Source organism: Python bivittatus, unplaced genomic scaffold, assembly GCF_059951505.1.
Source record: "Python bivittatus isolate LINGU-HERP-01145 unplaced genomic scaffold, Pbiv_v1 ctg000470_np1212, whole genome shotgun sequence".
NCBI lineage: Eukaryota > Metazoa > Chordata > Lepidosauria > Squamata > Pythonidae > Python > Python bivittatus.
In genome coordinates this window covers 378319-450407 of record NW_028277065.1, presented here as the reverse complement: position 1 = coordinate 450407, position 72089 = coordinate 378319, and the positions used below count along the sequence as shown (strand labels likewise).

Here is a 72089-nt window from a genome sequence, read left to right as displayed (position 1 = left end):
TTTTTCAGGAACATGCAGATGTTGCAAAGAACAGCTATAAAATCCTAGAAAAAAGGTAAAGCTTTTTTTAACAGTTCAAGATGGATTCAGTGTTCATATTGCTATCCACTTGGACGAATCTTTTTGAAAATCGATTTACTTACAGTTATCTGCAGTTACAGTTACAGAGAATTATAGATATATAGAAATGTAGTTATACAGCTACAAACAAGATATAAGATCTGGGCAAACTGAAGACAAACCATCTCAGTGCTTCTGTTCAAGCATTGGAATCAATCAGGTCCACCTTACAATTCAAAAAGACTCAATGGACACGGCACATTTCACCTTGCAAAGCATGGTGGAAAAGCTCATCTCCTTTGACCAGCTACTTGACTTGAAGTGAAGTGGTTTCTGCACAAGGAGGCCAATATCAAAGTGAAGTGACCTTGTTCTGAACCAACACCACCTTGTGGCTTGTTTGATGGAGTGATTGTTTTGAATTACTTTCACACTGAGTCATCATTGAAAGCTTTAGGCAACTCAAACAGATATTTTGCTTGATTTCATTATGCCATTGTCCATGAGAATGTGATTTGCTTCCACAAGTAAGTATCATAATATTGGAAAATACTTTGTGAATTACAAAGTAAAAAAAAGAAAAAAGGATTAATTTCTGGAAGTAATATCACACTTAAACATTTTCCACAATGCAACTTTGATGTCTCTGTTCCTCATAGTATAGATAATTGGATTCATCAAAGGAGGAATCACAGAATATAATACAGTGATTACTACATCCACATCAGAAGGAGAATCCGAAGTAGGTTTTAAGTAAGCAATGCTTCCAGTGCTGATAAACAAGGAGACAACAAGAAGATGAGGAAAGCAAGTTGAGAAGGCCTTATTTCGTCCTTGAGAACTGGGAATTCTAAGCACAGACTTGAATATTTGCACATATGAAACAATTATGAAACCAAAGCAAGCAAAGACAATACATGCACTGAGTAGAATAACTCCAACTTCAATGAGGTATGAATTATCACAGGATACTTTCAGAAGTTGTGGGATTTCACAGAAGAACTGATTGAGAACATTGGAACAAAAGGTGACTGCAAAGGTGCTACAAGTGTGCAAGGCTGAATAAAGAAGACCAGTTATCCATGCAATGGCTGCCAGCTGAAGGCAGGCATTCATGTCCATTATGGTTTCATAGTGCAGTGGGTCACAGATAGCAATGTATCTGTCATATGCCATGGCTGTGAGGAGGAACAAATCTGATATCAGGAAAAAGAATAAAGAAAAGACTTGCGCGATGCACCCAGCATATGAGATCTCCCTGGTGTTCAAGAAAGAATTCATCATGGCTTTAGGAATAGTGACAGAAATAGAGCCAAGGTCAACAACAGATAAATTCACTAAGAAAAAGTACATGGGTGTATGGAGATGGCGGTGGAAGGACACAGCTGAGATGATGAGAAGATTTGCAATCAAGGCTGCTAAGTAGATCACTAAAAACAGAGTGAAATAGAGTATATTTTGCTCAAATTGGTCAGAAAAACCCAGGAGAAGAAAAGTAGTGAAGGCACTGACATTAGGCATTTTTTTCTTGAGAATGTTTAGTGCATTTCTGTGGAAAGAGAAAACATGATTTAGCAGTTAATTTTTTTCCTAGTTATACTTAGGGATGCTGTTAATCTATACTAGGTTTGAGACTATTGGATAAATTAGAGATGATTAATACATTTTCTTGTATGAATATGAGGAAGGATGTGAGGGACGGTTCAGAGAGAATGATCATGGGAAATATAGAGAAGAAGAGAGCGATTACCTTTCAATGCACATCTTATGCACCCCATTGTTATCTTCAATAAGCCTGTAAAATCCTTGGAAACCCACATTTTCTGAGTAGGAGGTAGATGAGATCTGAATAATTATGTATCCTGTTGAAATTGCATTTTATAGGTCTGTGTGCAAATACCACAGAGCTCATCATAGTTCAATACGTGGAATCCCAAGAGAAATTAGTAGTATTAGTTGTCTGAAAGATATCTCTAATTAAAAAAAAAAATGAAATGCCAGAATATACCTGTAGGTGACGTGTGTTTGTATAATTCTGAGAGACAATATATTTGACTTCCTTGAAAATTATATGTCCTTAAAAGCAAGATGACCACTTTATGGGAAAGCAGGGGCATATGAATTGCTCATCTATGGCTTTGAAATGGCAAGCCAGACTGGGGGATCCGAGGCCCGCTTCTTTTTAACAGATGTTACATTCACCCAAAAGGGTTGGGATGTCAGACACTGGTCATGACTATCATGTTTCAAACTAAGTCATCAACAGGCATAAGACAGGCATACATATAGATTCAAAATCAGTGGTATAATGCACACAATGCAGTCTTGTTGCTAATGATAATCAGATATTTCTTTGATAGTTTCCTGAATGGGAGATAAACCCCAAAATATTGAAATATATTGAACAACTCTATATAAATTAATAAGAAGGGAGAATACTGTATTCCTTAACATTCTGGATCACAGCTTACTGTTCTAACGTGGCCCTGAACTTCAGGAGCAATCTTTAAAATGAATGTAGCACAGGTAGATATCCTTTAAAATGCATATATTCTTCTTTGGAAAGTTCTTTGGGAAGTGGCTTTATGTACAAATTTAAGATTAAATTAATTATAAATTAGTTGTTTTTGGTTTTTAGATCAATAGGGGCAGATATCCATATATGTGTATGTATCTGTTTCTTGTAAGGTTTGCCCCGTTCGACAGAGAAACTCTCGTGACACGTGTGGTTCACAAAGAAGGTTTACTCATGCGTAATGTAGTAGTCACAAGCAAAGCCAGGACTGGCTTGGTACAATTGCATCACTTGTTATATTCCCCCCTTCCCGCGCTTTTTTCCCGCCCCGCGATCACGTTGCAGCTGCGGATTATTGGCCCCCAATAATCCCCCTTGATTGTTCATGATGGCAGGATCGGTCAGGGTCTATTGTCCTTGATTGCCAGTCCCCCTCCGGCTGGGTTGGTTCCTCCCCGTTACGTGCAAGCCCGCGGGTTCTGTGCTGCGTTGCGATCTTGTTTCGCTGCCTGCAGCCCCGTTCATTGCTGGCTCGCGCCGTTATCAGTTTATAGTTAAAAGCTTCCGCTGCGGTTTTCCTGTTTGGCTGGGCGCAGGTGGCCCGTTAATTAGCGGCGCTTTCAGTTCCTCTTTTCCCCGCTAGCTACCGCCGGTGGATTCCGCATGGTCTGGCTGCGAGCTTCCCTGAAGCCCCGTGCTTCCCTGACGCCCCGTGCTGACCGAACCTGACATTTCAAACATTTATATTTTCCTTTCTTGTCAGGAGCTCATCTAAGGTCTCCATCAGTCCCCCTCTCTCGTTCTATTTTCACACAGCAGCCACCTTTTAACAAATGTTGCATTGAACCATAGTCACCAGCCTAATTTCCCCAAGGCTAAACTTGAGTATTTACATGGGGCTTTTCCAAATGGGTACACAACCTCTTACCTTTATTCTATCTCAGTTATGCATTTTCACCAGGCTTTCACTCTGGCCAAGCTGGATGCATTGCACTCTGCTTTCTTGTTGGAGGTCCATTGTAAGTCCATTGTGGTCATGTTTTATCGCTTAGCAACCACATCACTTGGCAACAGAGTTACCCATCCCAATAGTGGATTTACAGTACATTTGAATTATGTAGTGAGAGAAATGTGTTTGTGCACATGTGCTTGATTAATTGAATCGAAAATATTCTTTGGACACTGAAAGAGAGACATTGGTGAGCATCCTTGAAAGGAAAGCAAGTTCTTCCACAATTTTCTTTTATGTTGAAGTCAATGGTGTTTTCCCCCCCTCCTCTTTAAGGAATAGTCTGCAGTTTCAACATTTGCCCCCTCACCACAGATGCCTATCCAACATTTCTGTTATGCTGCCAGCAAGATAAGATCCTGACTAATCCACACAGCCCTTAACATGCACTTAATAAGTAGATAAATAGGATCTTTGCAACATGGAAAACATATTAGGTGGGGGTTTTTTTGTCCACCCCACCCCACCCCACCCAGACATTCACAGAGACCATTTAATGGATTTTTTTCCAGCAGGACAGTTAGCTTCTCCTCAGTCTAAATGCCAGATGTCTCCAGGGAACATATCTACTTATTGAAGACAGGGATGGAGACTTTGCTGATCTTCCCCAATTGAAGGAATTGCTTAAACCAATTAATTACTATAAGACATCATCAGACCTCTTAGTTTTTCCCTCTGGATTTCTAATGCTACATATGTAGAATTTTTAAGAATTTATTCTTCAGACCTGAGCTAGATACTTAAAAGAACAGACCACTCAATGTTCTCATTGTTAACAAGAAAAGCTAAGAAGTGGTAGGTAGATTGAAGCCAGTTCATTTTCTGGCTACTGCTATCTATTTCTGCGAAGTTAGTTAATTATACCTCTGGTTCCATATTTATGCTAAAATACAAAAAAAACTCTTTTATTTTTCCTGCTTGCATTTCTTGACAATATCTCCTCTTTTTCTCCACAGAATAAGAAATGGTAAATCAAACAAGGATAACTAAATTTATTCTTCTGGGGGTTTCTGATATTCGAGAACTACAGTATTTATACTTTGTACTTTTATTTCCCATTTACGTAACAGCTCTAACTGGAAATTTTCTCATAATCACAGCTGTTGTTCAGAATCCCAAGCTTCACAACCCCATGTATTTCTTCCTAGTGAACTTATCTTTAGTAGATGTTTGCTACATTTCAACAACTGTGCCCAAATCCCTGGACCATTCCTTGAGAAATTATAAAGAGATTTCATTTTGGGGGTGTGTTACCCAAGTTGCTTTGGTGGTGACCCTTGTAACTGCTGAGGTGATTTTTCTCACTGCTATGGCTTTTGACCGCTATGTAGCCATATGCTATCCTCTTCAGTATCAGCTGATCATGAACTGGAATATTTGCTTTCAAATGGCAGCAGCGTCTTGGATCGCCTGCACAATCTGTGCACTGATACAAACTACACAGACCTTTAAATTAGACTTCTGCCAATCCAATATTATAAAACAATATTTCTGTGATATCCCTCAGCTACTGAGCATCTCTTGTACTGACACAGCAATGAATAAGAACCTGACATGTGCTATAACAGTTATTGTAGGTTCCTTCTGCATTTCATCTATCTTCTTCTCTTATGGGTTAATCCTCTCTGCTGTGTTCAAAATGCAATCGATCAGAAGTCGGCAAAAGGCCATTTCCACCTGTATTCCACACCTGACAGTCTTTTCCTTGTTTATTCTTACTGCTACATTCTCATACTTCAGACCAAGAGCCTTGTCCTCTCCTTTAACAGATTTATTGACAGGCCTTTTATACACTGTTCTACCACCATTAACGAATCCCATTATCTATACCCTGAGAAACAAGGAGATCCAACTTACTTTGTTGAAACTGTCCAAGGTAAGATTGGGAATTTGTATGGGAACTTCCTAGTTCTTTTCTATATATACTGAGGATACTGGATTCTGTAAGAGGGTGAATTTGGCTCCCATTCTTTCAATATTTAGGAGGATGGTTAAAAAAAAAAAAAAATTCCCAAGGTTTTAATTTTTTATTTTTTAAATGAATGTTTTAAAATTTATTAACTGGGCTTTCTATTGTATCTTGATTTTTAATTGTTGTAAGATACTTGAATAGGCAGAAAGTGGGAGTATAAGTTCAATGATAAAATGAATAAAATGTCCATATTAAAATGGGTTGACTACTATAATGACTAAATGATAGCATTGTTATTGTTATTGATATCACACTTAAGTCCAATTTGCCAGTTCTCTCCCATAGAAATCTACAGCCGTTTTCAAAGTTTTATAACAGAAGTCAAGTCAAAAAAAGAAATTGGAATATAGTTTTTCAATGTTCTATACACATTATTTGTGGATGTCTATACCTCTGTAATGGATTGGTTGCACTCTTTTTTGGATCTAAGATGAGAAGATTTCCAATATCTCTTTTGGGTAATGTCTCATTATTTGAATTATTGAATGAGACATCTAGTAAGATCTCAAATACTCTGGTGGCTGGAAGTGAATTGAACACATAAGTTATCCCATGAAAATACATTGGCCTCGAATATATTCACCGTTGCCTGGATTGAAGCCTTTAATATATATGCTTTATGTGAGTAACAAAAAAAGAGTGTTCTCCTGATAAAAATTGTGGATAAATTTTTGAAATATGTATAGTTAAAAAAACCTCCATTTTAACCTTGAAAAAAATGCTGCTGTTTTTCATCTGCTAGTCTTCAGTTTTAAAACAGGTTTTCATTTCTCTGTTTGTTTTCTATAGGCAATGCCAAATTACCACACTGACAGTGGTTTGCAATAATAAAGTAAAAAACAAGCAAAACATTCATCTCTATAATCTTCCAGATAAAATCCATCATAAAACAAAGCTGCCATAAAAATCAAAGCTAAGAAACACACAAGAAAATGTTAGTCAGGTCCATCCCCAACACCAGAAACCTCAACTAAATGTAATTGTTTCTACCATTTTGCAAACAAAACAGCATCAGATGGGGGAGGATGCAGCTGGGGGACAAGGTTTTCCATAACGTTAGGGCCACTCCTGTAAAATACTTTATCCAGATGCATATCCCTCTAAAGCTCAGATCCTGATGAGTTCCTAAACATCCCCTTCCAACATGCACACAGAGGACTATGTGAGGAGATGCTCCTGAAGGTAACTGAAAAATGAGTCATGCAGGGTTTTATAGGTAAAGACAGCACTTTCAACTGTTCTCAGAAGCCTATTTGTTCCCAGTGCAGTGGCATTGGTAATGCAGTGACAATGCAGTGGCACTATGGTGTTATCCTACTAGAGAATTCTAATTTTGGGTTAATCTTCAACGCCAACCCCAATAAGAATGTGTGAATCAATAATATAAATGCATGGTGTTGAGAGTATCAGTTCCTCTTTAAAAAGGTAGAGTGTCCAAGAAGGATTGTAACTGGCATACTAATCAAAGCTTGGTAAGGATTCCTTTGGCTATGGTCTCCTCCTATTGCTCTAGAAGGAGCTGTAAGTCCCAGTTAATGTACCTTTTCCTCCATGAGGGTTGTGACTCTACCCAGAGTTCACACTGGAACCAGAATCAAGCCAGATTTTTTCCTCATGAACAGTAACTGCTGGAGTTCAATTAAAGTTTTTTATTTTATAAAGTTCCATATAGTCTTCAGAAGAACACCAGCTGCATCTCCAGCTTGATCTGGGATTATAATGTATTACCTGGGATGATCAGCATGCTGATGATATCTCACTCCAAACCAGTGGAGGATCTCTCCCAGTAGATTCAGATAGATGTCAAGTAACATAGGGGAGAGAGAGAAAGATAAGCCCTATGGCACTCCACAGCGGAGCAAGCATGGACTCAACTACTCAGCCCTACTGCAGATGATCCAAAGGATACTATGGTTGATAGTATCAAATGTTTAGATGGATATATATTTGGTGGTGGTGTGTGGGTGTATGCATATATGTATGTACATACGTAAATCTACCACCAAAGGATAAGACAGGTCCTGAAGAGCAAGATCAATGGAAAGAACAAGATCCATACTACCAACATATACACCCTGCCAGTCATCAGATACCCTGCTGGTATACTGAGCTGGCCAAAGGGGGACATGGAGGCTGCTGATATGATGACCCAGAAGCTCCTCACAGATGTGCAGAGGTTTCCACCCCAAATCCAACACCCAAAGACTGTACACCAGTCTGAATGAGGGTAGGTGGTATCTGGTGAGTGTCAACGCCACTGTCTTAGATGAAGCCTAGATCATCTAGGAGTACATCAGTAAGATGGCACCCAAAGATGAGCTGCATAAAAAATGCCTGAGGCAGCAGCAGATGTGGGAGGAAGTTCAAGTGGTGGAAGTGCCATGGCAAGACAAGCTCCTGCATGGGATGTACCATTGACCGATAGCTGAGGTGGCTGACATTGGAAAATCCTACCAGTGGCTGGAAAGGGCTGGACTAAAAGACAGCACTGAGGCACTGATCAGAGCAGCACAAGAACAGGCACTAAGCACCAGATCCATGGTAGCAAGAGTTTACCCCTAGATAGGACCCAAGGTGCAATCTGTGCAGAGAGGCCTCAGAGACAGTTCAGCATACAGAGGAAGGGTGTATGATGCAAGCAGGAACAGGATATATTGAACAACACAAACAAGTAGCTGGCAATGTGTACAGGAACATCTGTACCGTGTATGGGCTAGACCCTCCCAGGTCCAGATGGGAGATTCCAAGAAAGTCAAGGAGAATAATAGGGCTAAGATCCTGTGGGACTTCCAGATCCAGATGGACAGGTAGGTACTGGCCAGTCAAGTAGACATCAAGGTAGTAGACAAGGACCAGAAGACAGGGGTGGTAATAGATGTAGTGGTTAAAAGTGACAGTAACATCAGGAAGAAGGAATATGAGAAGCTTGAGAAGTACCAGGGCCTGAAGGAGGAACTAGAGAGGATGTAGAAAGTAAAGGCCTAAGTGGACCAAGTGGTGGTAGGAGCACCTGGGCTGTTGCTCCTAAACTGGGAGAATGGCTCCAACAGATCCCAGGAACAGCATCAGAGCTCTCTGTCCAGAAAAGTGCAGTGCTAGGAACAGCTAAGATACTGCGCAGAACCCTCAAACTCCCAGGACCTGAAATCGAGGAAGACACGTTCTGCCCTCAAGGGTGAGAGGGATTATCTATCTATCTATCTATCTATCTATCTATCTATCTATCTATCTATCTATCTATCAATCCAATCCAATCCAATCCAATCCAATCCAATCTACCTACTTGCAATTGTGATGTTTGCTTTGCGTTGTGTTCAAATTCTAATTATTTGAATTTCTTCAATGGTAAATATGAACTTCAATTTTTTTTTCAAGAGTTCAGATCCTAAGAACCTATTACAGTACTAAATGGGTATATTATGCATGGAATAGATGAAGAAAAATGATATGTAATAAAGATTAAGGGTCTCCTGCTTCTATAAATGGCAGATCAAGAAATTATTATATTTCTTGAGGATCACTTTGGAGGAAAACCATGACAGGAATGTAATTAATGAACATTTTATTGTATGCACTGAATGTATTCTGTATGATTGAGCACTGAGGACACAATAACAATATATTTGTTCATTCAATTATATTTTAGCTTTCATTACACGATTTGCCTCTATTCTTATATATTCTTCAGTGTTCATTTATTTGCAGATATGGGCAATCATCTCCCAATTCAATAGAATCAATGATGCAGTTGTCAGATTTGTTGTAGTGATATTGCTGAACACATGCACTATTACTTCAGAAGAAAACACTCAGTCCATAGGAAAAGCCACAACAGTATGTGTCGAAATGCAGGCCTGCCACTCCAAATTAACATATTGTTCTGTATGCAGATATCAACTTCCTCAGAAAATGCATAGAAACATTGTTTTCTTAAAGTTGTCCTCTGGTTGGTAACACTACCTTTGTTGTATTTATAGTGCTTTACACATGTACTGTTACTTCAGAAAAATGCACCCAGTCCATAGTAAAAGCCACAACCAAGTGGCTGGGTGGAAATTCAGGCCTGCCACTCCAAATAAACATATTGTTCTGTACCAGAAGTATTTCTGGAGAAAAATGTTTTAATTCACAATACATTGAACTGGCAATATTTTGAATCAGATAATGAAAAGTTTGAATTATATCTGATTTTATGGATTAGGACTTGTAGTAATAAAAATATGGATAACATTACTTAGCTTAATTTTCAAGAATCACCTTTTTCATACACATTCCTAAAACCAGAATGGAGGTCCATATTGTAAGAAGTAATTCTAGGTGCCAAGTGCACTATTTCTGTCCTGTTCTATTCTATATGTATAGCTATTCTGTACAACAAAGTTCCTTTTTTATAAAATAGCACCTCACTTAATAGTGAGTCAACCTGGTCTTCCTCTGAACTCCTCAGGCATTAGATTAAGAGGTTTCCAATCACTTGGAACTGTATCCAAAAGGGGGACTTCTGGGAAAGAAATGGCAAACTAAAGACGGTTCCACAAAAAGTGGAGCCATTGACCACAGCAGAATGAAGAGCCAGCGCAGTAGACCGATTCTTTGTAATTCCTCTCCGGAAAAGGAGAGGACTTGTGATCCCCAACAAGTACTCCAGACAGTTTCTCCTCATGAGGAGACCACAAGGCAGCAGTCTCTGCTGGGTTCTGGGTTAAGAGCTCTGGAAGATGAGGGAAAAGCCATTTTGCTCAAACTGCAATTTGGTGCCTTTAAAAGGACACTGGGTTCATGTACTTCCTTTTTTAATCACTTTCAGAAATTGCTTATTAAATGCTTTTCAGTTATTAGGAACCTTTGGATTGACACATTTTACAGCATCAGGTGAGTTTCCTTCAATCCTTAGTGAAAGAAGTTTTAAAAATAAGTTTAAAGACTTACTTTTTTTTTTCCTGGAATAACAGCAAAAGGGTGATTAAAACTCTGATTTTAGAGGTACAAATGAACTAAAGGTCTGGATAATTTTGAAATGAGATTTTGGAATCAATTATAAACAAACCTTCCCATGGGGAAATGCTTTTGTTTCGAACTGTTTTTAAATAATAAGTTTAACAGTTTAACTTATTATTGTAACATAATAAGGTTTTAAAAATTGGACACTAGAGGGAACTACTGTAGAAGGAACTAAAGATTTCAATTAAAGAAGAGCATTGAAACCTGACTTACTAATACAGAATGAAGCAAACTATTTTCACATTGGACATATTGATGGATATATATGAACAATGGACCCAGAAGTTAATTCTAAGTGTGTCTGCCTCTATAGATTGATTGTGGTTAAAAGATGCTATGGAAGATGAACACGTGTCACCTGACATGACTGAGACTGATTTGAAAGTGGATTTTAAAATGATAGGCTAAAAGAATGATATAGAAAAAGTCATACAAAAGAAACTGGCTGATGTCTTAATAATTTAAAAGGATATACAAATAACAAACCAAGAGAGCATTGAAACCTGACTTACTAATACAGAATGAAGCAAACTATTTTCACATTGGACATATTGATGGATATATATGAACAATGGACCCAGAAGTTAATTCTAAGTGTGTCTGCCTCTATAGATTGATTGTGGTTAAAAGATGCTATGGAAGATGAACACGTGTCACCTGACATGACTGAGACTGATTTGAAAGTGGATTTTAAAATGATAGGCTAAAAGAATGATATAGAAAAAGTCATACAAAAGAAACTGGCTGATGTCTTAATAATTTAAAAGGATATACAAATAACAAACCAAGAGAGCATTGAAACCTGACTTACTAATACAGAATGAAGCAAAATATTTTCACATTGGACATATTGATGGATATATATGAACAATGGACCCAGAAGTTAATTCTAAGTGTGTCTGCCTCTATAGATTGATTGTGGTTAAAAGATGCTATGGAAGATGAACACGTGTCACCTGACATGACTGAGACTGATTTGAAAGTGGATTTTAAAATGATAGGCTAAAAGAATGATATAGAAAAAGTCATACAAAAGAAACTGGCTGATGTCTTAATAATTTAAAAGGATATACAAATAACAAACCAAGAGAGCATTGAAACCTGACTTACTAATACAGAATGAAGCAAAATATTTTCACATTGGACATATTGATGGATATATATGAACAATGGACCCAGAAGTTAATTCTAAGAGTGTCTGCCTCTATAGATACATTGTGGTTAAAAGATGCTATGGAAGAGGAACAAGTTTCACCCACTTGAAAGTGGATTTTAAAATGATAGGCTAAAGGAATGACATGGAAAAAGGGTTACATGGGACATACAAAATAAACTGGCTGATATCTGAAGGATTAAAAGGGATATAAAAATAGCCCACCAAGAGAGTGACCTGGATAATTTTCCTATACTGGATTTGCAAAAGAGGCTTCTTAAAGCTTTGAAGAATTTTGTGAGAAGGGACAAAGAAAAATGAAAAGAAATCAACTTCTAGGATATTATTTGAAGGGACTAAAGATCAAGATTTTAAGAAGTAAAAGGAAGAAATACTAAGTTGGTTTGTTTGATCAAGGTTAAAATAAATATGTTATTATCTCTGGTAACGCTTAATGGATTTTGCTGACATCAGCAATGAAATGATGAGGTTTTTTTTGGATTTGTTCATAGGTAAGAGATGAGATATGGGAAGAAGAGATTATTGTATTTTAAGAGATAGTGATAAGTTAATAAAATGGTTTATACTCGTGATGAATGAGAAAGTCACTTCTTTATATATTTCTTTTCTTTTTCTTTACTATATTCTTATTTTTTCTTCCTTTTCTATTTTTTATTTTTTTTTCTTTTCTGCACCTTCTACTTTGTTTTTTTTTTAATAATTTTTTTTATTTTTTACAACAAACACAAAACATACATAAACAAACAAGAACATAGAAAAGCATAAAAAAAACATCTTCCATTTTATACCGTGTGTCAACCAGTTACCAACTCGGTGCCCCTTTCATAATCTTAAATTCTCATATCTATTCAAAATATACTTGTGTACTCATCAATTAACAATTATTAATCATTCATAGCTAGTCTATAGAATCATTTATTACAAGAAATTTTAACTTTCAATAGGATTAGTAGTACATTTTCATCTATCGATTATATGTGTATATATATAATAATTGATATCAAATTTCTATTATAAAATTTCCTAATCCATTACATTACTATATTTTCTCATCCAATCATTAATAAAACAAATCCCGTGTCATATAAAATTACTTATCTTCTTATTCTAATTTCAAATCTCAATTTAACTCATCTCTGCACATTCCATAATTTTCAATAACTTCCTCCTGCATAGGTACTTTTTCATTCCTCCAATTCTTAAAAGTTACAGTTCTAACCACTATCAAAACATACTTAATTCTTCACTACATGTTTCAACAAAAATGTCTCTAGTCTAAAATCTATATGTTACTATATGCAACCATGTATAAATTTTAGTCTAATCTCTTAAAACATTTATGATCAAATACAATTTTTAACTATATATCTCAGTTTTATACTTTATTCCAGCGCTTGCATAATTTTAAGTTCACCCTTTTCATTCAATATCCCAAAACTTCTAGCTGTTTATTCCTTTTTCTATATTATTGGATAAGAGAAAGCAATAATAAATGTCCTTTCAAACATTCTGCTTTTTGAAGCTTCTGTCAGTTCCATCATTGTTGTATTCCCCTCATTTTTTCTTTAAGCATCTGAGGTAGTTTCTTTCAATATTGTTTTACTTCTTCTTTTTATACATTCTCTTAGTACGATTTTCCATTATAATCTTGTATAATCTTTTTCTCACCCTCAGTACCAAGAACAAGTCTGTCCCTCTTCATTTATCAGTTGATAAACCCTTTTAATTCTCAATTTATAAGCCTCAGAATAATTCTATTTAATGTCTCTGATTTCTTGTGCTATTTCTTCCTTTTCCATTGATCCCGTTTTATGTTTAATTAAGTCCATTTTAGCTTTAATATCTTTTTTTTCTTTTTTTTGCAGGAATTTCTGCAGCTCTTCTTCCAGTTTTTTATAATCATCCTCGATAGTTTAAAAATCTTTTTCTGCATTGTGTTTCTCGTACAGTCTATTATCTTATATAAACCTTCATTGAGTCAAAGGATTCTTTATCTTTGTTCTTGCCAAGAGAAAGAGAAAAAAAAGCAAAAAAAAAAAAAGAAGGGGAGAGGAAAGGCTGGATCTCTTTAAAAATCCAACTGGAGGGGGGAATAGAGAGCAAAGCAGAGCTTCTAGCAGAAAGAAGAGCTACTGCCACTAATCAAGGCTCTTGTGACTAACTCAAACTTTCCATCTTGATATTTTCAAAGTTGCTTTCAACTCCACTTTCTTGTTATAGTTATTCGGGTGGCACCTGTATAAACATGCACATCCCACTATCTTTTTAGAAAACCCAGGGTCCTTGAGCATGCGTCACAATGGAAGAAAAAAGGCACTATATCGAGCCTCTAGATGGCAGTGCAACTTTCTTTCATTTACTTTCTCTTAACTCCACTTTCCCCATTTCAAAATCAAAAAATATAAATTTCTTATAACAATAAAGAAATCTTAGTCAAAAAAGAGGCTTAAAATAAAGAATTATTGAGTATTAAAAAGAAAAAGCCAGTCCAATTAAAAATATATTTTTTTTACAAGAAAAAACATCTTGCCAATTCCACTAAAAAGGGAAAGTTAAAAAAAAAGATTTTTCCCCCTTTTTTTTTTTTATAAGGCTCAATCTCGCCGCTTAATCCATTTTTCTTCACTTTTAACAATCTCTTTAAGTTACTTAAGGTGTTCTCTAAGAATAGTTGAATAGTAAAGGTCCATCTCACCCGGTTGACACCCCTCTCTTTCTTCTTCCTTTGGAGCTGTCCCGGCATTCGCAGCCATTTTTGGCTGCCTCTCCTCCGCCGGCTTCAAGAGCTTCTCCCGGGATCAATCTGGGACTTGCGGCGTCCCTGAGATCCGCGGGACGCGCCCTTTGCAATCGCCATCTCTACGGGACGGGTTAGGTCCATCGGGACCGTCCGGGGGGGGAGATATCGGCTGTGATCCTGGGAGCCCAGGATCGCCCGCCGTACCACCGCGACGCCAGCTCCGCCCTCTCCACCTTCTACTTTGTTGTTGTTGTTGTTGTTGTTCTTGTATTAGTTTTTATTATTGTAATTTGTATTTTTTAACAAAATTACTATTTTTAAAAAAGGAACTGCGCTCAAAAGGGCTTTTGCATGACAAAGTTCCTCAAGCATCTTAAGTGGGGCAGAATTTATGATGTGCAATGTCTGATTTGGATGGGAAGCCACTAATTCTGGCTTCAGTGTTTGTGGTAAAGGTATCAAAGAAAGTGAAATGAAGAAAGACACCAGGATGATTACAATTAATAAAAGTGTATTCATAAAGTCCCAATACTTATAGCATTGGAAAGTTCCTACTCCAACTGGCCATGGTAAGCCCCAGGTGCGGTGAGGAAGGAATTCCATTGAATTGTCTCCCAAAAAAGGCTTTTATGGGGCAGATCTTATATCCTCTTTTGCCCCCCCCCACACCTTGGAATGCTCAACCCGGTCTGGAAAAATTAACTGAAAGGAAGTTGAATACTGTGCATGTTTAGAATTTATAATAAGAGAAGAGGAAAAAAGCATATAGGCAGACAATGAAAATCCATACGGAGAGGTACACAGTAGCACAGGCTGTTTGCCTTGTTAAGCCTCTGGCAGCCAGGCATGGGCCATCCTGGAGGAGAAAGCAGGTAACAATTAACTCATTAAGGTCAAAGCGGAAGGCTTGTTAGTTCATATCTCATAGGTGGCAAGCAAACAGCATGCCCAAAACGAGTAAGAACAACTGGCTTCTTTAAGCAGCCTTTCTTCCTGGTTTTAACTGGAAAAATGGCCAATAAAGGAGAACCACAAAGTAATATTTCCAGGGCCTTAGCAGGCTTGTTTCCAAGTACACAATCCAATATCCAAATTAACATTCTCCTAATAAAGGAATAATCTGTCTTTCTTATTTTTTGGAAAATTTGTTTGCCCCCTGGGTCAATATGAATGCATGAAAACCTATGTAGAGAAATAACACTGCCAGGTACTCTTCTAAAAGTTACATTAAGTAGAATAATGGAACTTGGGCTACTTTATAAGTTATTACGTCCTTATTTACAAACCTTGCTAAATCATATTGTTTCTTTAGTTTTGGGGTTAGCATGTTATTGTGAACCCAGTTAATAGTTTTTGTAACCATAGTTTATGACTTAGCTTGTTCTCAGATTCAAGCAAATTGTAGTTTGTTCAACAATAAACCACTAATCATCGTTTAGTGTTATATATGAAACCATCTCTGGTAATACAATACAAGCAATTTCTTCTGTTAGATCTTTAATAATTTTAAGAACCCTGGGAATGGATGGGGAAAAAATCTTTATAAAGAGATTTGCACAATTCTAATTTCATATTTAGCTATATCCTTGGTAGAAGGCTGCTCTTCCTTCCCAAAGGCATGGATGGTCCCAGATGGAACTGCAGTTAGAAAGTCTGTTTAAGGATATGGGCTCATAACTTTTTTTACACTAACATTTGAATAGGAGGTTCAAGGATTAAAAAGCAATACCCACATAAATCAGGTAAAGTTGAAAGAGTTTATTGAGCAAAGCAGAGCAAAATAATAACTTGAACTGCAAAGTATAATGTAGACAAGAAATATACACAGATAAGGAGCGCAGGAAAACAAGACAACTTGATTCAATAGAGAAGAATAAATATACAGGAAAATCTCCTATCACTTCAGCTGAAAGCCCCTCACGCTCATCAAAGGAAGGTGCTGATCTTGCCTAGATCATTCCAGGAAGTAAATGGCACCTTTCCCAAGTACACTTATACTAAGTCCCAAAATATTTCATGAGTCTTTTATCTTTTATACTTTAAAAAAAAATAAAAATTGGGAGGATGGTGGCAGAGCTAACCCAAAACCTGAATATGGCTTTTGGTATACCTTATCAGTAGCCGGGATGAAACTCAATAATTTTCAAGCACATTTCATAAGCTATCATCCTTGGTGTACATCTATATATCCCCTCATCTCCAGGTGTTGGATCAGGAACTGTGTGTAATCGTTTCCAATTTGTATCATGTTGTGAGGTTTCTGAAAGCTTAATGTTTTATTACAATTATATATCATCCTAATTACACATTTTGCCTTTTTCATTTCTTGTGGTTATCAAAGACTTATGTGACATAGTACCAGCTCATCCATCCTACCCACACTGTCAGATGTCTGGTCTTGCCAAGGCACTTCTAAGGGAAAGAAGTAATAGTCTTGAGCTAAAGTGTGTGAGAACCAGTTTGGTGTAGTGGATAAGGCATCAGGGTAGAAACTGGAAGACTGTGAGTTCCAGTCTTGCCTTAGACACGAAGCCAGCTGGGTGACATTGGGCCAGTCACTCTCTCTCAGCCCTACAAAGAAGGCAACAGCAAACCACTTCTGAAAAATTTTGCCAAGACAAGTGCAGAGACCTATCCAAGCTTGGAGTCAAGATTGACTCAAAGATGCAAAATATCAGAAAATGCGAGCAAATGACCATTTAAGGAGAGAAGGGTTTTAGAGGCCTGTGTAAACGGTTTAACTAGACATATTATGTGCAAGCATTAGAGGGAATCCATTTTATACAGGAAAACAAAAGGAAAAAAAGGTCACATCTTTTAAAACTTCTTTCCATTGTGGAGTCCTTGGTGTTCTCTGAGCTTGGTTCTTTTCTTGCAAACATTTCATTACCTGGCTTGGTAACATCTTCAGTCCTAGAATGGGATGGGATTTGCTCTCTATTTATGTGCTGTGGCCTGCCTTGCCAGTGCTGGTGGGGGTGGGGGGTTTGTTTTGCTCCTCTGTTAGTTCCTTGATTAGCATATCTTGACTGCTTGATTGCCTGCCTGGTGGTAACCTTTGCTTATCTGGGTGATGATTGCTGGTGAGGTGATCTCCTGGTCTTTTGTCGCTTTTGAATAGTATGTAGATGCTGTTTATCTCTGTGTTTGTTAATTGCTGCCTTGTCTGAATACCAAGCTTCCAAGAATTCTCTTGCCTTTTTGCATTTAGCTTGGTCTAAAATGCTGAAGGTTCCCCAGTTAAAACTATGGTTCAGTCTGTCCATGTGTTCTTGCCATTACAATTGTTTTCCACAATAGCATAAGACACTGATCCTCACTTCAATAAAGACCAGGAATTGTCAGCTGTGGCATGAAAGAGGCTGTCAAACATACACATTTAGCATCTGTAAAGTGCATTGACAGTAATGAGGGATGCAGCATTTGCTTAGCAACATCTGGAGTTCTACAATCCTTTTAGTGTGAGAGGTTGAATTTGCCTGCATCCCAGCTGAGTCTCCCTTTCTAAGTTATTCCTTTATTCAGAGAAATAAAGGAAAAGACAGGAACATGCAAAAGTGAGGTTAACAGTTAAGAAACAACATTAAAATAATTTTTCAGAATCTCCACAGTTTAGAAAGGACAAATCTGATCTTCTTATTTCTCATGCTATAGATGATTGGATTGAACAGAGGGGGAAGAAGGGAATACAGAACACTCAGCCCAAAATCTAGGGATGATGAGGTGTTGGAGTGAGGTCTTAGATAGGCCAAGAATCCAGTTAATAAAAACATAGACACTACTGTAAGGTGGGGAATGCAAGTGGATAAGGCTTTTTGCCTTCCTTGTTCAGAAGGGATTCTGAGCACTGCCTTGAAGATCATGGCATAAGAGACAATAATAAAAGTAAAACAACCTAGTCCTGCAATGACACTGGCCACAACAACTCCAACTTCAACTAGATTGAAGCCAGAGCATGATAACTTTAGCATCTGTGGAATTTCACAGAAGAACTGGTTGACCACATTAGAACAAAAAAGAATTGAAAAAGTGCCAGTGGTATGCAACATTCCATAGACAAGACTGGCAACCCAAACCAGAATCATTATTTCAATGCAGGCTTTCCAATTCATCACCGTCTCATAGTGCAGTGGGTTGCAAATGGCAACATACCGATCATATGCCATGACTGTCAGAAGGGAGATATCAGAAGCTGCAAAGGAAATAAAGAGAAAGACTTGAGCAGCGCAACCAAAGTAAGAGATATACCTGGTGTCCATGAGGGAATTCACCATAGATTTTGGGAGCGTGACAGAAACTGAGCCCAGGTCCTGCACAGCCAAATTCATCAGAAACAAGTACATGGGGCTGCGGAGTCTATTATCTAAAGCTACTGCAGAGATGATAAGAAGATTTGCTGTTATAGTTGCCAGATATAACACAAAGAACAGGAAGAAATGTAAAAGTTGCAGATTCCTATTTTTTGAGAATTCCAGGAGCAAAAAGTAAGGCACTGTACTTTGATTATCCATCCTTAACTTATGACTTAATTTAATTTAATTTAATTTAATTTAATTTAATTTAATTTCTGAACAGTGTTGGGATATAAAATAGATAAAAACAGTGAACTTGCAGCTTGATACAAACTGAGGATAAAATGGAAAAAGAGAGGGAAAACATGCCAAGAATGAAAATAGAATCACACATTTCAAAGAATAGATGTACTACGTTCCTGTGTCCAATCACAGCACTAGCCATATATTTCTATCCATCATGGACTGAAGACCTAACCATCAACCACAACTTTTATTTTTGTTGTACTCCATTATTTTCTCTTTTGTACTAGTTAAAATATTTGCTTAGGACTCTGAAGACCTTGTCAAGTCCTTCTTCCCTGGAAATTCCCTGGAGTTTGGGGACCAGTAAATATCTCTTTCCACTCTTACCGAATTGTTAGAGTGATGGAAAATTGGTGACGTGGCTCCCATACAGAGGAGCTCCTGAAGGAAAGACAGGATACAAATCTAGCAGAGAAATAATAGAATTGATTGTTATGTCTTTTACTTTGAAAGCTTGAGAGAACAGACTTCCAATTGCCTGAATTTGTGTCACACACATACACAGAAACAGAGGCAGAGGCAGATACACATACAGAGAGAGAATCATTTTATCAGCTGCTCTGGGGAATGTTGTGCCTGAAAGAAATAACTTAATGATTGAAACAAATATTAGGTGACAAATGTCAATATAATAGATGTATATACAACCACTGCCCATAGATTGTCTTTTTTCTGATTCATAATACATTTAATCAATCTTTCAAGGCCCAAATAACCAAAAACAAATCTCTCCTTGTTGTCTCCCTTCCCATGACGTATTCTCTGCTAGTGGAGCACTAAGTTCTAATGATTTCATTAAATCCTTTTCTCAGTGTGAAAATTATAGAAGCAAGACTAATGTACAGTCATATAATTCATGTATTAAACAAATGTTAATTTATTTCAATAAGAGGGGAATTACTTTTTTGTCAAATGTCCAATATACTTATGCTTCTATACTTACTATTTTTCTTCATAGAATTATTGTGTCTTCTGATGTATGCTTCTTAGACTGTTAAATGTTGGTCCTGTAATAGATGCAATCAAACTTTTGTTCAGGTCTATCTTCAGTGGAAAGGTCTCACTTCATATTCAGCAAGCTTATTAATCATTTTGTTTCCCTGAAGAGGCAATTACATAACATAAATTATACAATCAAAACTAGAGAAAATAAAAATATCCTCACCTGAGTTCTTATGGATAGGATTAGCCATTAACACCTGATGCATTTGGGAATTTTCTAATAACAGTCATCCCATTGTATTCTATAATCATAGACAACCCTATCAACAGAATCAGAGTTGAAGCTCACTATTCTCACTTTCCAAACTGAGAATTCAAACAGAGATCAAGTGAGAAAATCTGCCAGAAGTCTATTGTGGAACAGCTTTAATCACATGGGATTTTCTTTCATCTTTAGCTTTCTAAATTGTTGGTTACATTCTCAAATATTGTACCATTTACAAAATTTTCCTTCAAGATATGCAGAGGGCACAGTCCCAAGATGAATTTTTGGATGATTATACTGCAGTGGTGTCTTGATTGGCATCCATTTCCAAAAGCCTATTGCTAATAGTTTCTCTGTTCTAAGAGAACTCTGGCTGACTAGTGAAAGAGGCTGGCAAGAGGATACAGTAGATGAGTGGGGTGAGGTTTAGGGTTCCAATACTGCTGAGAGCAGGAGATGAAGCGCCGTGAAGCCTGCCATCACCCCTTAGTTAATTGGATGTGTCTGATGGTGTTTGGCTGGATGGAGGGACCCTGACAGGAAAATCAAAGGGCTGGGATTGGGGGGAAATGGAAGCTCTGGGGAAGTTAGAGCAGACTGTGCTATTCAGATAGTGATAGGGAAAGGATGTTTTAATGGGATTCAGAGGGCAGGCCACTCTCAAGGAAGGCGCCCCCAATGTTTGTTATTGGTGGCACATTCTGACCCTCTGAACTTAGACCCAGGCCCCAGACAGCAAACCCAAGGAGGCCCTGGCATTTGATTGCTGCTTCTTAACAGGTCAGTTAACAACAAGCCCCCCCCCATATGTGATCTGATCACAGAGGAGCGGGCTGACTTGGCGTGTATTACTGAGACCTGGGTGGGCCCTGAAGGGGGGGAGGTCCCCCTTTCAGAAATGTACCCAGCCAGGTTTATGGTATGGCACCGGCCAAGACCCCAGGGCAGGGGAGAAGGGGTAGCAGTTGTCATCCAGGAATCTCTGCTGGCCTTCAGGGGTGCTGCTCCACAAGTGGACAGTTGTGAGTCCCTGTTCCTGAAGTTGGGTTCTCCAGCACATTTGGGATTGTTGTTGCTCTACTAGCTTCCCTGTTGCATAGCAATTGCCCTGCCTGAGCTGCTAGAAGCTGTCTTGGGGCTGGAAATAGAGTTCCCCAGACTTATGGTTTTGGGGGTCTTCAATCTGCCATCCCTAGGACATGTCTCAGAGGTGGCTCAGGAATCCATGGCCACCATGTCCCAGATTATTTTTGCCCCAATTTGGGACTGTGGTCTTACACCAGATTTGGTTTTCTTGTCAGAGAAGTGCCAATGTAACCTGAAGGAGGAATTCCATCTGTCCCCCTTGTCATGGTCAGATCATGCCCTGGTGTCCTTGAGATTCTCCTATGCTACCCCCCTCTATAGGGAGGAGGGATCCATTTGATTGGTCTGTCCCCAGCAGCTGATGGACCCAATGGGGTTCCAAAAGGAGCTGGGATCACCCGAGGATCTGCTGCATGGTCCAGTGGAGGCTCTAGCTGCCACTTTGAATAAGGTGGCAGCCAAGGTCTTGGACAAGATCAGGCCCATGCGATCTCTCTTGACCCATCAAGCCTGGGTACTGAAAAGGATTAAGAGACATCTAGAGTGCAGCTGGAGGAAAACAAGGACCAAACCCGACTGAACACAAGCTAGAGCTGCTATTAAGGCCTACCTTGTGGTTGTACGAGTAGCAAAATGCCAATATTTCTCCACTCTTATTGCATCCACAGAATGCTACCTGGTGGCCCTGTTTAAGATCATCTGATCCCTTTTGGGAAAGGAAAGCCCAATGGCCCACCTGCAGGACTGTGCAGAGGAATTTTATGGGCATCTGGAGGATAAAATTGTTTGGATTCATTCCCAGTTGGACACCAAGCATGGTGAATGGCCTATGGAGATGCCCGGGGATTGTCCTTACCCTGTTATCTGGGAACAGTTTGATCCTGTTGGCCCAAGGAAGTAGACAGGGTCCTGCAGTCTTTAAATACAACCACTTGTCAATTAGATCCATGCCCCTCCTGGCTGGTTAAGGCAGCTCAGGTGGTCACATGTGAGTGGGTTCAGGTGATGGTAAACTGATCCTTGAGAGAGGAATGTTTCTAGCTGCCTTTAAAGAGGCACCGGTGCACCCCTTCCTCAAGAAACTGTCACTGGACCCACCATACTGGACAATTGCAAGATGTGGTTGTATTTACCTACTTTTGATAACTGCTAAGGACCAGTTGATTTTTATTATGTCCTGATATGTAAAACCATAGAATTCAAGAGGATGTACTTTCTTTTCCACACAACTGTAGACGTACAGCAATTTCTGGAGTGCCGCTCTAAATCTGGAATGAGAGGCTAAGTCACCATATCAACTGTGTGTAACTTATAAACATTTTTCTTTCATGGGAGGAGAAAAGATAGGAAAATAGAAGTGAAAGCATTACTGAAACAAACTTTCAGAAGCCCCATATTTTAGAGAGGACAATCTTGATATTCTTATTTCTCATGCTATAGATACCTGGATTCAGCAGGGGTGGAAGTAAAGAATATACGACAGTTAATGCTAAATCTAAGTAAGATGGGGTGTTAGAGGGAGGTCTCAGATATGCCAAAGATGCAGTTATGCAAAATATTGAAACAACTGTAATGTGGGGAACATAAGTAGATAAGGCCTTTTGCCTTCCGTGGACAGAAGGGATTTTCCACACTGTTTTGAGGATCATGATAAAAATAAAACAGCCTTATCCTGCAATGGTACAAGCAGCAACAACTCTAAATTCAATGAGATTGAGACCATGGCAGGATAACTAGCAACTGTGGAATATCACAGAAAAACTGGTTGACGACCTTAGAACAGAAAGAGACTGAAAAGGTGCCCCTGGTATGCAGCATTCCATAGAGGAGACTGGTTGCCCACACCAGAATCATTATTTCAGTGCAGGCTTTCCAATTCATTACTGTCTCGTATTGCAGTGGATTGCAAATGGCAACATATCGATCATATGCCATGACTGTCAGGAGGAAGAAATCAGAAGCTGCAAAGGAAATAAAGAAAAAGACTTGAGCAGCACAACCAAAATAAGAGATGGATCTTGTATTCATGAGGGAATTCACCATGGATTTGGGGACAATGACTGAAATAGAGCCCAGGTCCTGCACAGTCATATTTGTTAGAAAGATGTACATGGGGCTGTGCAGGTGACGGTCAATAGCCACTGCAGAGAAGATGAGAAGATTTGCTGTTGCAATTGCCAGGTGCAATATTAGAAACAAAAAGAAACGTCAAAGTTTCAGCTGCCAGGTTTCTGAGAAATCCATGAGAAGAAAGTAAGGTACTGTGGTTGATTATCCATGTTCATTTGTGACAAAGATACATGCCCCACCTGCAAGGAAGTAGAGATGGGAGAGACAATTAATCAAAAGATGGAGAGCTACAGCTGGATATGCATTGAGAACAGAAAGATAATGTAATGGTCTGTGAGAATAACCTTGGGAGGAAGGACTATGTAGGAAGAGCCACAGCTTAGACTATGGTCAGGCAAAGGATCCTGCTTGGAGTATTGGAAAGAGCCTCCCGCAGCTATTCTCACAGGCCATTAGAGATAGAGGAAAAGTAAACCAGGGAAGAATGAAAACAGGAGCATCCCATGCAAAAAATAGATGCAATGTACACGTGAGGGACTGAAGTTGGGGTTGCTGTCTGTGCTTGGGAAAAGTAAGCTGCAACCAGGCAGAAACATTTCCCACTCCATTTGCTTCGTTTCCAGGCCAGCTTTCCAACTGCATGTTATAACTAAGCCACGCCCTGGCATTTTCAAGTATGTGCCAATGTCCAGAGGCAGCCTCATCCCACCCAGGCTCTAAGCTTAGAACAGCAAAAATTAAGACAGAGTGGAGGACGAGGTATGTGTAGAGGGGGTATGGGTAAGATGAAGGGTGTCACGCAAATGGCCTCCAGATGGGGATGGGAGGCGATGTCTGAAGACTGGCAGCTCTTACAAACAGGCCAGAGGACTGGCATTCAACTGCCAGGACCAGAGGTTGTGGTAAGCAGCATATCTTGGTGGGAGTCCTGCCTGGAACTTGGAGCTTTGCTGGGAGCTTAGTACTACATATAGACTTTTGCTTGGACTAAGTATTCAAGGACTAAGTATTAAAGAGCTGTTTACATGACAACATCACCTTGCAAGTCTAAGATGGGTGGAGAAGAATAGTCTGATGTTGGGGGAAGGTGTGTGCTGCAATAAAGTATTTTGTACAGATTTGCTATGTTGTGAGTCTCTTGGAAAACAAAGAACCTTCACAGTATGCATATACTGTATTAAAACCCAGTGTGTAAATTTCTATATATCTGAACTAAAGAACCAGGCACCAACTTCACATTTTTCCTTCCCTCCACACTTCCCTCCATCTCATTCCTTCTCATGCTGATCAAACTGTTGGCCTAGGACTGGAAAGATACTTTTCAGGTCCACCCTCAGCCATGGAAGTTGCTTGGGAATCTTTGGACTAGTCACAATTTCTCAACACTCTTACAAGGTTGTGGTGGTGAAAGTTTTGACGAGGAGGAGCTGTGCATGGTGCCTTGTCTTTCAGGAGGAAAACCAGGATATCAATTTTCTGAAGAAATGCAAAACATTAATTGTTCAATATGTTACTTTGAAAATCTGTGAGCAGAACCACCCTATTTTGTATTTGACTATGTGAGAAAAAGAGACCAACAGATGGGGATGACAAGGCAGACATAGAGGGATCGTTTGTCGCCTGCTCTAGGAACTATTTTTAATTTTTTTATCCGCACTCAATCATTACCAATTCTGTGGCGACTGCCTGGACGAGTCCCTGCGGTTTTCAAGGCAAGGTATTTCGGAAGTGGTTTTGCCAGTGCCTCCTTCCTAGAGCAGAGCCCAGCTGGCAAGCACAGGAGGTGGGCTTTCCGTTGCTTTGTGTCCTTTTTGGGCAAACGCGGTTTCGTGCTTTACCGGCAACTGCTCCCGACTCCTTTTGTAAGGCACCGCCAGCATTTTTCCTCCCACCAGAGTGAGAGTACCCATTTATCTACTCACGTGAGTTTTCGAGCTGCTGGGTTGGCAGGAGCTGGGGAGGAAGCAGAGCTGGGCTCGAACCACTGAAGTGTCGACCATTTCTGGCCGGCAACTTTCAGCGTCATTAAGCCACTGCACCACTGCATCCCCTAGGAATTTACTGGCTAAAAATAGGAAAATAATGTTTTAAGTCAAACCTTACACACTAGATTACTAAACACGTATTTAATATTATCAGTTTAAAGAAAAAAATAATTTTACTGAAGAGAATGTAATAACTCCCATTTTGATATTGATCAGGTGGTCTTTAAACCTACATAATTACTTCACTATTAAAGCATTTTTTAATCAAGAGAAGTGAGTTATAAAGAAAATAAATTAATAAATCTTTTGTCCCCAAAATTATATGTCTTACTAGAGAGTCAGCTAGGCAGAAGTTGGCTTTCTCTCACTCTATTTTCTGGCTTTGCAACCATCATTTGAAGAAGGGTTGCACTGGAAAGAGGTAGGATTTCTTCTGTTTCTCCCATAGATATACAACTATATCTTTTGTTATATATTTCTAGCTAACTTTTCAAAAGCTTTCTTCCATCCAAAGCAATCATGTTTCCTTCCCTCACATAGATAAAATTGCCAGAAGATGCAAGACACAACCTACTGAAGCTAAGAACTTTTACAATTCAGCATCCTTATGAACAATGTAAAATTTTATATACCTCATTTTCACAATAATCAATAATTTAATAAGTTTAATAAGCTCATTTAATAACAACGAATTTCAGAAAGTTCAGTATCAATTATTTTTTATGTCCAAAGGGATAATGAAATGATTTTGGTGATGCTAATTCCCCCATTAGCAATCAGTTTACCCAGGCAATTTCATTTCAATATTCTCTTTTATACATAATAGTTTGGGATGTATGTTTTTGCAAATCTCTCAAACTATATCATCAACAGGCATAGGACATACATACATATAGATTCAAAATCAATGGTATAATGCATATAATGCAGTCTTATTGGTGATGATAATCCAATATTATTTGATACGTTCCTAGATGTTAGATAAACCCTAAAATATTGATGTGATATTTATTGAAGATCTCTCTATATAAAGTAATAAGAAGGGAGAATACTGCATTCCTTAACATTCTGGATCATGGCTTACAATCCTGATCTTCAAGACCAATATTTAAAATACCTGTAGCACAGGTAGATATCATTTAAAATGCAGATATTCATCTTTGGAGAGTTCATTGGTAAATGGCTTTATATACAACTTCAACAATAAATGAATTATAAAGTAGTTGTTTTTGGTCTTTTAAACAATAAGGTCACATATCCATATGTATGTATGTATCTGTTTCTAATGTTTATACTTTCCTTTCTTCTGAGGAGCTCATCTGAAGTCTCCTTGCTACCTTCCTCTCTCTCGCTCTCTTTTCACACAGCAGCCACCTTGTAACAATATTGTGTTAAACTACAGTCACCAGCCTAATTTCCCCAAGGCTAAACTTGAGTGCTTACATGGGGCTTTTCCAAATGGATACACAACCTCTTACCTTTATTCTATCTCAGTTATGCATTTTCACCAGGCTTTCATTCTGGCCAAGCTGGATGCATTGTACTCTGCTTTCTTGTTGGAGGTCCATTGTAAGTCCATCTTGGTCATGTGATATTTCTCTTAGCAACCACATCGCTTAGCAACGGAGTTACCCATCCCCATTGTGGATGTACAGTACATTTGAATTATGTAGTGGGAGAAATGTGTTTGTGTACATGTGTTTGATTCATAGAATTGAAAATATTCTTCGGACACATTGGTGAGCATCCTGGAAAGGAAAGTAAGTTCTTCCGCAATTTTCATTTATGTAGAAGTCAATGAATCAGGGTCTTCCCCTCCCCCTTCTTCAAGGAATAGTCTGCAGTTTCAACATTGGCCCCCTCCCCACAGATGCCTATCTAACATTTCTGTTATGCTGCCAGCAAGAGAAGATCCTGAGTAATCCTCACATTCCTTTACATGCACTGAATAAGTAGATAAATAGGATCTTTGCAACATGGAAAACACATTAGGTTTTTTATTTATTCCCCCCCCCCATTCACAGAGACAATTTAATGAATCTTTCCAGGAGGACAGTTAGCTTCTCTTCAGTCAACATGCCAGATGTCTCCAGAGAACATATCTACATATTCAAGAGAGGGATGGAGACTTTGCTGATCTTCCCCAGTTGAAGAAATTGCTTAAACCAATTAATTATTATAAGACATCATCAGACATCTTAGTTTTTCCCTCTGGATTTCTAATGCTACATATGTAGAATTTTTAAGAATTTATTCTTCAGACCTGAGCTAGATACTTAAAAGAACAGACCACTCAATTTTCTCATTGTTAACAACAAAAGCTAAGAAGTGGTAAGTAGATTAAAGCCAGTTTATTTTCTGGCTACTGATACATATTTCTTGGAAGTTAGTTAATTATACCTCTGATTCCATATTTTTGGTAAAATACAACAAAACTCTTTTATTTTTCCTGCTTGCATTTCTTGACAATATCTCCTCTTTTTCTCCACAGAATAAGAAATGGTAAATCAAACAAGGATAATTAAATTTATTCTTCTGGGGGTTTCTGATATTCGAGAACTACAGTATATATACTTTGTACTTTTATTTCCCATTTACGTAACAGCTCTAACTGGAAATTTTCTCATAATCACAACTGTTAGTCAGAATCCCAAGCTTCACAACCCCATGTATTTCTTCCTAGTGAACTTATCTTTAGTAGATGTTTGCTACATTTCAACAACTGTGCCCAAATCCCTGGACCATTCCTTGAGAAATTATAAAGAGATTTCATTTTGGGGGTGCGTTACCCAAGTTGCTTTGGTCATGACCCTTGTAGGTGCTGAGCTGACTTTTCTCACTGCTATGGCTTATGACCGCTATGTAGCCATATGCTATCCTCTTCAGTATCGGCTGATCATGAACTGGAATACCTGCTTTCAAATGGCAGCAGCGTCTTGGATCACCAGCTTAATCTGTGCACTAATACAAACTACACAGACCTTTAAATTAGACTTCTGCCAATCCAATATTATAAAACAATATTTCTGTGACATCCCTCAACTACTGAGCATCTCTTGTACTGACACAACAATCAATAAGAAGCTGATGTGTGGTATAACAGTTATTGTAGGGTCCTTCTGCATTTCATCTATCTTCATCTCTTATGGGTTAATCCTCTCTGCTGTGTTCAAAATGCAATCGATCAGAAGTCAGCAAAAGGCCATTTCCACCTGCATTCCACACTTGACAGTCTTTTCTTTGTTTACTCTTACTGCTATTTTCTCTTACTTCAGACCAAGAGCCTTGTCCTCTCCTTTTACAGATTTATTGACAGCCCTTTTATATACTGTTCTACCACCATTAATGAATCCCATTATCTATACCCTGAGAAACAAGGAGATCCAACTTACTTTGTTGAAACTGTCCAAGGTAAGATTGGGAATTTGTATGGGAACTTCCTAGTTCTTTTCTATAGACACTGCTGGATTCTGTAAGAGGGTGAATTTGGCTTTCATTCATTCAATATTTAGGTTAAAAAAAAAAAAATCTTTGCCAAGCTTTTGATATTTAATTTTTTAAATGAATGTCTTAAAATTTATTAACTGGGCTTTCCATTGTACCTTGCTTTTTAATTGCTCTAAGCTACTTGAATAGACAGAAAGTTGGAGTAGAAATTCAGTAATAAAACAATAAAATTCAATCATAAAATGAATAAAATGTCCATATTAAAATGGGTTGACTACTATAATGACTAAATGGTAGCATTGTTATTGTTATTTGTGTCACACTAAAGTCCAATTTGCCATTTCTCTCCCATAGAAATCGATAGCCATTTCAAAGTTTGATAAAAGAAGTAAAGTCAAATAAAGAAATTGAAATAAAGTCTTTCAGTGTTATATACAAATTATTTGTGGATGCCTATAGCTCTGTCATGGATTGGTTGCATTCATTTTTGGATCTAACGTGAGAAAATTTCCAATATCTCTTTTGGGTAATGTCTCATTATTTCAATTATTGAATCAGATATCTAGGAAGATCTCAAAAATTCTGGTTCCTGGAAGTGAATTGAATGCATACCTAGATTGTTTTCCCTGAGATATATTTTAAAAGGTAATAAATTATCCCATAAAAATAAATTGGCCTCTAATATATTCACTGTTGCCTGGATTGAAGCCTTTAATATATATGTGTCCTGTGAGTAACAAAAAAGAAGCAGTCTGCTGATAAAAATTATGGGCAAATTTTTGAAATATATATAGTTTAAAAAAACTTCATTTTAACCTTGAGAAAAAGTGCTGCTGTTTTTCATCTGCTAGTCTTCATTTTTAAAATGGTTTTTATTTCTTTGTTTGTTTGTTTGTTTTCTATATATACTGCCAAATTACCACACTGACAGTGGTTTTCAACAATAAAGTAAAAGAGCAAGCAAAAAATTCATCTCTATAATCTTCCAGATAAAATCCATCATAAAACAAAGCTGCCATAAAAATTAAAGCTAAGAAACACACAAGAAAAAAGTAGTCAGGTCCATAGTCAACACAAGAAATGTCATCTACATATAGTAGGTTCTATATACTTTCTCCAGATGCATATCCCTCTAAAGCTCAGATCCTGATGAGTCCCTAAACATCCCCTTCCAACATGCACACAGAGGACTATGTGAGGAGATGCTCCTGAAGGTAACTGAAAAATGAGTCATACAGGGTTTTATAGGTAAAGACAGCACTTTCAACTGTTCTCAGAAGCCTATTTGTTCCCAGTGCAGTGGCACTGGTAATGCAGTGACAATGCAGTGGCACTATGGTGTTATCCTACTAGAGAATTCTAATTTTGGGTTAATCTTCAACGCCAACCCCAATAAGAATGTGTGAATCAATAATATAAATGCATGGTGTTGAGAGTATCAGTTCCTCTTTAAAAAGGTAGAGTGTCCAAGAAGGATTGTAACTGGCATACTAATCAAAGCTTGGTAAGGATTCCTTTGGCTATGGTCTCCTCCTATTGCTCTAGAAGGAGCTGTAAGTCCCAGTTAATGTACCTTTTCCTCCATGAGGGTTGTGACTCTACCCAGAGTTCACACTGGAACCAGAATCAAGCCAGATTTTTTCCTCATGAACAGTAACTGCTGGAGTTCAATTAAAGTTTTTTATTTTATAAAGTTCCATATAGTCTTCAGAAGAACACCAGCTGCATCTCCAGCTTGATCTGGGATTATAATGTATTACCTGGGATGATCAGCATGCTGATGATATCTCACTCCAAACCAGTGGATGATCTCTCCCAGTAGATTCAGATAGATGTCAAGTAACATAGGGGAGAGAGAGAAAGATAAGCCTTATGGCACTCCACAGCGGAGCAAGCATGGACTCAACTACTCAGCCCTACTGCAGATGATCCAAAGGATACTATGGTTGATAGTATCAAATGTTTAGATGGATATATATTTGGTGGTGGTGTGTGGGTGTATGCATATATGTATGTACATACGTAAATCTACCACCAAAGGATAAGACAGGTCCTGAAGAGCAAGATCAATGGAAAGAACAAGATCCATACTACCAACATATACACCCTGCCAGTCATCAGATACCCTGCTGGTATACTGAGCTGGCCAAAGGGGGACATGGAGGCTGCTGATATGATGACCCAGAAGCTCCTCACAGATGTGCAGAGGTTTCCACCCCAAATCCAACACCCAAAGACTGTACACCAGTCTGAATGAGGGTAGGTGGTATCTGGTGAGTGTCAACGCCACTGTCTTAGATGAAGCCTAGATCATCTAGGAGTACATCAGTAAGATGGCACCCAAAGATGAGCTGCATAAAAAATGCCTGAGGCAGCAGCAGATGTGGGAGGAAGTTCAAGTGGTGGAAGTGCCATGGCAAGACAAGCTCCTGCATGGGATGTACCATTGACCGATAGCTGAGGTGGCTGACATTGGAAAATCCTACCAGTGGCTGGAAAGGGCTGGACTAAAAGACAGCACTGAGGCACTGATCAGAGCAGCACAAGAACAGGCACTAAGCACCAGATCCATGGTAGCAAGAGTTTACCCCTAGATAGGACCCAAGGTGCAATCTGTGCAGAGAGGCCTCAGAGACAGTTCAGCATACAGAGGAAGGGTGTATGATGCAAGCAGGAACAGGATATATTGAACAACACAAACAAGTAGCTGGCAATGTGTACAGGAACATCTGTACCGTGTATGGGCTAGACCCTCCCAGGTCCAGATGGGAGATTCCAAGAAAGTCAAGGAGAATAATAGGGCTAAGATCCTGTGGGACTTCCAGATCCAGATGGACAGGTAGGTACTGGCCAGTCAAGTAGACATCAAGGTAGTAGACAAGGACCAGAAGACAGGGGTGGTAATAGATGTAGTGGTTAAAAGTGACAGTAACATCAGGAAGAAGGAATATGAGAAGCTTGAGAAGTACCAGGGCCTGAAGGAGGAACTAGAGAGGATGTAGAAAGTACATATCAGAGGCTGCTGATATGATGACCCAGAAGTTCCTCACAAATGTACAGAGGCTTCCACCCCAAATCCAACACCCAAAGACTGCATACCAGTCTGAATGAGGGCAGGTGGGATCTGGTGAGTGTCAAAGCCACTGTCTTGGATGAAACCCAGAGCATCTAGGAGTACATCAGTAAGATGGCACCCAAAGATGAGCTGCAGAAAAAATGCCTGAGGTAGCAGCAGATGTGGGAGGAAGTTCAAGTGGAGGAAATGCGATGGCAGACAAGCTCCTGCATGGGATGTACCATTGACAGATAGCTGAGGTGGTTTACACTAGAAAATCCTACCAGTGGCTGGAAAGGGCTGGACTAAAAGACAGCACTGAGGCACTGATCAGAGCAGCACAAGAACAGGCACTAAGCACCAGATCCATAGAAGCAAGAGTCTACCCCTAGATAAGACCCAAGGTGCAATCTGTGCAGAGAGGCCTCAGAGACAGTCCAACATACAGTGGCAGGGTGTAAGATGCAAGCAGGAACAACATACATTTAACAGCACAAACAGGTAGCTGGCAATGTGTACAGGAACGTCTGCACAGTGTATGGGCTAGACCCTCCCAGGTCCAGATGGGAGATTCCACAGAAAGTCATGGAGAATTATAGTGCTAGGATCCTGTGGGACTTCCAGATCCACATGGAAGGTTCTGGCCAGTTTATAAGGGTTGCACAAGAAAGAGGTATGCTTTCTTCAGTTTTTTCCACAGATATAGATATAGATATCTCTTCCTCTATATTTCTAGCTAACTTTTCAAAACTTTCTTCCATCCAAAGTAATCATGTTCCCTCATATAGATGATGTTAATAGATGATGAGAGATACAACCTATAAGGACTATTATAATTCGGTTTCCCTCTGAACAATGTAGAATTTTATATACCTCATTTTAACAATAATTGATAGTTTAATAAGTTCATTTAATAAGAAAAATGAATTTCAGAAATGTCAGTATCTCTTTTTTTATTTCCCAAGGAATAACAAAATGATTTTGGTGATGCTAATTCACCCATCATCAATCAGTTTACCCAGGCAATTTCATTTCAATATTATCCTTTATGCGTGATGTTTTGGGGTGCACGTTTTTGTCTTATATCAGCATGTGAAAGAAGTACTAACATGATAAATATGTAATTGTATATAACTGTTTATGATACCATTGGTCATTATTCTGATTCATGATATATCTGAAATCTAAGCTTTGAGGTCCAAATTTCCAGAAAAAAAATCCCCGTTGTTGTATCCTCCCAAATAGCGCATCTTCTTCTATACTACAGCCTCAGCTTATGAAATCATTATAGAAGCAAGGTTTATAATGTTATTACACAAATGTTTCCATTGTGCAATCTCTTGGGTCATACTTGAAAAATAATGAATCTGAGGAAGGATGTGAGGGATCATTCAGAGAGAATGATTATGGGAGATATAGAGAAGGAGAGAGAAATTACCTTTCAGTGACACACCTTAATTCATCCTATTAGTGTCTTCAGTAAGCCTGAAAAACACTTGGAAACCCACAATTTCTGAGTGTGAGTTGAATGAGATCAGAATAATTATGTATCCTGTTGACATTGCATTTCATAGGTCTGTCTGCAAATACCACAGAGCTCATCATAGTTTAATAAGTGGAATCCCAGGAGAAATTGGTAGCATTAGTTGTCTGAAATTCATCTCTATTAAAAAAAAAAAAAAAATGAAGTGCCGGAATACACCTGTAGGTGACGTGTGTTTGTATAATTCTGAGAGACAATATATTTGACTTCCTTGAAAATTATATGTCCTTAAAAGCAAGATGACCACTTTATGGGAAAACAGGGGCATCTGAAATGCTCATCTTTGGCTTTGAAATGGCAAGCCAGCCTGCTTCTTTTTAACAGATGTTGCATTCACACAAAAAGGGGTGGGTTGTCAGTAACTGATCATGCCTATCATGTTTCAAACTATGTCATCAACAAGCATAAGACATACATATATATTCAAAATCAATGTTATGACAGATATAATACAGTCTTAGTGCTTATGATAATCAGATATTTGATAGGTTCCTGGATGGGAGATAAAACCCAAAAATGCTGATGTGGTATTTATTGAAGATCTCTCTGTATAAATTAATAAGTAGAATACTGTGTTCCTTAACATTCTGGATCATGGCTTAAGTTCTAAATCGCCCCTGATCTTCAGGAACAATCTTTAAAATGAATGTAGTACAGGTAGACATCTTTTAAAATGCAGATATTCATCTTTGGAAAGTTCTTTGGGAAGTGGCTCTATATACAAATTTAACAATAAATAAGTTATAAATTTGTTGTTTTTGGTCTTTAAAACAATAGGGTCACATATCTATATGTGTTTATGTACCTGTTTCTAACACTTATATTTTCCTTTCTTCTGAGGAGCTCGTCTGAGGTCTCCTCCCTCCATCCCTCTCTCTTGCTCTCTTTTCACACAGTAACCACCTTGTAGCAAATGCTGCATTAAACCATAGTCAACAGCCTAATTTCCCCCAGGTTAAACTTGAGTGCTTAGATGGGGCTTTTCCCAATGGGTACACGACCTCTTACCTTTATTCTATCTCAGGCATGAATTTTCACCAGGCTTTCACTTTGGCCCGGCTGGATGCATTGCACTCTGCTGCCTTTTATGCATCTATAAAAATACAACCTCCTCAACATATTTCTTCTTGTGGGAAGGCTCAGTAGTACCCTTGAGTCATTGCACCAGAAATTCCAGTGAAAATAATGCAATCATAACAAAACAGTTAACCCTAACCCTAAACGAATAATACTTCAGCAAATGAAAAGCAAATCTTTATTATGGTGATAGACCAGCATAAGAAGGATGGGATACAGTCATTTAAAAAGCCTGAAGGAGTCTAAAAAAATTATGGAAAGCTAGAAGATATAAAATATATATGCATTAAAAGAGAAAGTAGATACAAAAAACAAGAGTCTGAAAGGAGGGGTAGGAGCATTAGATGGGTGTAGGGGAACATAAAAGGTTAATATGTGGAAGATTGTATCTATCAAATTAGATAGCACTCTAATATGGTGAACTAGGTGCTCATTAAGTCTAGTTTATGACAGAGGTCACCATCTGATGAATTTTGAATGCTGCTCTGTAGAACCTGGAAACTTTGCATGTTGTGATAGGGTTGGTATCTGAAAGCAACAGGGTGATGGAAAATTGTCCTGTGTGGATATTTATGTAATTATGATGAAATGAGGCACCATAGAGAAGTCACATTATTGGCTTGGCTTGCAATTATTTGAGAGTTGTAGGTATATAATGGCCACCTCTGGTCTAGAGAATGTGGTTTTAGGGGTAGAGCAGTGAGCACAGTACACTGGCATTGAAGGTATCTGAAAGAACCAGCTGTAGAGAAATTCCTCTGGAGAAAAACCTCCTACTATAGGACAACAAGTCACAAACAAAATCTAGGAAAGAAGTAATAGAACATTTCACTTCCTATTTTATGTTTCCATTTTTCTGTGTTTTGCTAGACCATTCTTTGTCGTAATTCTTGATCTAAATTAATAAATAATAGTTTGCATTCAAGAAAGCATAAATAAGCTTATTTACTATTAACAGGAATAGAAATATGGATATTGCTATACTTACAAAGAATTCGATTATTAAGTACCTGCAACCTCCTAGTATTTTAGGTAAAAGAGTGGATGTTTGCTTTTTAAAGGATAAACTATCTCAGTAAGAGGTTTATCACAGAGTGCAGTATTTCTGGACATTTAACTCAAGGAATGTAATTCTCTTGAGTCTCTATAGTGAGTGGAGAAGTTAAGTTAGTAGGGAGAATTTTTAAAACCAGTGGCTTTAGCCATACATGTTGTCTTAGGCAGAATGCTGAGAAGCTGGGTTTCATTGGCTCTTAAACACAGGTATGCATTTTATTGATCATAATAACAAGAGCCATGTCTCAATAGCAACAAAACTTTTCAGAACAAAATTCATTAGCCATCTGCAGTTATCACAGCTACACAAGTGTACAGAAATAGCTCAATCTAATTTTTTCTGAGCAATCTTGCCACTGCGTCAGTGTATATCCAGTTCTGTCCTGAAACTGGAATCTGACTGAACCTCCATGAAGACCTGCCTTTGACTTTGCTGCTTGAAATGCTGGATTACATTACTTTTGACCTCTTTGATCTTGCAGAACAAATGGAATACAAGGACCAAGACAGATTTAAAATGTTACTGGCTATCAGCCATCTATCTGATTTGGCTAGGTTAAATTCAGTCAGAATTAACAGTAGAGATTACTATCTTCATTGAATGGGAAAATTGCTTCTGAATATGCATGAAGAATATTTCACTATCTTTCCAGATGACCACATGCCTAATTAAAGTTTCACAAAAAGAAGGTGACATTTTATTCCATCTTTCCATACTCTGGTGTCCTTCAGATATGTTGATCTTTACATCTAACAACTGTTGAAGCTGACTTTGCCAAATGGAATTTGGAATTTGGAATCAGATGCATTCTCTCTCCCTGGCCTTGGAATACTCACCCAGTCTGGGAAAGATTAATCAAAAGGAAATTGAATATTTTTCATGTTTAGAATTTATAATGAAAGAAGAGGAGAAAAGCATAGAGACAGACAATGGAAAATCCATACAGAGAGGTACACAGTTGCCTTGTTAAACCTCTGGCGGTGAGGCCTGGGCCTTGCTGGAGGTGAAAGCAGGTAACAAATAAGTTATTAAGGTCAAAGCATAAAGCTTGCTAGTTCATGTCTCATGCTTGGCAGAATGCAGAAGACAAGTAGGAAAAACTAGTTTTTTTAACATCCTTTCTTCCTGGTGTTAACTGGAAACATGGTCAATAACAGGGCAACCACAATTGCCAGGGCATTAGCAGACTCGTTTTCAAGTGCAGAATCCAGTACCCCAATTAACATTCTCAAAATAAAGGAATAATCTATCTTCCTTATTTTAGAAAAACGTTTTTGCCTCCCCACCACCCTAGGAAAATGTGAATCCATGAAAAACGTAGTACAGAAGTAACAACGCCACTTATTCTTCTGCTGAAACTTGTCCTTCTAAAAGTTAAATATAAATAGAATAATGGTGACTTGGGCTACTTTGTAAGTTATTATGTCCTTATTTACACACCTTGCTAAATCATATTGTTTCTTTAGTTTCTGGGTTAGCATGTTATTGTGAACCTAGTTAATATTTTCATAACCATGATTTATGACTTAATGATTTTAAGAACTCTGGGAATGTATGGGGGAAAATGTTCATATAGAGATTTGCACAATTTTAATTTCTACTTTAGTTTTATCCCTGAGAGAAGGCTAATTTCCTTCAGCAAAAGCCAAGGTTTCATATGGACTTCCTCAGATGGAACCATAATTAGAAAGACTCTTTAAGGGCTATGGGGTCTTTCCTTTTTGCCACACTAAAATGTGAATGAGGTTAATGGATTAGAAAGCAATACCCACACAAACAAGGTAAAAGTTGAAAGACAAGAAACATCCAAAGATAAGGAAGGCAGGAAAACTAAACAGCAACATTCAATAGGGGGATATGGCATCTTTCCCAAGTACACTTATACTGAGCTCCAAAATCTTTCATGAGTCTCCCATCTTTTATACATACATATAAACATACAAACATACATACATATGGAGAATGGTCACAAAAATAACACAAAACCTGGATATGGCTTTCTGTATATCTTTTCAGTACCATGGATTGAATGCTATAATTTTAAAGCACTTTTCAATAAGCTATCATGCCTGGTGTACATCTATCCCCACTTCTCCAGGTGTTGGACCAGGAAGCACGTGTTATCTCTTCCAATTTGTATCACATTGCGAGGTTTCTGAAAGCTTATCTAATGTTCTGTTACACTTATGCATCATTCTGATTATGCTTCTTGTCTTTTTCACTTCTAGTTATGAAAAGGTTATGTCAGATAGAACCAGCTAACCCACCCTGCCAGGTGTCTGCACTTCTAAGAAAAAGAAATTATACTCTTGAGTTAAAGTGTGTGAGAACCAGTTTGGAGCAGTAGTTAAGACATCAGGTAGAAACCAGGAGACTGTCAGTTCTAGTCCTGCCTTAGGAACAAAGCCAGCTGGGTGACTTTCGACCAGTCACTCTCTCAGCCCTAAGAAGGAGGCAATGGCAAACCGCTTCTGAAAAACCTTGCCATGACAACAGCAGGGACCTGTCCAGGCAGTTGCCACCAGTCAAGTTGGATTTGAAGGCACAAAATATCAAAGTGTGTGAGCACATCACCATTGAAGGAGAGATGGGTTTTATAGGCTAGTGTACTTTTGGAAAAGCTAAAGCTATACTATGTACATACATTAGAGGGGAAGCCATTTTATACAGGAAAGACAGGCCAAAAAAAGCCACAACATTTAAACCTCCTTGCCAATGCAATCGTTTTCCACAATAACATATACTATTATGTCCTGTTCCTCACTTCACAACATCATCATTTAGCATCTATAACAGTAATTTGGGGTGCAGTAATTGACAATAATTAGGGATGCCAGTTTTTTGCTGAGCAACTTCTACCTTCCTTCCCATTTGAGAGGTTAGATTTGCATATAACCCAGTTGCATCTACCTTTCTAACTTATTCCTTTATTCAGAGACATAAAGGAAAAGAAAGGAACATGAAAAATTGTGGTAAACAGAATAGAAACTACACTAAAAGAAATTTTCAGAACCTCCAGAGTTTAGAGAGGACAAGTCTGATATTCTTATTTCTCATGCTATAGATGATTGGATTGAACAGGGGGGGAAGAAGGGAATACAGAACAGTCAACCCAAAAGCTAAGTAAGATGGGGTGTCATAGGGGGGTCTCAGGTAGGCAAAGCATCCGGTTAATAAAAACATAGCCACTACTATAATGTGGGGAATGCAAGTGGATAAGGCTTTTTGCCTTCCTTGTTCAGAAGGGATTCTGAGCACTGCCTTGAAGATCATAGCATAAGATACAATAATAAAAGTTAAACAACCTAGTGCTGCAATACCACTGGCCACAACAACTCCAACTTCAACTAGATTGATACCAGAGCAGGATAGCTTTAGCAAATGTGGAATTTCACAGAAGAATTGGTTGACCACATTAGAACAGAAAAGGGTTGAAAAAGTGCCAGTGGTATGCACCATTCCATACAGAAGACTGGCAACCCAAACCAGAATCATTATTTCTGTGCAGCCTCTCCAATTCATCACCGTCTCATAGTGCAGTGGGTTGCAAATGGCAACATATCGATCATAGGCCATGACTGTCAGGAGGGAGATATCCGAAGCTTTGAAGGAGATAAAGATGAAGACTTGAGCAACACAACCAAAGTAAGAGATTTCCCTAGTGTCCATGAGGGAATTCACCATGGATTTCGGGACAATGACAGAAACTGAGCCCAGGTCCTGCACAGCCAAATTCATCAGAAAGAAGTACATGGGGCTGTGCAGTCGATGGTCAAAAGCTACTGCAGAGATGATGAGAAGATTTGTTGTTATAGTTGCCAGATATAACACAAAGAACAAGAAGAAATGTAAAAGTTGCAGATTCCTATTTTTTGAGAATTCCAGGAGCAAAAAGTAAGGCAATGTGGTTTGATTATCCATCCCTAATTTATGACTCAATTCAATTCAATTTCATTTAATTTATAAAGAGAGGTGGGAGATACAAGTAGATAAAACAGTGAACTTATAGATTGATACAAATTGAGAACAGAATGGAAAAATGGAAGGAAAACAGAATCAAAGAATGGATGCACTACATTCCTGTGCCCAATGACAGCACTATTCATGTACTTCAATCCATCATTGATTAAAGACCTAACCATTAAGCACAACTTTTTTCTTCTTCCACTCCATTCTTTTCCTTCTTGCACTGGTTAAAATGTTTGGCTAGGACTCAGAAAATCTTGTCAAGTCTATCTTCAGTGGAAGTTCCTTGGAGTTAATGGACCAGTAAGTATCTCTTACTGCTGTTACAGAATTGTTATAGTGGTTGAAAATTGGAGACAAGGCTCTCATATAGAGAGAGTTCCTGAAGGAAAGACAGGATACAAATCTAGTAGAGAAATATAATAGAATTAATATGTCTTTTACTTTGCAAGCTTGAGGGCAGAAACTTACAATTGCATGAATTTTTGTAACACAGAAACACAAAGAAACATAGATATAGAGACACAGATATAAAAAAATTGTTTTATCATCTGCTCTGGGAATGTTGTGGCTGAAAAAAGTCTTAATTCTTTAAACAAATAAATATTGGGTGACAAGTATGTATATAATTGTACTTTAAAGTATATGAATGGTACAAAAGAAAACATAATTCACATTTCATATTCATCAGGTGGCACTTAAAATTACAGTACACAAGGAAAGTATGTATTTTTATCAAGCCAAATAAGGAGGATATTTTCATATTCTGGTCAAAATTCTCCAGTTTACCTTTCCTTATAATGAACATTTAGAAAAGATTTCAAAAGGAAGAGCATTGATTTGGGGACCAATTGCCAAGGATGACAATGATTCACCTTCAGTCAATATTTTCAAGCACTCTCTGAATGGCCAATTTCAAAGATACAGTAATTTGGATTCCTCACCTGAGCAGGACTTGATTCAATATCCTAAGTAGCCCTTTCCCACCCTGTGATTCCATGAGATACTTCTGTGAATCTTGGCTGCCACTCACATTCTTCATAAAGTGTGTTACTTATAGTTTAGTTTTCTCATTGTTTCCTCTTTTTAGTATGAGCTGCACAGTTACAAATTGTGATATATATATCTAGCTAAAGAACAACCACTATCTTTGAACATTCAAAAAAAAAAAAAATGATTTTCTGTATCTCTGAATGTGAGCTGATACAACATCAGCATCTATTTAGCACAGTACGGTTAATATTTATCACCAGTAATACAATCTTTTAGACATTTACTGTCTTTTATCCTTCATGTGCAAATGAACCTAGAGATGACTTTGACATGCTAATTAACTTGATCAGTTCACTCAGTCCATTTTATTTCAATATTGAACATTGGTTTTTGAATTTCTGCAAACTGTATCTATCTCTATATGTAATCTGCACAGTCAGCAAGTTGAAGAGGGCCCTTCATGTTTAATATGCACTTGATCTGTTGTTTTGGATGTATATACAACCACTGCCCATAGATTCTCTTTTTTCCAGTTCATAATACTTTAAATTTAGCTTTTAGTGTCCAAAAGTTTGAAAATAAATCTCTCCTTCTTGTCTCCCTTCCCATAACATATTCTGTGCAAGTATAAGACTAGATTCAACTACCATTTCATTAAATCCTTTTCTCAGTGTGAAAATTATAGAAGCAAAACAAATGTACAATCACATAATGCATAGTTAAATCAATGCCAACTTATCTCAATAAGAGGGGGATTGCTTTTCTGTCAAATGTCCAATATATTTATGCTGCTATACATACTATTTTTCTTCATAGAATTATTGTGTCTTCTGATGTATGCTTTTAAGACTTTTAAATGTTGGTCCTGCAGTCGTTGCAATCAGACTATTGATCAGGTCTATCTTCATTGGAATGGTTTGACTGTATATTAAGCAAGCTTATTAATCATTTTGTTTCCCTGAAGAGGCAATTACATAACATAAATTATACAATCAAAACTAGAGAAAAGAAAAATATCCACACCTGACTTCTTATGCATGTGATGAGCCATTAACAGCTGATGCATATGGGAATTTTCTTCTAATAGTCCTCCCATTGTATTCTACAATTATAGATGACCTTACCAACAGAACAGGGGTTGAAGGTCACCTATTCTCACTTTCTACACTGAGAATTCAAGTCTAGATTGAGTGCAAAAACCTGCCAGAGGTATGTTCTGCAACAGGTTTAATCATCCTGGATTGTATTTTACAGTTAGTTTTCTAAATTGTTGGTTAAACTCTCCAATATTGTACCCTTTTCTAGTAGGACAGAGACTTTGTCTGACAGGGTGCTTGGAAGAGCTCCCTTTGAGATATGCCGAGGGCATGGTATCAAGATGAACGTTTGGATGATTGTGCTGCAGTGGCATCTTGATTGGCATTCATTTCCAAAAGCCTGTCTCTAATACTTCTTCTGTTCCAACAGCTAAACTTTCCCCAAGGTGGTAGGGAATACATTTGTAGGATGGGTGACATACGTTTTCTCCATTGGTTCCAAATTGTGCAATGGAGAAAACTGAGTTTGGCCAGATGGGATTCTGGAAGGGTTTCTAGTTGCTTAATGTGTCCCTACAATGCAAGATGTATTCTGACAGCAATAGAAGGTAGCCCTCCCTCCATCCTTAAGTAGGCAGATGCGGTGCCCTCAGGGAGGCCAAAAATCTTCCTAATCAAGTTGTTTTGGACTATTTCTGTTGGGCAATGACTTTCTCATCTCACCCTGAGATCATAGGCCCATTCAGCATCTGGGCTGTCAACTTTCCTTGAAATGTTTTATTTGCAGAGCCACCAGTTGCCCTCCTGTAGAATAGAAAGAATCAGAATAGCACCCACTGTATACTGGGCAGTTGCTAAGACAGTAGTTAAATGTGTTTTCCATAAAAAGGGCTTATGAAAGGTGATGCTCAGGTATTTAAAAAAGGGGCAGTGCTCTATTTTTTGGGCATTAATTGTCCATCTGTGTTTAATATTAGTTCTGCCAAAAACTAGTACCAGTTTTTTATTACAGTTTATCTTCAGTTTTTCCATTTCACATAAAACAGTGTGTCTGGCCAAAAATCTTCTAAAGCCAATCTCAGTGCAGGATATAAGAGTCATGTCATCAACACAGATAAACATTGAAATTTTTTGTCATTCTTCTTATAAACCTCTGGAAGAATTATATCCTCTCCAGGGGTTTTTCCAAGGGTCAATGTTGGAACCAGATGCTTACATTCAGATTTTGAGAGAGCTGGCCACTCTGATAGTAGGCTTACTGTGATAGATATTGTTATTGGCTCTTTGTATGGGCAGCTGTAAAAAGAGGAAAAATGTAGGTTCCAACTTTGTGCTGAGATGCATTCATGGGGCATGGTGGTTTGTGCTGAAACACCATTAGTCACCAATCTCCAAAATTTCCTTTTTTTTTTTTTTTAATTAAGCTGAGGCCAAGTTCCCTCCATTGGTCCCTATAGTAGGATAACTTCTCAGTCTTTAATAATTCCCAGTATTGGGATTAGAAATGAACCAATAACTGAATGAAGGAAACTGTCATTTCCCCTGTAACTCTCATCTGTAGCTTTCTCAGAGCTTGTCTTTTATTCCTACAGTCTTGGTCATACTAGCCCTTCCTTGTGTTATTCCTTCTAAGATGACAAGAACTGTAGTGGTCATCTGGGAACGTATTGCTTGAACTAAACATTTGAAATACATTGGAATTGGATTGCCATGAAAGATGCCTTGGATTCAGCATCTGTGGGATATTTAGAAAAGCAGTGATTTTCTCACTGAGGTTGGGGCTCCATCTGGGATGGTATTTAACCTGGGGGATGCCATCAATAATATTGCACCCCACAGGGGGGAGGGACTCATAAGCCAAAAGGGTCAGAATCAAGGGTAGATGATCACTCTCTGTTCTGTTGTGGACATCAAAGGAACTAGCCCAGGAAAGGAATGCAGGAGAGACCAGAATGTAATCAATGATACTGGCTCCAAATGAGCTTGGAAACATAAAATGTCCATTTGAAGTGTCGAAGTTGGAGCCGTGGAGACTGTACAGCATGTATTTAAAGGCCAGAATCAATAAGCAAACCCCTTATTTGTTTAGTATATTGTCCACTGATGATCAGGGCAGGTAGAATTCATCCTCTGGGCTGAGCCCATACATTGGTTATGTTAACTTGGGATTGGTGAATCTGTTTTTACCCTAGCTGCTATATCTAGGTTTCCTGTTTTCCTTCCGTTTCTGGTTTTATATTTTCTTTTAACACTCTAGCCACCCAGAGTCATGAATGAGGATGGGCAGCCTCAGAAATTGAAGTAAATAAGTAAAAAATGAAGAAGGAATAGATTCTTTGGGAAGAAGCAGAATTATCTCTGGAGCTTGCAAAAATAAATCAGGTTTGGGTATGGTAAGGGTTGAAGAAAACAGGGAGCAGGGAGAAAGGAAAGGAAGAAGTCGCAAGGAAAATGCACCCATCTCTTAGCCCAGTATTTTTCAAACTTGGCAACTTTAAGATGGGTAGACTTCAGCTCCCAGAATTCTCAAGAAAGCCATCAATTCTTGGAGTTGAAGTCCATACATCTTAAAGTTGCCAAGTTTGAAAAATGCTGTCCTACCAGAAAAACTAGTTGGGAGTTAGCACAAGATGGACCAGAGGAAGCATGAGGCTTTTTTCCATATTGAATTTGGTCCAACTCCGGGATAACTCTTCCCCAGTCAAAAGGGGAAAGGGACACCTTGGGGGTGCAGAGGATTCAGGCGATCCATTGACATGTTTAGCCAATGCACAGGGAGGGGCTGACAGCTTCATTGGTGATGAAACTGCCTGAATGATGTAGGTTTGGCATATGACTGTGAGGGACAAAAATGGGTGGCTACCAGTATTAAAAGAAAATATAAAAGAAATTGGCCATAGGAGGGAAGGATCAAACAGCTACAAAGACAGTGAAGGGAAATTTTGCCAATGGACTGGGGAAAGTTAGATTACTTGAATATATATTTGATTTTGAAATACTATACACCATTCTGTAAAGGGACTGCTCAAACTATTGCGCCAGAAACAATATGATTGGTGACTTCCTTATGGGACACAGAGTGTTTCAATATACCAAGTGTGATAATTCGTTAAAGTTATGACTGAACCTTTACAATACTGTTCTTTTTTCTTTATGATGTTTTTAGCGATGGAAGTAAAAGCTGTAAAAAGTTCACCAATACCCATGGGATACCTTCATAATAGATGTTCCAGCAGGAAAACAAAATCCTCTCCTAAGTGACTGTCCCTGACTGGAGGAAGATTTGTTAGCCAACTTTGTTAAAATAAACCATATTAGAGGTGAAAGGGATCCTGTCCGGGTGATTCTTTAAAAGAAATAGCTGCTGTGTAAAAGCAGGGACTATAATTAAAGTACTACTCCATTACAATGTTTCATGCATGCAATGCAATTCCTCCGGCCCCCCCAAATTACCCAAGAATTATGATTTATTCTCTGAATCCTAGGACCGTTGTAAATGCTCATGAATATATCCATATGCAAATATTTTACAAAAATCTAACTTGTGCTTTGACTTGTGAGAATATATCCATATGCAAATATTTTGCACAAATGTATGCTTTGGCTTTCCCATACATGAAAGGCTGCCTTAGTGCTACACAACTGCAAAGCTCACACTGTGCTCTCCAGATAGAACTCCAATTCACAATATTTTTCAGAGTATGGGGACTCCTACTTTCATCTGATAATGTTTTGCTAGGAAGGAAGGAAGGAAGGAAGGAAGGAAGGAAGGAAGGAAGGAAGGAAGGAAGGAAGGAAGGAAGGAAGGAAGGAAGGAAGGAAGGAAGGAAGGAAGGAAGGAAGGAAGGAAGGACAAGAAGGGAGGGAGGGACAGGAAGGGAGGAAGGAAGGAAGGAAGGAAGGAAGGAAGGAAGGAAGGAAGGAAGGAAGGAAGGAAGGAAGGAAGGAAGGAAGGAAGGAAGGAAGGAAGGAAGGAAGGACAAGAAGGGAGGGAGGGACAGGAAGGGAGGAAGGAAGGAAGACTTCTGCCAGCTTCCCACTACCAAAGTCAGTAGGGAAGCCAGCAGCAAGCTGCAAGTCACTCCCACTCCCGCTGGTTTTTGGACCTTCTTTCATTTTCTTTCTCTGTTGAGGTAAGGAAATATCTCTGAAACAATGACCCAACAAGTCACACATTGTCTAGTAATATTTAAGAGTGGGGGACTCCTACTTTCATCTGATAGTGTTTTGCTAATGTCAGAAGCAAGAGTCATTAACTTGTGGAACTCCAATGCTGATAAATCCAGCTCTAACCACCTGCAAGAAGGCCAATGCATAAAGATCCAAGATGTTGTCTCAGCAATTGAAAGAAAATTGCCATAGGTTTAGCCTCTGTCTCAGCTGTGCCTCCTTCTGCAATTACTTCCTTTCAGCCGGAAAATGAAAGTAGAAGATAAAAAGTTCAGTTAGAGCAAATAGAAGAGAAAGCATCAAGGAAAGCAATGTTCGTATTTCCCCAGTTTAGACAGGACAAAGGTGATCTGCTTATTTCTCATGCTATAGATTATTGGGTTGAACAGGGGTCGAAGAAAACAATATCAGACAGTTAATGCTAAATCTAAGTAAGATGAGGAGTTTGAGGCAGGCCTCAGATAGGCAATGCCTCCAGTTACTGAAAACAGAGAAACAACTGCAAGGAGGTGAACACAAGTAGAAAAGGCCTTTTGCCTTTGCTGGATAGATGGGATTCTCCACACTATGCTCAAAATCATGACGTAACTTACAATGATAAAAATAAAGCAACCTGTCCCAGCAATGGCACTTGCTACAAGAACTCCAGATTCAACTAGACTGAAGTCAGAGTAGGAGATTCCAGCTGACTGTAATTTATTCAACAATAAATTATTCAAGAAAGATTTGTTCTGAGATTTGCACAAATTGTAGTTTATTCAACAATAAATCACTAATCATCATTTAGTGTGACATCTGAAACCATTTCTGGTAAACAATATCCCAAGCAATTTCTTCTATAAAGACTTTAAGAACCCTGTGAATGGAAAGGGAAAAATGTTCATGTACTGATTTGCACAATTAATTTGTGCAAAATAAATTTATATGGAAATATTCTCACAAGCTATAGCACAAGTTAAATTTGAGCAAAATATTTGCATTTGGAGATGTTCTCATGATCATTTACAGGGGTCCCAGGATTACTGCAAAGTAGACAAGAAACATCCATACATAAGGCAGAAAAACAAGACAGCAACATTCAATATAGGAGTATAAATATAGGAGAAAATCTCATATCCTTTTAGCTGAGAGCCCCTCACCCTCCTCAAAGGAATGTACTGATGTTGACTAGATGACTCCAGGAAGTATATGGCACCTTTCCCAAGTATATTTATACTTGAGTCCCCAAATATTTGGCAAGTCGTCCATTTTTTGTACTGTTAAAGAAAGCATTTGGAGGATGGTGGCATAAATAACACAAAACCTTAATCTAGCTTATCAATAGCTTGGATGAGACTGAATAATGCTCAAGCACATATCAATAAGATATCATCCTTGGTATACATATCTACCTACCCTCCTTCTCCAGGTGTTGGGCCAGGGAGCATGTGTTATCTCTTCCAATTTGTATCAAGTTGTGAGGCTTCTGAAAACAAATATAAAGTGTTTTTTCCTTTTTTTCTTTTTTTACAATTATGCATCATCCTAATTACACTTCTTGCCTTTTTCATTTCTTGTGGTTATCAAAAGGTTATATGAGATAGTGCCAGGCCACCCATCCTGCCAAGCCTGCCAGGGGTCTGGTCTTTTCAAAGCAATTTTAAGGGAAAGAAATAATACTCTTGAGCTAAAGTATGCAAGAACCAGTTTGGTGCAGTGGTTAAAGCATCAGGGTAGAAACTGGAAGACTGCAAGTTCTAGTCCCGTCTTAGACAAAAAGCAAGCTGTGTGACTTTTGGCCAGTCAATCTCTCTTAGCCCTAGGAAGGAGGAAATTGCAAACCACTTCTGAAAAACCTTGCCAAGAAAAATGCAGAGACTTGTCCAGGCAGTTGCCAGGAGTGAAGAATGACTCAAAGGCACAAAAGATCAAACTATGTGAACAAATTACCATTTAAGGAGAGAAGAGTTTTAGAGGCCAGTGTACTTTTGGAAAAGCTAAACCTTTAACTAGGTATATTATGTGCTAGCATTAGAGGGGAAGTCATTTTATACAAGAAAGCACAGCTTGTGAGAGTATTTACATATGCAAATATTTTGCACAAACTTATTGTGCAAATCTCTATATGAACATTTTTTTTCCCATGCATTCAAAGGGTTCTTAAAATAAGCCACATTTTTAAACCTCCTTGTCATTCCAATTGTTTTCGAAAATAGGATTACACCCTGATCCTCACTTCACTAAAGACCAGGAGTTGTCACCCTGTGGCATGCAAGAGGCTGCCAAACATCGATATTTCACATCTGTAAAGTTCATTGACAGTAATTAGGGAGGCAGGATATTTGCAGAGAAACTTCTGGTTTTCTATATTCTTCTTTCTATATATGGGTTCAGAGGTTGAATTTGTCTCCATCCCAGCTGAATCTCCCTTTATTATTATAATTTATTATATTTTATTATAACTTATTCCTTTATTCAGAGACATAAAGCAAAAGAAAGGAACATGAAAAATTGTGGTAAACAGAATAGAAACTGCATTAAAAGAAATTTTCAGAACCTCCAGAGTTTAGAGAGGACAAGTCTGATATTCTTATTTCTCATGCTATAGATGATTGGATTGAACAGGGGGGGAAGAAGGGAATACAGAACAGTCAACCCAAAATCTAAGTAAGATGGGGTGTTAGAGGGAGGTCTCAGGTAGGTAAAGCATCCAGTTAATAAAAACATAGACACTATTATAATGTGGGGAATGCAAGTGGATAAGGCTTTTGCCTTCCTTTTCCAGAAGGGATTCTTAGCACTGCCTTGAAGATCACGGCATAAGATACAATAATAAAAGTAAAACAACCTAGTACTGCAATGAGACTGGCCACAACAACTCCAGCTTCAATGAGATTGAAGCCAGAACAGGATAGCTTTAGCAAATGTGGAATTTCACAGAAGAATTGGTTGACCACATTAGAACAGAAAAGAATTGAAAAAGTGCCACTGGTATGCAACATTCCATAGAGGAGCCCTGTAACTCCCACTAGAACCATTATTTTGGTGCAGGCTTTCCAATTCATCACCATCTCATAGTGCAGTGGATTGCAAATGGCAACATACCGATCATAGGCCATGACTGTCAGGAGGGATAAATCAGAAGCTTCGAAGGAGAGAAAGATTAAGACTTGAGCAACACAACCAAAGTAAGAGATATGTCTGGTGCCCATGAGGGAATTCACCATGGATTTAGGAACAATGATGGAAACTGAGCCCAGGTCCTGCACAGCCAAATTCATCAGAAAGAAGTACATGGGGCTATGCAGTCGATTATCCAAAGCTACTGCAGAGATGATGAGAAGATTTGTTGTTATAGTTGCCAGATATAACACAAAGAACAAGAAGAAATGTAAAAGCTGCAGATACCTATTTTTTGAGAATTCCAGGAGCAAAAAGTAAGGCAATGTGGTTTGATTATCCATCCCTAACTTATGACTTAATTTAATTTCATTTAATTTATAAAGAGAGGTGGGAGATACAAGTAGATAAAACAGTGAACTTATAGATTGATACAAATTGAGGGCAGAATAGAAAAATGGAAGGAAAACAGAATCAAAGAATGGATGCACTACATTCCTGTGCCCAATGACAGCACTATTCATGTACTTCAATCCATCATTGATTAAAGACCTAACCATTAAGCACAACTTTTTTCTTCTTCCACTCCATTCTTTTCCTTCTTGCACTGGTTAAAAAGTTTGCCTAGGACTCGGAAGACCTTGTCAAGTCCATCTTCAGTGGAAGTTCTCTGGAGTTTTTGGACCAGTAAGTATTTCTTTCCACTCTTACGGAATTGTTACAGTGGTGGAAAATTACAGACAAAGCTCCCAAACAGAGAGAGCTCCTGAAGGAAAGACAGGATACAAATCTAGCAGAGAAATAAGAGAATTAATTGTTATGTCTTTTACTTTGCAAGCTTGAGGGCACAGACTTCCAATTGCATGAATTTGTGTAACACATCCAGAGCGAGAACAGACACACACACATGCACACACATACACAATAATTTTCTCAGCTGCTCTGGCAATGTTGTGGCTAAAAAAATAACTTAATACTTTAAACAAAGAAATATTCTTTGAAAAATATCTATATTATAGTACCTTAAAGTGCATGAGAATTTTACAAAAAAAAACCCCATTATTATTACATATAACATATTCACCAGGTGGTTCTTAAAATTAAAATATATGAGGAAAGCATGTATATTTATCAACAGAAATGAGAACTAAGGAAGACATCTTCATATTCTGGTCAGAATTCTCCAGTTACATTTCCTTATATTGAACATTTAGAAAAGATTTGAAAAGTAAGAGCAGTTTCACATGGGGACCAATTGCCATGGATGACAATGATTCATCTTCAGTGAAAGTTTCCAAGCAGGGGCTGGACGGTCATCTGTCAAAGATACTTTAATTTGGATTCCTCACCTGAGCAGGACTTGGATTCAATATTCTTGAGAGGCCCTTCCAACCCTGTGATTCTGTCAGACACTTCTGTGAATCTTGGTTGCCACTCACACTCTTCATAAAACATATGATTTGTAGTTTACATCTTTCATTGTTTTCTATTTTTAATGTAAGCTGCACAGTGACATGTTTTGATATACATGTCTAGCTAAACAAGAATGCGAACCACCACCCTTCAACGTTCATACCAAATAAGGAGATTTTCTCTTTCTCTAAATATGAATGAATAGAACATCAGCATCCTTTTAACAGAAATAGTGTTAACATTTATCACAAGTAATACATTTTTTTAAATTAACCATCTTTTATCCTTTATGTGCAAATGAACCTAAAAATAACTTTGACCATGCTAATTTATTACTAGTGATCAGTTCACTCATTTTTTTTCAATATTGAACATTTGTTTCTGAATTTCTGCAAACTGTATCTATCTCTATATGTAATCTGCACAGTCAGCAAGTTGAAGAGGGCCCTTCATGTTTAATAGGCACTTGATCTGTTGTTTAGGATGTATATACAACCATCACCCAGTGATAATCTTTTTTCTGATTCATAATACTTTCAATCTTATTTTTTAGACTTGAAATGTTTGAAAATAAATCTCACCTTGATGTCCCCCTTCCCATAACATATTCTATGCTAGTAGAGGACTAGTTCTAATATCATTTCATTAAATCCTTTCCTCAGTGTGAAAATTATAGAAGCAAAACTAATGTACAATCATGTAATGCATATTTAAATAAATGACAAATTATCTCAAGAAGAGAGGAATTGCTTTTCTTTCAAATGTCAAAGATACCTACGATGCTATACTGAGAATTTTTCTTCACAGAATTATTGTGTCTTCTGATGTACACTTTTTAGACGGTTATATGTTAGTCTTGTAATAGATGCCATCAAACTTTTGTTCAGGTGTATTTTCAGTGGAAAAGGCTGACTTTATATTAAGCAAGTTTATTAATCATTTTGTTTCCCTCAAGAGGCAGTTATGTAACATAAATTATACAATCAAAACAACAGGAAATAAAAATATCCTCACCTGAGTTCTTATGGATGTGATTAGCCACTAAGAGTCGGTATAATTAAGAATATTCTAGTACGAGTCATCCCACTGCATTATACAATCATACCTGATCTTACTGACAAAACTGAGGTTGAAGCTCACCAATACTCACTTTCCAAACTGAGAATTCAAATAAAGAACAAGTGAGAAAACCTGCCAGAAGTATGTTCCTGAAAAACATTTAATCACCTGGGAATTTATTTCATCTTTAGCTATCTAAATTGTTGGTTGTCATAATACCTTGTGATACCAATGGATTCCAGAACTTGATTATTCACAGTGGAAAGATATCCTGGGTATTAGATCTTCTATTCATTTAATTACTTGCCCATTTCCAGTATCGTGCAATCTTTTTTCTTATATTGCCCCAAGAATTCATGATGTATTCTAACAGTGACGGAAGGAAGCCCTTCCTCCATCGTTAAGTAGGCAGTGGGGGTGCCCTGGGGGAGGACCGATATCTTCCTAATGAACTTGTTCTGACCTTTTTCCAGCTGAGCAATAACCTTTTCATCCCACCTCCAGATCTAAGCCCTATACATTATCTGGCCTATCACCTTGCCTTGGAATATTTTAATTGCATGGCTACCAGTTGCCATCCTTTAGAACAGAGAAATTTCAGAATACTGCCCGCTTTAGTTGTGTATTTGCACATTTCTTAAGGCAGCTAAGATACTGGCCACTAGTTTAATTCAATTAAATTGTAGCCAGAGCAGGATAGATTTAATAAATGCCCATTTTCATGTTATCAGTGACAGTACCTCCAAGTGACCTTAGAAAGGTATAATGCCCATTTGCACTGTCACAGTTGGAGCCATGGAGACTATACAGGTTGTATTTAAAGGCCAGATTAAATAAGGAACCCCCTGCTTTGTTTAGCGTACTGTTCACTGATGATCAGGGCAGGTAGCATTCATCCTCTGGGCTTAGCTCACAAATTGGTTATGTTAACTTGTGATTGGTGGGTCTGTTTTTATCTTGGCTGCTGTTTCTATGTTTGTCTGGGTTTTTTTGTTTTTGTTTTTGTTTTTGTTTTTACTTCTTTTTCTTTTTTTATATTTTCTTTTCATATAATATAAAAACAATCTTAATAATATATAAATTCCAGAAAGAGGGAGAATTGGTGAATAACTCAGGGACCATTGTCAGGATGCTAACCACCCCCAGGGACAGTTAGAGCTTATATCATCCCATACACGCTGGCAGAGCCAGGTCTTTAATCCTTTCTGGAAAGCCGGGGAGGTAGGGTAGGGGCCTGCTGCACATCTGGGGGGAGAATATTCCAAAGGGTGGGGGCAACGGCAGAGAAGGCTCTCCTCCTGGGCCCCACCAGCTGACATTCTATCGCTGACAAGGGTCTGCAACATACCCTTTCTGCCTGACTAGGTGGGACAGGTGGATGGAATGGGGATGGGATGGTCCCTCAGGTAATATGGACCCATGCCCCGTAGGGCTTTAAAGGTAATAACCAAAACCATGAATTGGACCTGGAGGAAGACTGGGACCCAATGCAGCTCCTGCAGCAAAGGTGTTACATGTGCCATCCACCTAATATCATCTGTGCAGTTGCATTCTGAGCCAGCTGTAGCTTCCAGATACTCTTCAAGGGAAGCCCCATGTAGAGCGCATTGCAATAGTTGACCCAAAAGGATACCATGGTTGATGGTATTGAAAGCTACTGAGAGGTCAAGAAGAGCAAGGATGGATGCATTACCCGCATCCCACTCCTGCCAGAGATCATCCATGAGTGCAACCAATGTCATTTCTGTCCGGAATCCAGGCCTCAAACCTGACTGGAAGGGGTCCAGGTAATTCATTTCATCCAGTGATGGCTTCTTCAGGATGGGAAGCACCAGCGCCTTTTTAAAGGCCGCTGGAAATAATACCTCTCTTAAGGATGAATTCACCATTGCCTGGACCCACCCACATGTCACCTCCCGAGTAGCCTTAACCAGCCTTGAGGGACAAAGCTCTAGCTGGCAAGTGGTGGCATTGACTGTTCGGAGGACCCTGTTCACTTCCTTGGGTTCACCAGGATCAAACTGTTCCCAGATAACAGGGCAGGTCCATACCCTGGGCATCTCTATAGACCATGCCTCATTCTTGATATCCAACTGGGACTGGATGCAAGTGATTTTATCCACCAGATACCCAGAAAACTCCTCTGTGTGGCCCTGTAAATGGGCCACTCCCCCCCCCCTTTCTCAAAAGGGATCGGGTGATCTTAAACAGGGCTGCTGGGGACATTCTGCAGATGCAATAAGAGATGAGAGATACTGGTGTTTCACTGCTCTTACTGCTACAAGGTAGGCCTTAATCGCAGCTTTAAATTGTTATCAGTCGTATTTGGTCCTTGTTTTCTTCCATCTGTGCTCTAGACATCTCTTAATCCTTTTCAAGACCCTCAACTCCTCCCTGAAGAACGGGGAATGTTGGGTTTGATGTGTTAGGAGAGGTCACATTGGTGCAATCTTGTCCACGGCCTTGGCTCCTTTCAAATTCCAGGCAGAAGCCAAGGCCTCCACTGGACAGTGTGGAATATGATTTATTCAGTGAATCCTGGGACCCTTGTAAATGCTCATGAGAATATATCCACATGCAAATATTTTGCCCAAATATAACTTGTGGTTTGGCTTGTGAGAATATGTCCATATGCAATTTTTTTGCTCAAATTCTACTTGTGGTTTGGCTTGTCTGAATATATCCATATTCAAATATTTTGCACAAATACACGCTTTGGATTTTCCATGCATGAGCCTTTATGCTACAGAAGCAAAAGCTCACACCCCGTTCTCCAGGTAGAACTCCAAGTCACAATATTTTTAAGAGTGTGGGTACTCCCACTTTCATCTGAAAATGTTTTGCTAACATGTGGAACTCCAATGCTGCTAACTCCAGCTCTAAGCTTCTGCAAGAAGGCCGCTGCATAAAGATCCAAAATGCTGGTCAGCAACTCTAAGACAGTTACCATAGGTTCAGCCTCCATCTCAGCTCTGCCTTCTTCTGCTACTTCCCTTCAGCAGGAAAATGAAAGGAAATGATAAAAAGGTTCAATTACAGCAAATAGAAGAGAAAGCATCAATGAAAGAAATATTCAAATTTCCACAATTTAGATAGGACAAAGGTGATCTGGTTATTTCTCATGCTGTAGATGGTTGGGTTGGAGTGGAGGAAAGGAATATAGGACAGTTAATGCTAAATCTAGGTAAGATGGGGAGTTTGCGCCACACCTCAGATAGGCAGTGCCCCCAGTTATTGAGACCTAGAAACAACTACAAGGTGGGGAACACAAGTGGAGAAGGACTTTTGCCTTTTCTGTACAAATGGGATTTTCCACACTGTGTCAACGGTCATGACATAACTTACAATGATTAAAAAAACAACGTAACCCAGCAACGGCACTTGCCACAAAAACTCCAACTTCAACTAGATTGAAGACAGAGCAAGAGTTTCCTGCCAATTTTACTTTATTCAACAATAAATTATTCCACAAAGATTTGTTCTGAGATTCCCACAAATTGTACTTTATTCAACAATAAACCACTAATAATAGTTTAGTTTGATATATATAGCAAACTCTGGAAATACAATATCCCAAGCAATTTCTTCCATTAGATCTTTGAAGACTTCAAGAACCCTGTGAATCCATGGGGGAAAAAATTGTTCATACAGAGATCTGCAAAACTTTAATTTTTACTTTAGCTTTATCCTTGAGAGAATGCTGCCTTCCTTCAACAAAAGACAAAGGTTCATATAAATGTCTCCAGATGGAAGTATAATTAGAAAGACCCTTTTATGAGTAGAGGCACATTAGTTCCTGTCGCACTGAAATGTGAATAGGAGGTTCATGGATTAGTAAACAATACCAACACAAATAAAGGAAAACTTGAAAGAGTTTATTGAGCAAGCAGAGCAAAATAATAACTTGAAGTGCAAAGTATAATGTAGACAAGAAATATACACAGATAAGGAAGGCAAGAAAATGAGACAGCAACATTGAATAGAGGAGGATAAATACAGTGGAACCTTGAGTTACGAATTTAATCCATTCCATGACTCTGGTTGCAACTCGAATTGGTCACAACATGAGGCAAATTTTCCCATAAGGTTCAATGTAATTACCGTTAATTCGTTCCGGCGTCCGCGGACCATGCGTCAGGGGCAGAAAAACGGCTGCAGACCATGCGTCAGGGGCGGAAAATGGCCGCGGACCATGTGGCAGGGCAGAAAAACGGTCGCAGACCACGTGGAACAGGCGGAAAAATGGCCGCGGACCACATGGCATGGGCGGAAAAATGGCCGCAAACCACGTGGAACGGGCGGAAAATGGCTGCAGATCCGGTTCGCAAGTCGAGGCAAGTTTGGAAGTCGAGGTAAATTTTTGGGGCCAGAGCTGATTGTATCTCGAAAAATTCATAAGTAGGGGCGTTCGTAACTAGAGGTACCACTGTATAGGAGACAATCTTCTATCCCTTTAGCTGAAAGCCCCTCACCCTCCTCAAAGGAAGGTACTGGTATTGACTAGATGTTTCCAGGAAGTATATGGCACCTTTCCCAAGTAGACTTATACTGAGCCCCGAACGTTTTGGTGAGATTTCCATCCTTTATATTTAAAATATATATATATTAGAGGATGGTGTCATATATAAAACAAACCCTGGAAGTGGCTTTTGGCATTTCTTATCAGTAGCAGGGATGAAACTCAATAGTTCTCAAGTACATTTCAATAAGCTGTCATCCTTAGTATACATCTATCTATCCTCCCTTCTCCAGGTGTTGGATCAGGGTCGTGTGTTATCTCTTCCAATTTGTATCAAGTTGTGAAGTTTGTGAAAGTTTAGATAATGTTCTACTACACTTATGCATTATCCTAATGATACTTCTTGGCTTTTTCATTTCTTTTGGTTACCAGGCTAGAAACTGGAAGACTGTGAGTTCTAGTCCTGCCTTAGGCACAAGGCCAGTGGGGTGACTTTGGGCCAGTTGCTCTCTCTCAACCCTAGAGAGGAGGCAATGGCAAACCACTTCCCAAGCACCTTGCCAAGAAAACTGTAGGGACTTGTTCAGGCAGTAATGAGGAGTCAAGACTGACTTGAAGGAGAAAAATATCAAAGTGTCTGAGCACATCACTATTTAAGGATAGAAGAATTTTAGAATCCTGTGTACTTCGGGAAAAGCTAAAGCTTTAACTAGTCATATCATGTGCAAACATCAGTGGAGAATCCACTTTATATAGGAAAGCACAAGGAAAAATAGGCTACATTGTTTAAACCTCCTTATCATTACAATTGTTTTCCACAATAGCGTGACACCCTGATCCTCCCTTCACTAAAGATGAGGAGTTGTAATCCTGCAGCATGCCAGAGTTTGCCAAACATCCACATTTATCATCTGTAAAGTGCATTGACAGTAATTAGGGATGCAGGATTCTTGCTGAGCAACTTCCAAAGTTCTACCATTCTTCTGGATTAAGAGGATGGATTTGCCTCCAGCCCGGCTGTGTCTCCCTTTCTAATTTATTCCTTTATTCAGTGAACTAAAAGAAAAGACAGGAACATGCAAAACTGTGGCGAACAAAATAGAAACAACATTAAAGGAAATTTTCAGAACCTCCACAGTTTGGAAAGGACAAATTTTATATTCTTATTTCTTATACTATAGATGATTGGATTGAACAGGGGGGGAAGAAGAGAATACAGAACAGTCAACCCATAATCTAAGTAGGATGAGGTGTTAGAGGGAGGTCTCAGGTAGGCAAAGCATCCGGTTATTAAAAACATAAGCACTACTGTAAGGTGGGGAATACAGGTTGAAAAGGCTTTTTGCCTTCCTTGTTCAGAAGGGATTCTGAGCACTGCCTTGAAGATCATGGCATAAGAGACAATAATAAAAGTAAAACAACCTAGTCCTGCAATGACACTGGCCAAAACAACTCCAGCTTCAACTAGATTGAAGCCAGAGCAGGATAGCTTTAGCAAATGTGGAATTTCACAGAAGAATTGGTTGACCACATTAGAACAGAAAAGAATTGAAAAAGTGCCACTGGTGTGCAACATTGCATAGAGAAGGCTTGTAACTCCCACTAGAACCACGATTTTAGTGCAGGCTTTCCAATTCATCACCATCTCATAGTGCAGTGGATTGCAAATGGCAACATACCGATCATAGGCCATGACTGTCAGGAGGCAGAAATCAGAAGCTGCAAAGGAGAGAAAGAGAAAGAACTGAGCAACACAACCAAAGTAAGAGATTTGCCTAGTGTTCATGAGGGAATTTATCATGGATTTAGGGACAATGACTGAGACAATGCCCAGGTCCTGCACAGCCAGATTCATCAGAAAGAAGTACATGGGGCTACGCAATCGATTATCTAAAGCTACTGCAGAAATGATGAGAAGATTTGCTATTATAGTTGCCAGATATAAGACAAAGAACAAGAAGAAATGTAAAAGCTGCAGATGCCGATCATTTGAGAACTCCAGGAGCAAAAAGTAAGGCGCTGTGGTTTGATTGTACATGCTTAAAATATTACTTATTTTAATTTAACTTATACTGATGCACTTAGATAAAAAACAGTGAACTTACAGCTTGACACAAACTGAGAAATGTATGGAAAAACAGAAAGAAAAGATGCCAAGAATAAAAAGCGAAGCAAACATTTCAAAGAATGGATGCAGTACATTCGTGGGTACAATCACTGCACTATCCATATATTTCAATGCATTCTAGACTAAAGACTTAACCATTAACCACAACTTTTTTCTTCTTCCACTCCATTCTTTTCCTTCTTGCACTGGTTAAAATGTTTGGCTAGGACTCAGAAAATCTTGTCAAGTCTATCTTCAGTGGAAGTTCCTTGGAGTTAATGGACCAGTAAGTATCTCTTACTGCTGTTACAGAATTGTTATAGTGGTTGAAAATTGGAGACAAGGCTCTCATATAGAGAGAGTTCCTGAAGGAAAGACAGGATACAAATCTAGTAGAGAAATATAATAGAATTAATATGTCTTTTACTTTGCAAGCTTGAGGGCAGAAACTTACAATTGCATGAATTTTTGTAACACAGAAACACAAAGAAACATAGATATAGAGACACAGATATAAAAAAATTGTTTTATCATCTGCTCTGGGAATGTTGTGGCTGAAAAAAAGTCTTAATTCTTTAAACAAATAAATATTGGGTGACAAGTATGTATATAATTGTACTTTAAAGTATATGAATGGTACAAAAGAAAACATAATTCACATTTCATATTCATCAGGTGGCACTTAAAATTACAGTACACAAGGAAAGTATGTATTTTTATCAAGCCAAATAAGGAGGATATTTTCATATTCTGGTCAAAATTCTCCAGTTTACCTTTCCTTATAATGAACATTTAGAAAAGATTTCAAAAGGAAGAGCATTGATTTGGGGACCAATTGCCAAGGATGACAATGATTCACCTTCAGTCAATATTTTCAAGCACTCTCTGAATGGCCAATTTCAAAGATACAGTAATTTGGATTCCTCACCTGAGCAGGACTTGATTCAATATCCTAAGTAGCCCTTTCCCACCCTGTGATTCCATGAGATACTTCTGTGAATCTTGGCTGCCACTCACATTCTTCATAAAGTGTGTTACTTATAGTTTAGTTTTCTCATTGTTTCCTCTTTTTAGTATGAGCTGCACAGTTACAAATTGTGATATATATGTCTAGCTAAAGAACAACCACTATCTTTGAACATTCAAAAAAAAAAAAATGATTTTCTGTATCTCTGAATGTGAGCTGATACAACATCAGCATCTATTTAGCACAGTACGGTTAATATTTATCACCAGTAATACAATCTTTTAGACATTTACTGTCTTTTATCCTTCATGTGCAAATGAACCTAGAGATGACTTTGACATGCTAATTAACTTGATCAGTTCACTCAGTCCATTTTATTTCAATATTGAACATTGGTTTTTGAATTTCTGCAAACTGTATCTATCTCTATATGTAATCTGCACAGTCAGCAAGTTGAAGAGGGCCCTTCATGTTTAATATGCACTTGATCTGTTGTTTTGGATGTATATACAACCACTGCCCATAGATTCTCTTTTTTCCAGTTCATAATACTTTAAATTTAGCTTTTAGTGTCCAAAAGTTTGAAAATAAATCTCTCCTTCTTGTCTCCCTTCCCATAACATATTCTGTGCAAGTATAAGACTAGATTCAACTACCATTTCATTAAATCCTTTTCTCAGTGTGAAAATTATAGAAGCAAAACAAATGTACAATCACATAATGCATAGTTAAATCAATGCCAACTTATCTCAATAAGAGGGGGATTGCTTTTCTGTCAAATGTCCAATATATTTATGCTGCTATACATACTATTTTTCTTCATAGAATTATTGTGTCTTCTGATGTATGCTTTTAAGACTTTTAAATGTTGGTCCTGCAGTCGTTGCAATCAGACTATTGATCAGGTCTATCTTCATTGGAATGGTTTGACTGTATATTAAGCAAGCTTATTAATCATTTTGTTTCCCTGAAGAGGCAATTACATAACATAAATTATACAATCAAAACTAGAGAAAAGAAAAATATCCACACCTGACTTCTTATGCATGTGATGAGCCATTAACAGCTGATGCATATGGGAATTTTCTTCTAATAGTCCTCCCATTGTATTCTACAATTATAGATGACCTTACCAACAGAACAGGGGTTGAAGGTCACCTATTCTCACTTTCTACACTGAGAATTCAAGTCTAGATTGAGTGCAAAAACCTGCCAGAGGTATGTTCTGCAACAGGTTTAATCATCCTGGATTGTATTTTACAGTTAGTTTTCTAAATTGTTGGTTAAACTCTCCAATATTGTACCCTTTTCTAGTAGGACAGAGACTTTGTCTGACAGGGTGCTTGGAAGAGCTCCCTTTGAGATATGCCGAGGGCATGGTATCAAGATGAACGTTTGGATGATTGTGCTGCAGTGGCATCTTGATTGGCATTCATTTCCAAAAGCCTGTCTCTAATACTTCTTCTGTTCCAACAGCTAAACTTTCCCCAAGGTGGTAGGGAATACATTTGTAGGATGGGTGACATACGTTTTCTCCATTGGTTCCAAATTGTGCAATGGAGAAAACTGAGTTTGGCCAGATGGGATTCTGGAAGGCTTTCTAGTTGCTTAATGTGTCCCTACAATGCAAGATGTATTCTGACAGCAATAGAAGGTAGCCCTCCCTCCATCCTTAAGTAGGCAGATGCGGTGCCCTCAGGGAGGCCAAAAATCTTCCTAATCAAGTTGTTTTGGACTATTTCTGTTGGGCAATGACTTTCTCATCTCACCCTGAGATCATAGGCCCATTCAGCATCTGGGCTGTCAACTTTCCTTGAAATGTTTTATTTGCAGAGCCACCAGTTGCCCTCCTGTAGAATAGAAAGAATCAGAATAGCACCCACTGTATACTGGGCAGTTGCTAAGACAGTAGTTAAATGTGTTTTCCATAAAAAGGGCTTATGAAAGGTGATGCTCAGGTATTTAAAAAAGGGGCAGTGCTCTATTTTTTGGGCATTAATTGTCCATCTGTGTTTAATATTAGTTCTGCCAAAAACTAGTACCAGTTTTTTATTACAGTTTATCTTCAGTTTTTCCATTTCACATAAAACAGTGTGTCTGGCCAAAAATCTTCTAAAGCCAATCTCAGTGCAGGATATAAGAGTCATGTCATCAACACAGATAAACATTGAAATTTTTTGTCATTCTTCTTATAAACCTCTGGAAGAATTATATCCTCTCCAGGGGTTTTTCCAAGGGTCAATGTTGGAACCAGATGCTTACATTCAGATTTTGAGAGAGCTGGCCACTCTGATAGTAGGCTTACTGTGATAGATATTGTTATTGGCTCTTTGTATGGGCAGCTGTAAAAAGAGGAAAAATGTAGGTTCCAACTTTGTGCTGAGATGCATTCATGGGGCATGGTGGTTTGTGCTGAAACACCATTAGTCACCAATCTCCAAAATTTCCTTTTTTTTTTTTTTTTAATTAAGCTGAGGCCAAGTTCCCTCCATTGGTCCCTATAGTAGGGACCTATAGACTTCTCAGTCTTTAATAATTCCCAGTATTGGGATTAGAAATGAACCAATAACTGAATGAAGGAAACTGTCATTTCCCCTGTAACTCTCATCTGTAGCTTTCTCAGAGCTTGTCTTTTATTCCTACAGTCTTGGTCATACTAGCCCTTCCTTGTGTTATTCCTTCTAAGATGACAAGAACTGTAGTGGTCATCTGGGAACGTATTGCTTGAACTAAACATTTGAAATACATTGGAATTGGATTGCCATGAAAGATGCCTTGGATTCAGCATCTGTGGGATATTTAGAAAAGCAGTGATTTTCTCACTGAGGTTGGGGCTCCATCTGGGATGGTATTTAACCTGGGGGATGCCATCAATAATATTGCACCCCACAGGGGGGAGGGACTCATAAGCCAAAAGGGTCAGAATCAAGGGTAGATGATCACTCTCTGTTCTGTTGTGGACATCAAAGGAACTAGCCCAGGAAAGGAATGCAGGAGAGACCAGAATGTAATCAATGATACTGGCTCCAAATGAGCTTGGAAACATAAAATGTCCATTTGAAGTGTCGAAGTTGGAGCCGTGGAGACTGTACAGCATGTATTTAAAGGCCAGAATCAATAAGCAAACCCCTTATTTGTTTAGTATATTGTCCACTGATGATCAGGGCAGGTAGAATTCATCCTCTGGGCTGAGCCCATACATTGGTTATGTTAACTTGGGATTGGTGAATCTGTTTTTACCCTAGCTGCTATATCTAGGTTTCCTGTTTTCCTTCCGTTTCTGGTTTTATATTTTCTTTTAACACTCTAGCCACCCAGAGTCATGAATGAGGATGGGCAGCCTCAGAAATTGAAGTAAATAAGTAAAAAATGAAGAAGGAATAGATTCTTTGGGAAGAAGCAGAATTATCTCTGGAGCTTGCAAAAATAAATCAGGTTTGGGTATGGTAAGGGTTGAAGAAAACAGGGAGCAGGGAGAAAGGAAAGGAAGAAGTCGCAAGGAAAATGCACCCATCTCTTAGCCCAGTATTTTTCAAACTTGGCAACTTTAAGATGGGTAGACTTCAGCTCCCAGAATTCTCAAGAAAGCCATCAATTCTTGGAGTTGAAGTCCATACATCTTAAAGTTGCCAAGTTTGAAAAATGCTGTCCTACCAGAAAAACTAGTTGGGAGTTAGCACAAGATGGACCAGAGGAAGCATGAGGCTTTTTTCCATATTGAATTTGGTCCAACTCCGGGATAACTCTTCCCCAGTCAAAAGGGGAAAGGGACACCTTGGGGGTGCAGAGGATTCAGGCGATCCATTGACATGTTTAGCCAATGCACAGGGAGGGGCTGACAGCTTCATTGGTGATGAAACTGCCTGAATGATGTAGGTTTGGCATATGACTGTGAGGGACAAAAATGGGTGGCTACCAGTATTAAAAGAAAATATAAAAGAAATTGGCCATAGGAGGGAAGGATCAAACAGCTACAAAGACAGTGAAGGGAAATTTTGCCAATGGACTGGGGAAAGTTAGATTACTTGAATATATATTTGATTTTGAAATACTATACACCATTCTGTAAAGGGACTGCTCAAACTATTGCGCCAGAAACAATATGATTGGTGACTTCCTTATGGGACACAGAGTGTTTCAATATACCAAGTGTGATAATTCGTTAAAGTTATGACTGAACCTTTACAATACTGTTCTTTTTTCTTTATGATGTTTTTAGCGACGGAAGTAAAAGCTGTAAAAAGTTCACCAATACCCATGGGATACCTTCATAATAGATGTTCCAGCAGGAAAACAAAATCCTCTCCTAAGTGACTGTCCCTGACTGGAGGAAGATTTGTTAGCCAACTTTGTTAAAATAAACCATATTAGAGGTGAAAGGGATCCTGTCCGGGTGATTCTTTAAAAGAAATAGCTGCTGTGTAAAAGCAGGGACTATAATTAAAGTACTACTCCATTACAATGTTTCATGCATGCAATGCAATTCCTCCGGCCCCCCCAAATTACCCAAGAATTATGATTTATTCTCTGAATCCTAGGACCGTTGTAAATGCTCATGAATATATCCATATGCAAATATTTTACAAAAATCTAACTTGTGCTTTGACTTGTGAGAATATATCCATATGCAAATATTTTGCACAAATGTATGCTTTGGCTTTCCCATACATGAAAGGCTGCCTTAGTGCTACACAACTGCAAAGCTCACACTGTGCTCTCCAGATAGAACTCCAATTCACAATATTTTTCAGAGTATGGGGACTCCTACTTTCATCTGATAATGTTTTGCTAGGAAGGAAGGAAGGAAGGAAGGAAGGAAGGAAGGAAGGAAGGAAGGTAGGAAGGAAGGAAGGAAGGGAGGAAGGGAGGGAGGGAGGGACAGGAAGGGAGGAAGGAAGGAAGGAAGGAAGGAAGGAAGGAAGGAAGGAAGGAAGGAAGGAAGGAAGGAAGGAAGGAAGGAAGGAAGGAAGGAAGGAAGGAAGGAAGGAAGGACAAGAAGGGAGGGAGGGACAGGAAGGGAGGAAGGAAGGAAGACTTCTGCCAGCTTCCCACTACCAAAGTCAGTAGGGAAGCCAGCAGCAAGCTGCAAGTCACTCCCACTCCCGCTGGTTTTTGGACCTTCTTTCATTTTCTTTCTCTGTTGAGGTAAGGAAATATCTCTGAAACAATGACCCAACAAGTCACACATTGTCTAGTAATATTTAAGAGTGGGGGACTCCTACTTTCATCTGATAGTGTTTTGCTAATGTCAGAAGCAAGAGTCATTAACTTGTGGAACTCCAATGCTGATAAATCCAGCTCTAACCACCTGCAAGAAGGCCAATGCATAAAGATCCAAGATGTTGTCTCAGCAATTGAAAGAAAATTGCCATAGGTTTAGCCTCTGTCTCAGCTGTGCCTCCTTCTGCAATTACTTCCTTTCAGCCGGAAAATGAAAGTAGAAGATAAAAAAGTTCAGTTAGAGCAAATAGAAGAGAAAGCATCAAGGAAAGCAATGTTCGTATTTCCCCAGTTTAGACAGGACAAAGGTGATCTGCTTATTTCTCATGCTATAGATTATTGGGTTGAACAGGGGTCGAAGAAAACAATATCAGACAGTTAATGCTAAATCTAAGTAAGATGAGGAGTTTGAGGCAGGCCTCAGATAGGCAATGCCTCCAGTTACTGAAAACAGAGAAACAACTGCAAGGAGGTGAACACAAGTAGAAAAGGCCTTTTGCCTTTGCTGGATAGATGGGATTCTCCACACTATGCTCAAAATCATGACGTAACTTACAATGATAAAAATAAAGCAACCTGTCCCAGCAATGGCACTTGCTACAAGAACTCCAGATTCAACTAGACTGAAGTCAGAGTAGGAGATTCCAGCTGACTGTAATTTATTCAACAATAAATTATTCAAGAAAGATTTGTTCTGAGATTTGCACAAATTGTAGTTTATTCAACAATAAATCACTAATCATCATTTAGTGTGACATCTGAAACCATTTCTGGTAAACAATATCCCAAGCAATTTCTTCTATAAAGACTTTAAGAACCCTGTGAATGGAAAGGGAAAAATGTTCATGTACTGATTTGCACAATTAATTTGTGCAAAATAAATTTATATGGAAATATTCTCACAAGCTATAGCACAAGTTAAATTTGAGCAAAATATTTGCATTTGGAGATGTTCTCATGATCATTTACAGGGGTCCCAGGATTACTGCAAAGTAGACAAGAAACATCCATACATAAGGCAGAAAAACAAGACAGCAACATTCAATATAGGAGTATAAATATAGGAGAAAATCTCATATCCTTTTAGCTGAGAGCCCCTCACCCTCCTCAAAGGAATGTACTGATGTTGACTAGATGACTCCAGGAAGTATATGGCACCTTTCCCAAGTATATTTATACTTCAGTCCCCAAATATTTGGCAATTCGTCCATTTTTTGTACTGTTAAAGAAAGCATTTGGAGGATGGTGGCATAAATAACACAAAACCTTAATCTAGCTTATCAATAGCTTGGATGAGACTGAATAATGCTCAAGCACATATCAATAAGATATCATCCTTGGTATACATATCTACCTACCCTCCTTCTCCAGGTGTTGGGCCAGGGAGCATGTGTTATCTCTTCCAATTTGTATCAAGTTGTGAGGCTTCTGAAAACAAATATAAAGTGTTTTTTCCTTTTTTTCTTTTTTTACAATTATGCATCATCCTAATTACACTTCTTGCCTTTTTCATTTCTTGTGGTTATCAAAAGGTTATATGAGATAGTGCCAGGCCACCCATCCTGCCAAGCCTGCCAGGGGTCTGATCTTTTCAAAGCAATTTTAAGGGAAAGAAATAATACTCTTGAGCTAAAGTATGCAAGAACCAGTTTGGTGCAGTGGTTAAAGCATCAGGGTAGAAACTGGAAGACTGCAAGTTCTAGTCCCGTCTTAGACAAAAAGCAAGCTGTGTGACTTTTGGCCAGTCAATCTCTCTTAGCCCTAGGAAGGAGGAAATTGCAAACCACTTCTGAAAAACCTTGCCAAGAAAAATGCAGAGACTTGTCCAGGCAGTTGCCAGGAGTGAAGAATGACTCAAAGGCACAAAAGATCAAACTATGTGAACAAATTACCATTTAAGGAGAGAAGAGTTTTAGAGGCCAGTGTACTTTTGGAAAAGCTAAACCTTTAACTAGGTATATTATGTGCTAGCATTAGAGGGGAAGTCATTTTATACAAGAAAGCACAGCTTGTGAGAGTATTTACATATGCAAATATTTTGCACAAACTTATTGTGCAAATCTCTATATGAACATTTTTTTTCCCATGCATTCAAAGGGTTCTTAAAATAAGCCACATTTTTAAACCTCCTTGTCATTCCAATTGTTTTCGAAAATAGGATTACACCCTGATCCTCACTTCACTAAAGACCAGGAGTTGTCACCCTGTGGCATGCAAGAGGCTGCCAAACATCGATATTTCACATCTGTAAAGTTCATTGACAGTAATTAGGGAGGCAGGATATTTGCAGAGAAACTTCTGGTTTTCTGTATTCTTCTTTCTATATATGGGTTCAGAGGTTGAATTTGTCTCCATCCCAGCTGAATCTCCCTTTATTATTATAATTTATTATATTTTATTATAACTTATTCCTTTATTCAGAGACATAAAGCAAAAGAAAGGAACATGAAAACTTGTGGTAAACAGAATAGAAACTGCATTAAAAGAAATTTTCAGAACCTCCAGAGTTTAGAGAGGACAAGTCTGATATTCTTATTTCTCATGCTATAGATGATTGGATTGAACAGGGGGGGAAGAAGGGAATACAGAACAGTCAACCCAAAATCTAAGTAAGATGGGGTGTTAGAGGGAGGTCTCAGGTAGGTAAAGCATCCAGTTAATAAAAACATAGACACTATTATAATGTGGGGAATGCAAGTGGATAAGGCTTTTTGCCTTCCTTTTCCAGAAGGGATTCTTAGCACTGCCTTGAAGATCACGGCATAAGATACAATAATAAAAGTAAAACAACCTAGTACTGCAATGAGACTGGCCACAACAACTCCAGCTTCAATGAGATTGAAGCCAGAACAGGATAGCTTTAGCAAATGTGGAATTTCACAGAAGAATTGGTTGACCACATTAGAACAGAAAAGAATTGAAAAAGTGCCACTGGTATGCAACATTCCATAGAGGAGCCCTGTAACTCCCACTAGAACCATTATTTTGGTGCAGGCTTTCCAATTCATCACCATCTCATAGTGCAGTGGATTGCAAATGGCAACATACCGATCATAGGCCATGACTGTCAGGAGGGATAAATCAGAAGCTTCGAAGGAGAGAAAGATTAAGACTTGAGCAACACAACCAAAGTAAGAGATATGTCTGGTGCCCATGAGGGAATTCACCATGGATTTAGGAACAATGATGGAAACTGAGCCCAGGTCCTGCACAGCCAAATTCATCAGAAAGAAGTACATGGGGCTATGCAGTCGATTATCCAAAGCTACTGCAGAGATGATGAGAAGATTTGTTGTTATAGTTGCCAGATATAACACAAAGAACAAGAAGAAATGTAAAAGCTGCAGATACCTATTTTTTGAGAATTCCAGGAGCAAAAAGTAAGGCAATGTGGTTTGATTATCCATCCCTAACTTATGACTTAATTTAATTTCATTTAATTTATAAAGAGAGGTGGGAGATACAAGTAGATAAAACAGTGAACTTATAGATTGATACAAATTGAGGGCAGAATAGAAAAATGGAAGGAAAACAGAATCAAAGAATGGATGCACTACATTCCTGTGCCCAATGACAGCACTATTCATGTACTTCAATCCATCATTGATTAAAGACCTAACCATTAAGCACAACTTTTTTCTTCTTCCACTCCATTCTTTTCCTTCTTGCACTGGTTAAAAAGTTTGCCTAGGACTCGGAAGACCTTGTCAAGTCCATCTTCAGTGGAAGTTCTCTGGAGTTTTTGGACCAGTAAGTATTTCTTTCCACTCTTACGGAATTGTTACAGTGGTGGAAAATTACAGACAAAGCTCCCAAACAGAGAGAGCTCCTGAAGGAAAGACAGGATACAAATCTAGCAGAGAAATAAGAGAATTAATTGTTATGTCTTTTACTTTGCAAGCTTGACGGCACAGACTTCCAATTGCATGAATTTGTGTAACACATCCAGAGAGAGAATAGACACACACATACGCACACACATACACAATCATTTTCTCAGCTGCTCTGAGAATGTTGTGGCTAAAAAAATAACTTAATACTTTAAAAAAAGAAATATTGAAAATTTTGAAAATTTTGAAAATTTTCTATATAATAGTGCCTTAAAGTGCATCAGAATTTTGCAAAAGGAAACATTATTATTACATATTACATATTCACCAGGTGGTTCTTAAAATTACAATATATGAGGAAAGCTTGTATTTTTATCAACAGAAATGAGAACTAAGGAAGACATCTTCATATTCTGGTCAGAATTCTCCAGTTACATTTCCTTATATTGAACATTTAGAAAAGATTTGAAAAGTAAGAGCAGTTTCACATGGGGACCAATTGCCATGGATGACAATGATTCATCTTCAGTGAAAGTTTTCAAGCAGGGGCTGGACGGTCATCTGTCAAAGATACTTTAATTTGGATTCCTCACCTGAGCAGGACTTGGATTCAATATTCTTGAGAGGCCCTTCCAACCCTGTGATTCTGTCAGACACTTCTGTGAATCTTGGTTGCCACTCACACTCTTCATAAAACATATGATTTGTAGTTTACATCTTTCATTGTTTTCTATTTTTAATGTAAGCTGCACAGTGACATATTTTGATATACATGTCTAGCTAAACAAGAATGCGAACCACCACCCTTCAACGTTCATACCAAATAAGGAGATTTTCTCTTTCTCTAAATATGAATGAATAGAACATCAGCATCCTTTTAACAGAAATAGTGTTAACATTTATCACAAGTAATACATTTTTTTAAATTAACCATCTTTTATCCTTTATGTGCAAAGGAACCTAAAAATAACTTTGACCATGCTAATTTATTACTAGTGATCAGTTCGCTCATTTTTTTTTCAATATTGAACATTTGTATCTGAATTTCTGCAAACTGTATCTGTCTCTATATGTGATCTGCACAGTCAGCAAGTTGAAGAGGGCCCTTCATGTTTAATAGGCACTTGATCTGTTGTTTAGGATGTATATACAACCATCGCCCAGTGATAATCTTTTTTATGATTCATAATATTTTCAATCTTATTTTTTAGACTCGAAATATTTGAAAATAAATCTCTCCTTGATGTCCCCCTTCCCATAACATATTTTATGCTAGTAGAGGACTAGTTCTAATATCATTTCATTAAATCCTTTCCTCAGTGTGAAAATTATAGAAGCAAAACTAATGTACAATCATGGAATGCATATTTAAATAAATGACAAATTATCTCAAGAAGAGAGGAATTGCTTTTCTTTCAAATGTCAAAGATACCTACGATGCTATACTGAGAATTTTTCTTCACAGAATTATTGTGTCTTCTGATGTACACTTTTTAGACTGTTATATGTTAGTCTTGTAATAGATGCCATCAAACCTTTGTTCAGGTGTATCTTCAGTGGAAAAGGCTGACTTTATATTAAGCAAGTTTATTAATCATTTTGTTTCCCTCAAGAGGCAGTTACGTAACATAAATTATACAATCAAAACTACAGGAAATAAAAATATCCTCACCTGAGTTCTTATGGATGTGATTAGCCGCTAAGAGTCGGTATAATTAAGAATATTCTAGTTTGAGTCATCCCACTGCATTATACAATCATACCTGATCTTACTCAAACACTGAGGTTGAAGCTCACCAATACTCACTTTCCAAACTGAGAATTCAGATAAAGAACAAGTGAGAAAACCTGCCAGAAGTATGTTCCTGAAAACATTTAATCACCTGGGAATTTATTTCATCTTTAGCTATCTAAATTGTTGGTTGTCATAGTACCTTGCGATACCAATGGATTCCAGAACTTGATTATTCACAGTGGAAAGATATCCTGGGTATTAGATCTTCTATTCATTTAATTACTTGCCCATTTCCAGTATCGTGCAATCTTTTTTCTTATATTGCCCCAAGAATTCATGATGTATTCTAACAGTGACGGAAGGAAGCCCTTCCTCCATCGTTAAGTAGGCAGTGGGGGTGCCCTGGGGGAGGACCGATATCTTCCTAATGAACTTGTTCTGAACTTTTTCCAGCTGAGCAATAACCTTTTCATCCCACCTCCAGATCTAAGCCCTATACATTATCTGGCCTATCACCTTGCCTTGGAATATTTTAATTGCATGGCTACCAGTTGCCATCCTTTAGAACAGAGAAATTTCAGAATACTGCCCGCTTTAGTTGTGTATTTGCACATTTCTTAAGGCAGCTAAGATACTGGCCACTAGTTTAATTCAATTAAATTGTAGCCAGAGCAGGATAGATTTAATAAATGCCCATTTTCATGTTATCAGTGACAGTACCTCCAAGTGACCTTAGAAAGGTATAATGCCCATTTGCACTGTCACAGTTGGAGCCATGGAGACTATACAGGTTGTATTTAAAGGCCAGATTAAATAAGGAACCCCCTGCTTTGTTTAGCGTACTGTTCACTGATGATCAGGGCAGGTAGCATTCATCCTCTGGGCTTAGCTCACAAATTGGTTATGTTAACTTGTGATTGGTGGGTCTGTTTTTATCCTGGCTGCTGTTTCTATGTTTGTCTGGGTTTTTTTGTTTTTTGTTTTTTTTTTTTTTTTTTTTACTTCTTTTTCTTTTTTTATATTTTCTTTTCATATAATATAAAAACAATCTTAATAATATATAAATTCCAGAAAGAGGGAGAATTGGTGAATAACTCAGGGACCATTGTCAGGATGCTAACCACCCCCAGGGACAGTTAGAGCTTATATCATCCCATACACGCTGGCAGAGCCAGGTCTTTAATCCTTTCTGGAAAGCCGGGGAGGTAGGGTAGGGGCCTGCTGCACATCTGGGGGGAGAATATTCCAAAGGGTGGGGGCAACGGCAGAGAAGGCTCTCCTCCTGGGCCCCACCAGCTGACATTCTATCGCTGACAAGGGTCTGCAACATACCCTTTCTGCCTGACTAGGTGGGACAGGTGGATGGAATGGGGATGGGATGGTCCCTCAGGTAATATGGACCCATGCCCTGTAGGGCTTTAAAGGTAATAACCAAAACCATGAATTGGACCTGGAGGAAGACTGGGACCCAATGCAGCTCCTGCAGCAAAGGTGTTACATGTGCCATCCACCTAATATCATCTGTGCAGTTGCATTCTGAGCCAGCTGTAGCTTCCAGATACTCTTCAAGGGAAGCCCCATGTAGAGCGCATTGCAATAGACTAGCTGAGAGATGACCAGGGCATGAGTGACTGACCGGAGAGCCTCCTGATCCAAGAAGGGGCATAACTGGTGTACAAGATGGGCAAAGGTCCTCCTGGCCATGAGTGCCAGCTGCTCGTCAAGCTGTAGTTGTGAGTCCAGGAGGACCCCCAGATTACACACTAGGTCTGTTTGGGGCAGTACAACCACATCCAGAACCAAAGGTGGTAAGATCTCGGATACAGAGGGGCCTCCAATCCACAGCCACTCCATCTTACCAGAGTTCAGCTGAAGCCTGTTGTTCCCCATCCTGACCCCCATGGTCTCCAGGCATCATGAAAGGGTGGTTAGAGCATCTCTCAAGTCACTTGGGATAGAGATGTATAACTGGGTATCATCTGCATATAGATGATACCTCATCCCATAAGGATGGATGATCTTACCCAGTGGTTTCATGTAGATATTAAAAAGGAGCAGAGAGAGTACCGAACCCCACAGCAACCCACAATGGGGGGCTGCAGACTGGATCTCTCGCTCTAGTCAACACCAGTTGGGATCAATCTTGGAGGAAGGAAGAGAACCACTGCAGAGCTGCACTGCCCACTCCCAACTCCCTAAGTTGACCCAAAAGGATACCATGGTTGATGGTATTGAAAGCTTCTGAGAGGTCAAGAAGAGCAAGGATGGATGCATTACCCCCATCCCACTCCTGCCAGAGTTCATCCATGAGTGCAACCAATGTCATTTCTGTCCGGAATCCAGGCCTCAAACCTGACTGGAAGGGGTCCAGATAATTCATTTCATCCAGTGATGGCTTCTTCAGGATGGGAAGCACCAGCGCCTTTTTAAAGGCCGCT

At 38.6% G+C, this 72089-nt stretch overlaps 5 protein-coding genes and 1 pseudogene across 5 annotated transcripts; all 6 read right to left on the bottom strand.

The window, feature by feature from the left end:
* Positions 1-621: 621 nt before the first annotated feature.
* On the bottom strand, positions 622-1581 carry LOC103066799 (olfactory receptor 14A16-like). The gene is given in 1 exon segment (XM_007442364.3): positions 622-1581. A coding segment is annotated over 1 exon segment (960 nt).
* Positions 1582-18067: 16486 nt separating this feature from the next.
* On the bottom strand, positions 18068-18982 carry LOC103066344 (olfactory receptor 14A16-like). The gene has a single exon (XM_015891126.2). It carries the CDS (start codon positions 18980-18982, stop codon positions 18068-18070), a length of 915 nt encoding a protein of 304 aa, XP_015746612.2.
* A 19620-nt stretch (positions 18983-38602) lies between these two features.
* LOC103065863 (olfactory receptor 14J1-like) lies at positions 38603-39517 on the bottom strand. Its single transcript, XM_025176933.2, has one exon. The coding sequence runs from the start codon at positions 39515-39517 to the stop codon at positions 38603-38605; it is 915 nt and encodes a 304-aa protein (XP_025032701.2).
* Positions 39518-48291: 8774 nt separating this feature from the next.
* On the bottom strand, positions 48292-49205 carry LOC148215509 (olfactory receptor 14C36-like; annotated as a pseudogene).
* A 7710-nt stretch (positions 49206-56915) lies between these two features.
* Positions 56916-57830, bottom strand: LOC148215508 (olfactory receptor 14A16-like). Its single transcript, XM_088143048.1, has one exon. It carries the CDS (start codon positions 57828-57830, stop codon positions 56916-56918), a length of 915 nt encoding a protein of 304 aa, XP_087999174.1.
* Positions 57831-66578: 8748 nt separating this feature from the next.
* Positions 66579-67493, bottom strand: LOC148215507 (olfactory receptor 14C36-like). Its single transcript, XM_088143047.1, has one exon. The coding sequence runs from the start codon at positions 67491-67493 to the stop codon at positions 66579-66581; it is 915 nt and encodes a 304-aa protein (XP_087999173.1).
* Positions 67494-72089: the final 4596 nt, after the last annotated feature.

Bases quoted from the DNA above. Each gene is read 5' to 3' on its own strand.
- LOC103066344 (XM_015891126.2), bottom strand. From the start codon at position 18,982: ATGGATAATCAAAGTACAGTGCCTTACTTTTTGCTCCTGGAATTCTCA.
- LOC103065863 (XM_025176933.2), bottom strand. From the start codon at position 39,517: ATGGATAATCAAACCACATTGCCTTACTTTTTGCTCCTGGAATTCTCA.
- LOC148215508 (XM_088143048.1), bottom strand. From the start codon at position 57,830: ATGTACAATCAAACCACAGCGCCTTACTTTTTGCTCCTGGAGTTCTCA.
- LOC148215507 (XM_088143047.1), bottom strand. From the start codon at position 67,493: ATGGATAATCAAACCACATTGCCTTACTTTTTGCTCCTGGAATTCTCA.